This window comes from Nicotiana tomentosiformis, chromosome 1, assembly GCF_000390325.3.
Source record: "Nicotiana tomentosiformis chromosome 1, ASM39032v3, whole genome shotgun sequence".
Taxonomy (NCBI): Eukaryota; Viridiplantae; Streptophyta; class Magnoliopsida; order Solanales; family Solanaceae; genus Nicotiana; species Nicotiana tomentosiformis.
In genome coordinates, this window is record NC_090812.1 from 81,984,627 (window position 1) to 82,048,053 (window position 63,427).

At 36.2% G+C, this 63,427-nt stretch overlaps 6 protein-coding genes across 9 annotated transcripts; 1 reads left to right on the forward strand and 5 right to left on the reverse strand.

Moving 5' to 3' along the window:
• Nucleotides 1-19,182: 19,182 nt before the first annotated feature.
• Nucleotides 19,183-19,923, reverse strand: LOC138907045 (uncharacterized). Its single transcript, XM_070197065.1, has one exon. The coding sequence runs from the start codon at nt 19,921-19,923 to the stop codon at nt 19,183-19,185; it is 741 nt and encodes a 246-aa protein (XP_070053166.1).
• Nucleotides 19,924-25,691: 5,768 nt separating this feature from the next.
• On the reverse strand, nt 25,692-26,544 carry LOC104118681 (uncharacterized). The gene has a single exon (XM_009629984.4). It carries the CDS (start codon nt 26,406-26,408, stop codon nt 25,941-25,943), a length of 468 nt encoding a protein of 155 aa, XP_009628279.1. The 5' UTR covers nt 26,409-26,544; the 3' UTR covers nt 25,692-25,940.
• A 1,378-nt stretch (nt 26,545-27,922) lies between these two features.
• Nucleotides 27,923-37,290, reverse strand: LOC104118680 (probable ubiquitin-conjugating enzyme E2 23). 3 transcript variants are annotated; one of them, XM_009629982.4, is made up of 9 exons: nt 37,121-37,290; nt 33,884-35,998; nt 33,260-33,397; nt 32,122-32,586; nt 31,312-31,381; nt 30,969-31,108; nt 30,538-30,849; nt 28,863-29,158; nt 27,923-28,191 (listed from the first exon to the last, which is right to left on the reverse strand). In XM_009629982.4, the coding sequence occupies exons 2-8, from the start codon at nt 35,996-35,998 to the stop codon at nt 28,910-28,912; spliced, it is 3,489 nt and encodes a 1,162-aa protein (XP_009628277.1). In that variant the 5' UTR covers nt 37,121-37,290; the 3' UTR covers nt 27,923-28,191; nt 28,863-28,909. The 3 variants fall into 3 exon arrangements, with proteins under 3 accessions (XP_009628277.1, XP_018633945.1, XP_009628276.1); XM_018778429.3 differs by having other exon boundaries at nt 27,923-28,420; XM_009629981.4 differs by having other exon boundaries at nt 27,923-28,313; nt 37,121-37,289.
• A 4,518-nt stretch (nt 37,291-41,808) lies between these two features.
• On the forward strand, nt 41,809-46,333 carry LOC104118679 (uncharacterized). The gene is made up of 5 exons (XM_009629980.4): nt 41,809-42,098; nt 42,219-42,315; nt 43,153-43,231; nt 44,238-44,319; nt 45,819-46,333. The coding sequence occupies exons 1-5, from the start codon at nt 42,066-42,068 to the stop codon at nt 45,957-45,959; spliced, it is 432 nt and encodes a 143-aa protein (XP_009628275.1). The 5' UTR covers nt 41,809-42,065; the 3' UTR covers nt 45,960-46,333.
• Nucleotides 46,334-46,442: 109 nt separating this feature from the next.
• On the reverse strand, nt 46,443-49,130 carry LOC117272938 (probable 26S proteasome non-ATPase regulatory subunit 3). Of its 2 annotated transcripts, none has more exons than XM_009629979.4 (8): nt 48,831-49,130; nt 48,437-48,627; nt 48,077-48,211; nt 47,844-47,980; nt 47,716-47,770; nt 47,523-47,633; nt 47,076-47,315; nt 46,443-46,996 (listed from the first exon to the last, which is right to left on the reverse strand). In XM_009629979.4, the coding sequence occupies exons 1-8, from the start codon at nt 48,976-48,978 to the stop codon at nt 46,556-46,558; spliced, it is 1,458 nt and encodes a 485-aa protein (XP_009628274.1). In that variant the 5' UTR covers nt 48,979-49,130; the 3' UTR covers nt 46,443-46,555. The 2 variants fall into 2 exon arrangements, with proteins under 2 accessions (XP_009628274.1, XP_009628273.1); XM_009629978.4 differs by having other exon boundaries at nt 48,077-48,214.
• Nucleotides 49,131-50,681: 1,551 nt separating this feature from the next.
• On the reverse strand, nt 50,682-55,151 carry LOC104118677 (probable 26S proteasome non-ATPase regulatory subunit 3). Its single transcript, XM_009629977.4, has 8 exons — nt 54,888-55,151; nt 54,384-54,574; nt 53,545-53,682; nt 53,314-53,450; nt 53,069-53,123; nt 52,876-52,986; nt 52,062-52,301; nt 50,682-51,476 (listed from the first exon to the last, which is right to left on the reverse strand). The coding sequence occupies exons 1-8, from the start codon at nt 54,967-54,969 to the stop codon at nt 50,964-50,966; spliced, it is 1,467 nt and encodes a 488-aa protein (XP_009628272.1). The 5' UTR covers nt 54,970-55,151; the 3' UTR covers nt 50,682-50,963.
• Between the last annotated feature and the right edge of the window lie 8,276 nt (nt 55,152-63,427).

The following is a 63,427-nucleotide window of genomic DNA, read 5'->3' on the forward strand; positions in this document are numbered from 1 at the left end:
AAATCACAACATCACATGAAAATCATCAACACCACAACCCCACATCATCACATGTCGTCCCTGATAATATCCACCCTTATCGCTCTTATTGCCACCCTTATCACTCCTATAGTCACCCTTATCGCTCCGCCCAGACAATATCAATAGCCACCCTTATCGCTCTGCCCAAATAATATTCCAACAAATACAACAACAGTGAAATACCACCCTTATACCCACATAATATTAACGGTGACATGCCACCCTTATCTCCCCAAAATAATAACTCACACAACACAACAATTTACACAGAAAATTAATAGGGGAACATAATTAAATCAATTCATATCACAATTTTTCCAATGGCCACAACCAAATTTTAAAGATATAACAAAATTAATTAATTTCACAACAAATAGTCCAAGGCTTCACACAATGTATATAACACCCAAAAAGAATCAATAGAGATAGAAATTACTCAGTATAAAGAAAAACCTTCATTAATGCAAATTTAGATAATTATATTAACACTTATTCTTAAGCTTGCTTAAATTAATTATTTGCATAAGAAAATTCATATCGGAATTAATTTCCAAGAAATATTAAACCAACAATACTCACGAAATTTCATAATATTTCAAGTAACAATCACATCAAATTATCATATAAAAACAAATTCAACATTAAGGATTTAGGCATGGCAAACAGATGATTTAATAATTTTCCACAATTACCCAATTTACTACACAATAATGCCTAAGACTTTAATTCAATGAATTTTGCATGTATAAGCCTGCGTACGTACTCGTCACCTCACGTACACGGCTTTTCACATTTCACAAATGGCACATAAGACTCAATGCCTAAGGGGTAATTCCCCCACTCGAGGTTAAGCAAGACACTTACCTCTTTGAAGTTATGCCTATATTCCAAAATTATCTTCTTGCTTGAATTGACCTCCTGACCGCTCAAATCTATCCAAATTAATTGTATAACTTCATTAAAATTCATCGGAAATAATTCCGGATAATAATACGTCGACTTAAAAATTTATTCCAAAAAGTCAACAAAAGTCAACGCGGGGTCCGCCCCTCGGAACTCGAAATAATTTTCATGAAATCTGAATACCCATTCCGATACGAGTTCAACCATACCAATTTTATCGAATTCCAATAACAACTCGACCTCCAAATCTTAAATTTTCATTTTTTGGAAGATTTTACAAAAATCTTGATTTTCCTCCATTTAAATACGAATTAAATGATGGATTCAAAGACATAATCATGGAAATTAATCAAAACTGGATAAGAATCCCTTACCCCCAACACCCACACAAGAATATCTCCAAACATCGCCTTCTACCGAGCTCCCAATTTGATTTTGAGTTATGAACTCAAACCCCCATTTTTGGGACTTTTAATTCTGCCCAGATACACCTTCTTCGTGTTCGCGACCATTTCTTCGCGTTCGCGAAGGCCAAAACCCAGCTGCCTCAAATCCTTCTTCGCGTGCGCGTGACCATAGTCGCATTCGCGAAGGCCAACTGTTCCTGCCCCATCATTTTCTCTTTGCGTTCGCGACCTCCTCGTCGCGTTTGTGATGACCAGCTCTTTCGCGTTCTGCGCTTCGCGTTCACGAAGGTCACACGACCTCAGCCCCAACTCTTCCTTTTTTCTTCGCGTTCGCGAAGGCCAAACCATCAGCCCCTTAAATTCCTCTTAGCGAACGTGGCACTCCCTTCGCGTTCGCGAAGAAGGCAACCATACTTCAGCAACAGCAGTCCAAACAGCTCCAATTTGGTCCGAAACACACCCGAGCCCCTCGGGACCCCGTCAAATCATACCAACATGTCCCATAACATAACATGGACCTGTTCAAAGCCTCAAATTACATCAAATTACATCGAAATCATGAATCGCACCCTAATTCAAACTTAATGAACTTTGAAACTTCAACTTCTACCATCGATGTCGAAACCTATCAAATCATGTCCGATTAACCTCAAATTTTGCACATAAGTCACATTCGACATTACGGACCTACTCCCACTTCCGGAATCAGATTACAACCCCTATATCAAAAAGTCAACCCCCAGCCAAACTTTCCAAAATTTTGAGTTTCGCCATTTCAAGCTTAATTCCACTACGGACCTCCAAATAATTTTATGGACACGCTACTAAGTCCAAAATCATCATATGGAGCTAACGGAACCGACAGAACTCTATTCCAGAGTCATCTTCATACAGTTCTGATTACGGTCAAAATCCTAAGACTTAAGCTTTCTTTTTAGGCACCAAGTGTCCCAAATCACTTAGAATAACCCGGTAACTGAATTCAACTACGCACGTAAGTCAATACGCATAATACGAAGCTGCTTCGGGCCTTATGCCACTGTACGGGACTTAAATTCTTGAAACGATAAGTCGGGTCGTTACACCAAACAATCCCCCACATGAATGGGGAATGGCTATATCACGAAAATATGCATGAAAAATGTGTGATTCACAAGCAAGGATTAATCGCATATGGATAAGTAGGTTTCCCTTTGAACTTTCCGTAGTTAACTTATGTCGAATATACTTGGTCAATCGGTAGATTTGATATCTTTAAATAGTCAAACTTTTGTGTATATCTAGACAACCATAAGTCACATAATAAACTGTTAACCGTCTTTGGTTCTCACTGTTGTGTTAGTTTTAGCCATGAACATCGTCTAGTTTCATAAGTGCGTAGAGAACTGGCCTTGCAAAATTCTCCTTGAAGCGGCTAACACTTCACACTTACATAGGTGATTCCTAAACATGTCATCCCGTAGATACACTCTTTGATTTACCCTGTATCAAATTTAAAAACCATTAAAAAGCCTTAATAATTTATCCTTGGTACTGAACATTGTCAAATCACGAGAATGGACCAAAATTTTAGTTGACAATGTTGAACCGTCATTAATGACTTTGTTTGATTTCCTTCAACCTAGATCTTGGGATCTCCAGTCTTCTAGGTAGAGTTATCGCCACAATGACTTGTCCTTGGCCATAGTTACATTCCCTTTGATGATTTTTCAACTACCTCTCTAGTTAGGCCTTTTGTAAGCAGATCTGACACATTATCGCTTGACTTTACGTAGTCAATTGTGATAATCCCCCTAGAGAGTAGCTGCCTAACGGTTTTATATCTTTGTCGTATATGACGAAATTTATCGTTATACATACCGCTCCCAACCCTTTCAATTGCCGATTGACTATCACAATATATGCATATGGTGCCAACGGTTTGGCCCAAAATAGAATATCTTCTAAGAAATTTTGAAGCCATTCAGCTTCCTCACCGGCTTTATCTAAGGCTATGAATTCAGCCTCCATTGTAGAGCGTGCATTACACGTTTATTCGGGTGACTTCTAAGATACCACTCTTCCACCAATGGTGAATATATATCCACTTGTGTATTTAGAATCAGTTGAACCGGTGATCCAGTTTGCATCACAGTATCCCTCACTCACCACAGGATAGTTACTGTAGTGCAAAGCAAGTCTTGGGTACGTTTTATATATCCCAAAACTCATTTCATCACCATCCAATGAAATTGACCTGGATTACAAGGAAATGTAACCAGGGGTTGGCACCATATATTACCGAGAAGGAAATGTAACCAGGGGTTGGTACCATGTATTACTAAGAAGGAAGGTAACTAGGGGTTGGCACCCTATATTATTGAAAAGGAAATGTAACCAGGGGGTTGGTGCCCTGTATTACTGAAAAAGGAAATGTAACCAGGGGTTGGCGGCTTGTATTACTGAAAAGGAAATGTAACCAGGGGTTGGCGCCCTGTATTACTGAAAAGGAAATGTAACCAGGGGTTGGCACCCTGTATTAATGAAAAGGAAATGTAACTAAGGGTTGGCACCCTGTATTACTGAAAAGGAAATGTGACCAGGGGTTGGAACCCTGTATTACTGGAAAAGATCTTCATGTTTTCCCAGGGTATACCTCTTCCGACACTTTAGTGTTTTTAATAAATAAGTAGTTCATAATTTTGTTACAATAACTCACGAAATTTTCCTAGTGAAACCTGGGGCAGAAAAATTTCGTTCGTTCGTTTATTTTGGTGTCTGAGTAGGTTTTACCTCGAGGCACATGGCTCAAGATGACCAAAAGAAGAATTCTCAATCCAGAAAAAAGAAAAAAAATAAAAAGAAGTTGAATCCAAATGCAGAAGCAGATGGAAAGGATACAGACTGCTCAAGACGACTGAAGTTACGAGCTTTACATTTTCCGTTTTGATCAGAAAAATCCGTAAAACAATAAACTAGCACCTGCAGCTAGCAAGAATAAAGGTTCATATCAGAGTCTGCGTGATGAACCAGTCAAGACTCAAGATTAAATTTTTGAAGACTTATACATATGAATCTTGTAACTCATAGCTGATAGGCTTGTTTAGTTTTTTTTGATTTTGATGTAGTAATAGGACTACAGACCGGAGCCTCGACGGAACCTCACTCGACTCTCCAACTCAGCATTCCATCCTTTTCCTTGAACTACACGCAGCATGATTCCCTTATAACCCGAGATATGTAAGTTGTCCAAAACCAGGACTCGGTTGCACTCTTTTCTCTTATCTCTTCACTTTTGAATAATGGTATGGCCAAAAATTAGTCATATCGCTCATCTTTTCTTTGCCTGAAAACTCTTCATGTTTACAAGCAAAGAAGGGCATGCTGTGAGCACCTAATTTTTGACCATGCTTGAAATTTTCACAACTTTTTATATGTAAATATATTTTAAGTTTAATCTACATATTTTAGGTCTTATTTCACCTTTTATAGTTATTACTTAAAAAAATTATATCCCACTCATCTCACCAATACCTCACTTCCCACTTCCCACTTCCCACTTCCACCACTCAATTTACCCCTTTTCCCTCGACTCCCTCACGTCACTTAGCACACATCTTACCACCAAAATAATTATTCCCTCACAACTCCCACTCTCACTCTTCCTCTTTAACAACTCACACTCCCACAATTCTTCTCTTTTTTTATCATTTAAACACCCTGAAAAACAGTCTTTAAACCCCATGAAAAGCTGGTCACTTTTAGCACAAAACAGTCCCAAAAACGTCACCCATCAACAGCCAAAAACCAACAATAAATCTCTGCCAAACTCGACCCAGAAACTGTCTGAATCAACCCCAAAAATAGCCACCAAACAGCTTCAAAAATAGTCCATAAATCACCTAGTAACACCTCCATAGGACCACCAGAACCCAGCTGTAAAACAGCCCAAACTCCACCGTCGAAAACAGTCACCAAACCACCCAAAAACGAGCAAAAAGGGCCCCAAAACAGCAGCTCAAATCACTGCTAATTCCACCGTGAAACAGTACCAAAATACTATCTAAATTCCAGCCAAACAACCCTTGAAATACAAGCTTTAAGTCGAGTTTGAGGCCGCCGACGAGGTCGAAGTTCATTTAGCTTCAGTTGAGTCCATCTAAGTTCGTGTATATGGGAGAATTTGTGTTCATCTATAAAAGATTGGGCTCGAAGGCTTGTTGTTCTATTGTTTCAAAGATTCGAATTCATTAGAGGTTCATTCGAATTCATTAGAGGTTCATTCTTTCTTTTCTTTACTATTTTCACTCCTAATATCATGCTTTTCGTTGGTGGTTTCTTTGATTTTTTGTCGATGTCTTATTAACTGTTTGAATTAGTGTGTCGTTGATTTTGTTCTGTTTTGCAGAAAGTTCAATTCAATATTTTTATTTTATTCCATTTTTGTGATTGTTTAGGTTACAGTTGTATAGGTGTAGAAGATTAGTGTGGCTTGGTGAAAGAAATAATTAGTATTAATGGGTCATGTGGTGGCGTTAGGTAAGAAAATTAGAAATGGGCCACGACATTTAATAAAGAGAAAAGAATTAGACATGGGCTGAATTGAGTATAAATCTGTCAGGCCCAATAATTTTAGTCATAGCTTAATACTTAGCTTATTATTCCATAATAGGTAAATGTCTCATAATTTTAAAGATAGAGTAGTAATTGGTAAACATCTCTAAATGCTGATAATCTGTCAATACTTTAAATAAATAGCTAAGATATTTCTTGACTTCCAAATAATTCCTTCCATAATTCCCATGCCTTACGATAATCTCAAAACTAGTTTAGAAAAAAATAATTCTTAATAATCGCTAGTATGCTTTAGGCGCGTATTAATAAATAAATTATCGTAATTATGTACACGTTCACGTGACATAGTTATGATCCCACAAATAAATCAACGTACGCATTGAACGCGCGACTTTGGCCACACAATCTTAATAAATAATAAAATGTTATCAATTGTATACACGTACGCATGACGTGATTTTGGCACAATAAATAAAGCGGATTCACACACGTGATTCGTTTCAAAGATAATTTCATAATTTTAATAATAAAAGCGGACATAGATAAAATATGAAAACTAATAAATCACAGTTTGTCAAAAATTAATTCAAGCCAATTTTAGTCAATGAAAGCGACCATGCTAGAACTACAGGATTCGGGAATGCCTTACACCTTCTCCTCGGTCAACTCCTTACCTGGACTTTGTTTTCGCAGACAAACATGAAAAGAGTCAATCTTCCTTTGAATAGGAATTCAATCAAAAGGTGACTTGGAACATCAAAAAATCAATTCCAAGTGGCGACTCTGAATAATAAAATAATCCTTACTTCAAAATTGTCACTTTAATTGGAAAAACTCTTTAACGCACATCAATCCATAATAACATACATATATCATTTGGGGTACAAAAGGGGTGTGACAGTTCTTATGGATAAAGTGTTGAATCCCTCTAGGCGAAAAAGTTCTGCCTGAGTTAAACTACGAAAAACAACCTGAGCGAAAAGTACTTATACCCGGAAATATGAGCTAGATCCCCCTAGGCGAAACGGTTCTACCTGGGTTAAGCTACGAAAAACAAGCCTGGCGAAGAGTACTTCTACCCGGAAATATGCGATGGATCCCCCTAGGCGAAAAGGTTCTACCTGGGTTAAGCTACGAAAAACATGCCTAGGCGAAGAGAATGTTCTACCTCGGTTAAGCTACGTAAAACAGCTTGAGCGAAGAGTACTTCTACCCTGAACTATGAGCTGGATCTCCCTAGGAGAAACGGTTCTACCTGAGTTAAGCTACGTGAAAAAACCTGAGCGAAAAGTACTTCTACCCAGAACTTTGAGCTGGATCCCCCTAGGTGAAACAATTCTACCTGAGTTAAGCTACGTAAAACAACCTGATCTAAGAGTACTTTTACTTGGAACTATGATCTGGATCCCCCTAGGCGAAAAGGTTCTACCTGGGTTAAGCTACGAAAAACAAGCCTGGGCGAAGAGTACTTATACCCGAAAATATGAGCTAGATCCCTCTAGGCGAAAAAGGTTCTACCTGGGTTAAGCTACGAAAATTAACCTGGGCGAGATTACTTCTACCCGAAAATATGAGCTGGTTCCCCCTAGGTGAAAAGATTCTACCTAGGTTAAGCTACGTAAAGCAAGCATGGGCAAATAGTACTTCTACCCCGAAATATGAGCTGGATCCCCTTAGGCGAAAAGGTTCTACCTAGGTTAAGCTATGTAAAGCATGCCTGGGCGAAGAGTACTTGTACCCGAAAATATGAGGTGGATCCCCTTAGTCGAAAAGGTTTTACCTAGGTTAAGCTACGAAAATGAGAGTTATGAGAAGTAGTGATGCATGCAAAAAATAAAGGAAAGTGGAGATTTTGAGGAAACTTACCTTTGGTGACATTCGTCCTTTAGGAATCGCCATTCTGCACTGCTTTGTTCCTGCTGCAAACAAAGAAAAATTATGAGTGTTCAAAATGGTGGTCAGTTTGTGGGCTTGATGACCATACCGAGGTTGGGTGCCTTTTCAATGTATCTGTTCGCTTCAAATGAGAGCCCTGTAATCGGTCTTAACATCCTTTCTTTGCCTTTATTTTGACACGAAGTTATATCGAAAGGGATTCAAAGAAAAACAATAATAGAATGGATAATGAGTATAAATAAGAGGTGTCCCTTTCGGGGAACAGAAATTAAAGAAGGACTTATCTGGGATTACAAGTGGACTTCAATGAACATTACATGCCTTTTGGACTAGACGCCTGATCTTTGTAAATAGCCTGACCCTAAGAAATTCATCACAATTTTTCCCTCGAAACCAAGAAAACTTGCCCAGGACTGTGTCGATGCCAATGGCTGTGAGGATCCTTTTTTCGATCAGTGGCGCCCTTTGTGGGTTTTCACGAGCTGACCTCTCTCTTCTCACCATCGCCTTATAGTGCTCCTTGTGAGTTTTCACTAAAAGCACTCTCTCATTTTAGTTTTTTTAACTCATCATCGCCTTACGGTGCCCATTCAGATTTTCACAAATAAGACTCTCTCATTTTATTTCTCTCATTTTGGTTGCACCAGATCCAAGTAACTGTATCCTCCAATTTTGAACATTCTCGTTGATTGATCGGAAGGAGTTGAAAAGGATTTGGGTAAAAAGAATTTGGATTGAATTACAACTTTAGAATCTCTCAGGCGAGTCCATTGCCGAACCATTGTAACATCTGCCCCAGTTTCAACTTTTGAAAGAATGAAGATTTTTATTTTGGTGTGATTGAACCCTAGAGAGATGTTGCCTACGTATCCTTTCGGAATCAAGTCAAACGTAGTTCAATTAACTTTTTTTTTCTTTTTTTTGTGTTTCTTTTTTTTTGTTTTTTTTTGTTTTTCAATAACTCCTTCAGGTTCCTAAGAGGGTAATCATAGAAAGGAACCGGTTCAAAGGATTTTCAAAGGGTTGATAGTGTTTGGATAGCGAGAAATAACGCCTCTGTCATCCCAATCAGAGAATATTAATGCTACATAGAGGGTCAAACATAGTACATTTTGATTGAATCCGTGTTGACAGTTGTTTCAGGGACATTTCTTTCTATGCTTCCGGGGTACAACACTCTATTTTGGCAGTACTCTCGTTACAATGTATGGACCTTTCCAATTTGGAGCCAATTTTCCTTCAGCTTCTTCATGAGGTGGGAGGATACAACTCACAATAAGTTGTCCTATTTCAAATTTCTTGGCCCACACTTTCTTGTCGTAGACACGAGCCATTCTTTGTTGGTACAACTGCCCGTGGCAAACTGCGATCAATTGTTTTTCATCAATCAACGTCAATTGTTCCAATCGGTTCTTGACCCAATATTTATCCTCAATCTCGGCTTCAAAAATGATCCGAAGAGAGGGAATCTCAACTTCGTTCCAATTTCTATTTATTTTCGTACAAGCCTTGTCTTCAAAATATTCTGTTTCTTGACTCATTATTTCGGGATCTGATAGCATTTTAGGATCTGGGCATGAAGTCCGCAAGCATATCATGTCATTAAAATCTGCATTAATAGAACTAAAAAAAGAATAAGAAAGGTAACAAGATTAAGAAAAGAGACATTCATAGACAATGAAATATTAATTTTATTTGATTTTATTTTATTTTATTTTAATTTTTAAATTTTTAAAGACAAAAGGGTTTACATCAAAAAGTAAAGAAGTAAAGTAAAATATCCGGATTACACCCTGAAATAATCCGGACGCAGAAAAAATAGCAAGATTGGCTACCTAGACTCCCATCTGACAGAGAACTTTTTAGGTTTGGAGTCCGTTTTCAGGTTTCTCTTCTGCCGCAGCAATGGATACTGTGGCTTTCAATGCTGGATCACCAATTATTCAATTGCCCTTTTGAGGGTCCAACAGTCGTCTGTAGCATGTCCCACTGCTCCAGAATGGTATTCACATCTAGCATTAGCTTGGTGCGAGGGGGACTCAGGGTTTGGCCAGTTCGGGGCCACTGGCTGCAGCAGACCTAGCCCGATTAGCTTTTGAAACAAACTTGAATATGATTCACTAATAGGTGTGAACTGATTCCTTCTGAGGGGCTTTCTTGGGAGAGGATTTTATTGGGGAATATTTGGTTGGGGATTATATGAAGCTTGGTAAAGATGGGCATTTCTGGGAGGTGGAGCTTGATTTTGTGTATAATGTTGTGGCTGCGTGTAAGGTTGCACGTTCATCACCGCATAGGGAGGCGGTGCAATGGCATAAGCAGTATATTGATGGGGATAATGGTGTTGTGGGACCTTAGGAAGCATATATGATTGGTTGAATGACCTGCGGGCCCCCTTGAGCTCGAAGCCATCATGGCTCTTCTTCCCTCCTGTTTCTGTTCATCAAACCCCCTGAACCATTCTGAACGGTCTGTGATGTGGCCTTAAAGGCAACATGACTCAAGATTTAGCCCATTTTTAAACCATTTTGACCATCTCCCCAATTTTGATAGCCTCGGCGAATGAATTACCCATAGCGAACATCATGTTTTGGAAGTAGTCAGCCTCTTAGGTCTGTAGGAAGACCGTAACCATTTCTGCTTCGTCCATTAAAGACCTTACCCTGGTAGCTTGCTCGCGCCATTTGACGGCATATCCACAGAAACTTTTCGCGATTTCGTTTTCAAATTGGACAAAGAGTTCTCTTTTTGGATTTTTTCACTCTTGCTTTCTTTTTTTCTTTTCTTTTTTTTTGGTTCTTTTTCGCTCTTTGTTTTTCTTTGTTATTTTCGTCACTCCTTTCTTTCTTTTTCTTTCTTCTCTTTTGTTTTCACTTAGTTTTTTAATGGCAATGATCGAATCCGATGGGGATTACCTACGTACCATGACGCCGCATGAATCAGATCATTACGTAGTTTAGGATACCAGAAACAAAGTATATAAACTAGCTTTTTTTTTTGATTTATTTTTTTATTTGTTCTTTTGGAATTTTTGAAATAAAAGACTTCTAAATAAAAAGAAAATATTTTTTGGATTTTGATATTTTTGCCTTTGAATTTCTAAAAGAACGACTTCTAAAGAAGAAAGAAAATATTTTGGGGCCGGAACCGATGAGTTTTGCCTACGTATCTCATATCCGGTGAGAATCAGTCCCGCATAATTTGGTCAAACTGACTATTTTTCTCCTTTTGATTTTTATGAAAATTAAGCTTTACGCCAAACCATTACAAAATTTTAGTAAAAAAGGATTATTTGTATCAAACTAGGAGAATGATTGTTTTTTAAATTCTGCTCAACTAATTTTCTAAAGCCGGTCAACAATATAAGCAAGCCTTCCAAATGATATAGAAAGTAACACATAAGTGGACATGATTGTATCAAAAAGGATACATGTCTTATATGGACCCGACCCTTGTGCCAAGCTTTGCTAAGTCAAATGCTCATGATGCAAATAAAGCGAACCTACTAGGGATATCCGGCATGAGGTTTGTTCTTCTAAGTTTTCAAATCCTAAAGGAGGTGGTATCTAGACCTGGCTTACCTGGGCGGACAACCCGAGCCAAGGAGCGTCAAGCATCACCAGTAGTAGAACAACACTGGCTAGCCAACAGCTCTCCCGCCTAAACATGTGTGACTAAATCCTTCACCAAAAGCTGGTAGGCTAACTGCCTTTATCTCAAGACAGAAATTTTGTGATGCTAGTAGGCAAACACAACATAACTAACTATCAGAAGAATCAGAGAGGTGCGAGAGAGGATACAATTTATATCACAGTTCAAATAAATATTAAAGCGGTAAATAAGTGACAAATAGCACATTAGGCTTTCAAACACATTAATATCCAAAACACGATAAAAAGCCAAACAAGAATCAATATCCAAAGCTTGAATTCTTATTAGTAATCCCCACCAGAGTCGCCAGAGCTGTCACACCCCTTTTCTACCCCAAAAGATATATGTATGTTATTATGAATTGTTGTGGGTTAAAGAGTTTTTCCAATTAAAGTGACAATTTGAAGTAGGGATTATTATATTATTTAGAGTCGTCACTTGGAATTGATTTTTAGGTGTTCCAAGTCACCTTTTGATTGAATCCCTATTCAAAGGAAGATTGACTCTTTTTATGTTGGTCTGCGAAAACAAAGTCCGGGTAAGAAATTCTGTTGACCGGAAAGAAGGTATAAGTCATTCCCCGAGTCCCGTGGTTCTAACACGGTCGATTTTATTGACTAAAATTGGCTTGAATTAATTTTGAACAAACTGTGATTTATTGGTTTCCATGTTTTATCTATGTCCGTTTTCATTATTAAAATTATGAAATTATCTTTGAAACGAATCACGTGTGTGAATCCATTTTGTTTATTGTGCCAAAATCATGTCACGCGTACGTGTACATAATTAATAGCATTTTATTATTTATTAAGATTTTGTGGACAAAGTCGCGCGAACGCATACCTTGATTTATTTGTGGGATCATAACTATGTCACGCGAACATGTACATAATTACGATAATTTATTTATTAATACGCGCCTATTAAGAATTATTTTTTTCTAAACTAGTTTTGAGATTATCGTAAGGCATGAGAATTATGGAAGGAATTATTTGGAAGTCAAGAAATATCTTAGCTATTTATTTAAAGTATTGACAGATTATCAACATTTAGAGATGTTTACCAATTACTACTCTATCTTTGAAATTATGAGACATTTACCTATTATGGAATAATGGGCTAAGTATTAAGCTATGATTAAAATTATTGGGCATGACAAATTTATACTCAATTCAGTCCATGTCTAATTCTTTCCTCTTTATTAAATGTCGTGGCCCATTTCTGATTTTCTTACCTAACGCTACCACATGACCCATTAGCATTAATTATTTCTTTCACCAAGCCACGCTAATATTCTACACCTATTCAACTGTAACCTAAACAATCACAAAAATGGAATAAAACAAAAACATTGAATTGAACTTTCCGCAAAACAAAACAAAATCAACGACACACTTATTCAAACAATTAACAAGACATCGACAAAAAATCATAAGAAACCCCAATGAAAAGCATGATATTATGTCACGACCCAAACTAACCCCTGTCGTGATGGCACCTATCGTGGAACTAGGCAAGCCGACTCATTTCCAAATCAAACCGATATTTTCATTTCAAAGATAATTTTAATGTTATTTAACACAAAAACCTTCGTAAAGGAGTTCCAATCAAAATAAAAGTGCGGAAGGAAAAGCCCGACGTCGGGGTTTCACTAGTCATGAGCATCTACAACAATCTGTCTAACAATATCAAGGCTAACTCAGCCTGAAAAATAGCTAAATACAACTAGAGGAAGATAATAGGGAGAATATCAGGGCTGCGATCGCCAGGCAGCTACCTTGTTATACCCGGAAAAATCTGCAAACAGAACAATCCACAACTGTTACCGTGTCCAGCTACACCTGGATCTGCACACAAGGTGCAGGGAGTAACGTGAATACGCTAACTCACTAAGTAAGAACAATAAATAAAGACTGAGCAGTAGTGACGAGCAGTAAAGCATATAACATTCATATCAGGAAATCTCAGTAAAATACCACATGCTTTTAAAATCAAGATTTGAATCAAAACATCTCGTTTAAACCCAGTTTCAATAAAAATCATTTAAAGATATTTTTCAACAGTTTTCAAACAGAGGAAAAATGCAAAGGTGAACAAAAATGATGAAATCATAAACATCCCCTCGGGCAAAACATCACTCACATACAAACCCTCGGGCAAACCTCACAGTCACTCGCGCCACTCGGGCATACCTTACAATCACTCTTGCCACTCGGGCATACCTCACAATCACTCATGCCTCCCAGTCACTCAGCACTCGGCACTCGCACTCAGTAGGTACCTGCGCTCACTGGGGGTGTGTACAGACTCCGGAGGGGATCCTTCAGCCCAAGCGCTATATCAAGCCAAATCATGGCATAAATCACTCAGGCCCTCGGCCGATATCAAACATGTTGCGGCGTGCAGCCCGATCCCATAAATATCCTCACAAATCAGGCCCTCGGCCTCACTCAGTCATAAACCTCTCAAGCCACTCGGGCATTTCAGTAAAACAGGGTGCTCAGCACAAAAACAACGTTTATATGCATCAAAATAGAGTCATAAAACTGAGTTATGCAGTAAGCAAATATAACCATGACTGAGTATAGATTTTCAATAGAAAACAATGAGAGGATAGTAAGAAAAGTCCCCTAAGGGTCCAAACACCCATGGCACAAGGCCCAAACATGGCATTCAGCCCAATTTACAGAAACTCTTTCTAAAACATATAAGTATCATTTTGTTGAAACTTTACAGTTGTTACGGGACGGACCAAGTCAAAATCCCCAACAGTGCATGCCCACACGCCCGTCACCTAGCATGTGCGTCACTAAAAATAGTAGAATGATACAAAATCCGGGGTTTCGTACCCTCAGAACTAGATTTACAATCGTTACTTACCTCAAACCGATCAAATCTCTACCCCGCAATGCTCTTGCCTCTGGACTCAGCCTCCAAATGCTCCAAATCTATTCACAATTAGTACAATACCATCAATATATGCTAATGGAATGAATTCCAATGGAAAAGCTACAAAATTAGACCAAAACACGAAATTGGCTCAAACTCAGCCCTCGGGCCCACGTCTCGAAATCCGACAAAATTTACAAAACTAGAAAGCTCATTCACTCACGAATCTAACCATACCAAATTCATCAAAATCTGACATCGTTTGTTCCTTCAAATCCTTAAATTACTCTCCAAAAATTCCAAGCCCTAACCCCTCATTTTCACTAATTACATGATTAAACAACGGGAAATCACCATATATACGAGTATTAGGGCTAAAGAAACTTACCTCACTGATAGCCCTTGAATCACCCTTCAAAAATCACTCCAAAAGCTCCACAAACCGACTTGAAAATGGTGGAAATGAACCAAATTCGCGAAGTGTTCTATTTATTGTTTCTGCCCAGGTTTTCGCACCTGCGGGCTCTTTTTCCGCGCCTGCGAGACAACACCTGCAGTCAAGGCGCCGCATCTGCGAACTCCACTTAATTCCCCAGCTTCCGCACCTGCGCTCCAGGCCTCGCACATGCGGGCTCGCAGGTGCGGCCAAATCCTTCGCGCCTGCGCTCCAGCCTTGGCCTCACATTTTTCCGCATCTGTGCAGCAAATTATCGTGCTTGCGCAAGCACACCTGCGCGCTCATACTCCGCTTCTGCGAAGCCTGCCCAGCATCCCCCTTTCCGCATCTGCGCCGCAGGTTTCGCACCTGCGGGCTCGCAGATGCGACCTCAAACTCGCACCTGCGCAACCTACCTAGCCCAGCATTGCCCGCACCTGCGAACTCCCCACGCGCACCAGCAGCCTCGCACCTGCGACTCTTTCTTCCGCAGGGGCAAAAATAGCAGTAGCAGCAGCTTCAGCTGCATTTTCCAACTTCGACAAATCCGTTAACCACCCGGAATCACCCCGAGGCCCTCGGGACCTCAACCAAAAATACCAACAAGTCATATATCAACATACAAACTTAGTCGAACCTTCGAATCACTCAAAACAACATCAAATTAACCTCGGATTCAAGCCTAAGAACTTCTAAATTTCCAAATTCGGCAACCGATGTTGAAACCAACCAAACCACGTCCGAATGACCTCAGATTTTGCACACATATCAAAAATAACACTACGAACCTACTCCAACTTCCTGAATTCCATTCCGACCCCGATATTAAATTTTTCATTGCCGACCGAAATCACCAAATTTCCAAATTTCGCCAATTCAAGCCTAATTCTACCACGGACCTCCAAATCACATTTCGGGCGCACTTGTAAGTCCAAAATCACCTAACTGAGCTAACGGAACCATCAGAATTTAAATCCAAGATTTTTTACACATAGATCAACATTCGGTTGACTTTTCCAACTTAAATTTCTACTTAAGAGACTAAGTATCTCAATTCACTCTGAAACCACTCAGGTCCCGAACCAACTAATCCGATATAACATAATATAGCTGAATAACATAAAAATAAGTAAAAATGGGGAAAACAAGGCTATAACTCTCGAAACGACCGGCCGGATCGTTACATATTAGGAGTGAAAATAGTAAAGAAAAGGAAGAATGAACCTCTAATGAATTCGAATCTTTGCAACAATAGAACAACAAGCCTTCGAGCCCAATCGTTTATAGATAAACACAAATTCTCCCATATACACGAACTTAGAAGGACTCGACCGGAGCTAAACGGACTACGACCTCGTCGACGGCCTCAAACTCGACTTAAAGCTTGTATTTCAAGGGTTGTTTGGCTGGAATTTAGATAGTATTTTGGTACTATTTCACGGTGGAATTAGCAGTGATTTGAGCTGCTATTTTGGGGGCTTTTTTGCTCGTTTTTGGGTGGTTTGGTGACTGTTTTCGACGGTGGAGTTTGGGCTATTTTACAGCTGAGTTTTGGTGGTCCTATGGAGGTGTTTCCAGGTGATTTATGGACTGTTTTTTAAGCTGTTTGGTGGCTGTTTTGGGGGCTGATTCGGGCAGTTTCTGGGGCGAGTTTGGCAGAGATTTATTGTTGGTTTTTGGTTGTTGATGGGTGACGTTTTTGGGACTGTTTTGTGCTGAAAGTGACCCGCTTTTCATGGGGTTTAAAGACTGGTTTTGAGGCTTTTTAAATAATAAAAATAAGAGAGGAAGAGTGGAAGTGTGAGTTGTTAAAGGGGAAGAGTGGGAGTGGGAGTGGGAGTTGTGAGGGAATAATTGTGCTGGTGGTAACGTGTGTGCTAAGTGAGTGAGGGAGTTGAGGGAAAAGGGGTAAAGTGAGTGAGTGAGATATAATTTTCTTAAATAATAACTATAAAAGGTTAAATAAGAGCTAAAATATGTAGATTAAACTTTTAATATATTTACATACTAAAATGTGGTGAAAACTTCAAGCATGATCAAAAATTAGATGCTCACAGTGTATCGACCCAATTTACTTATAGCACAAGCTATATCTGATCGAGTACAATTCATGATATACATTAAACATCCCAACACACGAGCATAGTCCAATTGTGATATACTTTGGCCTTTGTTCTTTGCAAGTGCAAGATTAACGTCAACTTTAAAATCTAAGTGCTTGAATTTTTCAAGTACTATTTTAATGTAATGAGATTGCGATAATGCAAGATCTTGAGGAGTTTTATGGATCTTAATACCAGGAATTAAATCGACAACTCCCAAGTCTTTCATATCAAACTTGCTAGTTAGCATACGCTTAGTTGCATTTATGTTGGCAATTTCATTACTCATTATCAACATATCATCCATATATAAGTAAACAATGACTGTAATTTGTAACATTTTTAATGCATACACATTTATCACATTCATTTATCTTAAAATCATTTGACAATATTATTTGGTCAAATTTTGCATGCCATTATTTGGGTGCTTGTTTTAGTCCGTAAAGCGACTTAACAAGTCTACATACCTTATTTTCTTTACCTGAAACCACAAACCCTTCAAGTTGTTCCATGTAAATTTCTTTCTCCAAATCTCCATTTAAGAAGGTCGTTTTAACGTCCATTTAATGAATTTCAAGACCATATATCGTAGCTAATGCTACTAATATTTGTATGGATGTAATTCTTGTAACTGGAGAGTATGTATCAAAATAGTCAAGACCTTCTCGTTGTATGTACCCTTTGACCATAAGTTTTTCCTTATATTTATCAATAGTGCCATCATCTTATATTTTCCTCTTAAAAATCTATTTAGAACCCAACAGTATATTTCCAGGAGAAAGATCAACCAATTCTCATGTATGGTTGTTCAATATAGATTCTATTTCACTATTGACTGCCTCTTTCCAAAATAATGATTCCGAAAATAACATAGCTTTTTTCAATGTACGAGGCTCATTTCCTAATAAGAAAGTCACAAAATCTCATCTAAATGAAGTAGACGTTCTTTGACATTTACTACGTCTTGGATCCTCCTGATTAGATACACTTTCTTTTGTTTATTCCCGAGGAGTATTATTATGAATGTCGGGAGTTTCTTATTTATGAACCAGAAATCGATATGCTTTACTATTGGTTGCATATCCTATGAAAATACAATCAACGGATTTTGGTCATATCTTTACCCTTTTGGGTTTAGGAACTTGTACTTTTGCCAAACACCCCCACACTTTAAAATAATTCAAGTTGGATTTCCTTCCTTTTCATTTTTCATATGGAATGGATTGCCTTTTTCTATGGGTACTCGGTTTAGTATCCGGTTAGCTATAAGAATGGATTCCCCCCACAAGTTCTGTGGCAAACCAGAACTTATCAATGAAGCGTTCATCATCTCCTTTAATGATCAATTCTTTCTTTCCGCAATTCCATTGGATTGGGGCGTGTAAGGGGCAGTTGTTTGATGAATAATTCCATATTCTAAATATATTTCTTCAAAAGGAGATTCGTATTCACTACCCCTATCACTTCATATTATTTTGATTTTCTTATTAAGTTGCGTTTCAACTTCATTTTTGTAGTGCTTGAATGCATTTATTGCTCTATCTTTACTATTAAGTAAGTAAACATAGCAATAACGTGTACAATTGTCAATAAAAGTTATGAAATACTTCTTTCCACCACGAGATGGTATTGACTTCATATCGCAAATATCTATGTGAATTAAGTCGAAAGAATTCGACAGACTTATAAGGATGTTTAACATACTTAGATTCCATACATATTTGACATTTGATTGGTCGCATTCAAACTTAGGTAATACTTCCAAATTAATTATTTTTTGCAAGATTTTATAATTGACATGTCCCAAACGTATATGCCATAAATCATTTGACTCAAGTAAGTAAGGAGAAGCTGAAATTTTATTATTATCAACGACCATTTCATTCAGTTTGAAAAGGCCCTCAGTGAGATAACCTTTTCCTACAAATATTTCGTTCTTACTTATTACAATCTTATCAGATATAAAAATGCACTTAAACCGTTCTTGATAAGAAATACAGTAGAGACTAAGTTCTTCCTAATTTCAGGAACATGAAGGACGTTGTTCAGAGTCACCACCTTGCTAGAAGTCATTTTCAGAAATATCTTGCCACATCTCTTCGGGTACGACGGGAGCATATGTTGCAAACGCTTCTCTAAAAGTACAAACATGGCGAATGGCTCCAGAATCAATCTACCATTCCTTGGAATTTCTCACCAGGCTGCATTCAGAAAGCATAGCACACATGTCATCAATATCCTCGTGTTTTTCAACCATGTTTGCTTGACCCTTCTTTTTGTCTTTTTTTGGAGCACGACAATCTGTATATTTGTGTCCACCTTACCCATAGTTGTAGCAATTTTCTTTGAACCGCTTTTTGCTTGGGTTACTTTTTTGTCCAGAAGGCTTCTTTCTCTTTTTATTATTTTGTGGAGCATCCTCAACAATGTTTGCTCTCATTATTGTTGAGTTTCCACGACCATTCTTTTCAGCAGCTTTGGTGTCCTCTTCGATCCTCAACCGAACAATGAGATCATCGAGCGACATCTCCTTGCGTTTGTGTTTCAAATAATTTTTGAAGTCCTTCCACAAAGGAGGCAACTTCTCAATCATCGTTGCAACTTGGAATACTTCATTGATGACAAGACTTTCAATGAAAATTATATTTGTAATAATAACATAATTAATGATTTCAACAAAAGTATTAATTTGACTTATACCTTCAGCAAGGAGATCATGAATAATCACTTGCAATTCCTGAACTTGGATAATAATAGACTTGCTATCTACCATTTTATAGTCCAAATATTTTGCGGCAATAAATTTCTTCAACCCGGCATTCTCAGTTTTGTATTTCTTTTCAAGTGCAATCCACAGTTCTTTTGACGTCTCCATATTACTATAGACGCTATACAGATCGTCTTCCGGTCCGCTAAGAATATAATTCTTGCACAAAAAATCAGAATGCTTCCACGCCTCAGTCACGAGGAAGCGTTCATTTTCTGGAGTTTCGTCAGGCAAAACAGGAACATCTTCCTTAATGAACTTTTGTAGACTTAAAGTCGTCAAGTAGAAGAACATCTTCTGCTGCCACCGCTTGAAATTAATCCCGAAAAAAAATTTGGGTTTTTTTGCCAATGCCGAATGCATTGGAAGTCACCATACGAACATCTAGTTTTTGTTCTCACTCGTCATTTCTATTTAAAAAATGACACAAACTAATGTTTAATATACGGTGAAGTTTTTATATCTTCAAATCAAATAAAACTAGAGTAGAAAATCACGTAGATTTTAATCTCTAATGGAATAGAAAACCGTTAGGATTTTAGTCTCCAAATAACAGATAATAAAATGAAATAGAATATATGTTAAGATATATAAATGGATTAGAAAACCACAAAGGTTTTAATCTCCAAAATTACGAGTAGAAAACCACACAGGAGCGAACAGTCATCATGAAGAGTAGCACATTTTCGTTTGAACCTAACCTATTGGCTATAATTACCAGGCCATCCCCTCAGATTTTTCGTACAAAAATTCTAAAATTTCCTTCCTTTTTCTGCATTATTTAACTACAACAAAGCAATAATAAGTGTGATTTGCTGCCGCCGTTTCTGTTCGTTGAAAAACTGGGGTTTAAAGTACCGCTATACCAGTGTGAAATACATTCTATCCTGGGAGAAAATAATCCACAACCTCGGGTACTAGGAGGGGATTAAGTTACTTAAGGAAACACTGTGAACTCAGTGGGCTCAGATTTAATTTTGTTTCTTCTACATTTCTGTTTTTACATTATTTTATTTCCAGAATTACTTTGCATATACAGATTATTAACAAGTTGGGTTCAAACGAAGAGGTGCAACTCTTCATAATGATTGTTCACGTAAAAAGGCCATTACGTAAATGGTTATTTACACAAAATAAAACGGAAAAATCAAACGCGAAGAAAAATTAAATTACAGTTACAAAATGGTTAATTTGGATTAAAATAATATTACGTTAATCTTAACAAATAAATTTGGTCCAAAAAATTAATCAATCAATCAGATCATTTGACCAAATCTGAAGCTAAAGCCGAAGCCGAACCGAGCAAACGATGGCGACGCGAGGCTTGCCTTCTTCTCAACTCTTTAATCGCTAGAAGAAGAGAAATTGTATATATACTCATCAAAACTCTTTTCCTCCTCCAATATGGGACAATGTCCTTTTGTCAAAAAGAGAAATTTAAATATTTCATTTTTCCCTCTATTTCTCATTCACTCTATTTTAAGCTAAACCAAGCTTAAACTCAACACATGTCCTTCGGGAAAGATGGATTTAGGATTCCAAGAGTATGAGTTTGAATTCAAACTTTTATTAAGACTCATTCGATTTATTAGGTTGACAACCTCTTATTTGTACTTATTTAATAATTTTTTTACATATTTATAAGATCCGAATCAAAATTATGAGGTTTAGATGACCCTTAGGCCGTACTTAGTGCATTACAACACACCATGCTATCGGGATCTAATTCACTTTAGAATAAATCCTAATTCATCACTTCTTCCCTCGCCATTTTGAGGTTTATATCTTTTCCATGCCAGATGGTAAACCATGAAGAGGATAATATTTTTCCAGGAAGGGTATAATAATTTTAATGTAATAATTTTATTAGCTAGAATAAGTTAAAAAACAAGAAAGAATCATACTATACCAACCGACTTGAGTTAAGGGGAATGTCTACTGTCTAACTTGAAGAAAAAGCTTGATCATCATATTATATTATAAGCATGAAAATTTTTCGGTAAAGTTAGATTACTAAAATATCCTTAAAAACTGAACATCAAATTACTCTCTATCTAAAATTAAAATGACCTCACATTAAATGATGTTTTATACATGTTGTGGTAATAAATAATTCATAACATTCATGAAAGAAATAATCTCAGGTGTCCATATTTAAATTAATTCATTGTATTTTAATTAATTTATTGTATTTCATATGCTTTCATCTTGGATTGAAGATAATTTTATAGAAAATTGTAGATGTTCTCCGTGCAATGTCATTTAATTTACCCAAATAAAATTACTTCTCATTAATTTATTAACTGTCAATCATTTTCCAACTGTTCTTACGTATGTACTTAATGGGAAGAGCTTTTCACCTGCTAATTAATTATTCTCGGCCTCTTGATCGTTTCCACCAATATAGTCATTAATTATTTCATATAAATGCACAGAAAATAAAATCGGTTATTAAATTGTGAATCCTATTAAATGATAAATAATGATTATGGTGAACTGTTAATTGAAAAAAATATTTTATCACAATCTAAGACTTTTGACCTCCTAGCATTAACCAAATAAATAACTCTTCATTTCTCTCAAAACGTAAAGATTTTTAGAAAATGAATAAGAATCCAACACACCAAGTCCATTTTCATGATAAAATAATTTTATATTATCAATACCTTTATCATTCTTTTTGAATAAATAATCGTATAAATGACATAAAAGGCACTGTAAATTCTTTGTGGTAGCTCACATCCAATGTAACTGCTCTAGAAGATGATAAGGACAATCATCAGTTTGCTTTTTATTAGAGACAGGTTGTAAGATCATTGCATCATCAACTTTACTAATCTGATCGTTTAAAAATTTAGCACAAAAAGAAATTATCATTGTGCTTGACATATATGCAAAATGTAGGACATTGTTGTTGTTGCTACTCAACTTTAAATGCTGCTTTTATTGTTATGAAGTTGACGAGATATTTCTCTGAAAAGATTTGGGCAAGTATCAAAAAAATAATTCTTAATTAATATTTTTTGCATAATGGTTACTCCGTCTATTTGGAAGTGAAACATTCTCTTCTTTTTCAATTTTCTTGTTTTTGCATTTTCTTGGGTAGATTTGAAGACATCTAGAAATCATATATTATATTCCTTGTACTTACAAAAGAATATGTGATTCATCAAATCTCTTCAACCTCTTTGCAATTTATTAATCAAGTGCATCCCTAAAAAGCACATTTTTCTTGATTTTTTACTATACATTGAGGTATGACTGCGCTTAGTTCTTCTTTGGATTGTTTTCTTTCAATCTCATAATCTGGTTATTCAACCAGAAGATTCCTAATTAATTTATGCATCTCTTTCAGTGTGAACGGAATTTCTGTAATGAGCTAAGAAGTTGACACAATGGAGATTAATAAGTGCTCTGCCTGAGATTTCTTGTAAAATATAATCTTTTCATAGATACTTAAGAAAAGCAAGCATTATATAAATGAAAGCGAATGAGTTAGAAAGCTTTTAACTGATGGATCATGAACTATTAGTTTGGACATAAGTCGCACAACTCCTCGATGCTCAAAATATGGAGTAAGATTGTTATGTTATGATATCAGTATATGTCTGTGCTCAATACTTGTCATCACTTACTAACCGGTTAGGATGAGAGGTTGATAGGATTAATACACTGCATAAGTAAATTAAACTTCCCATCATAAGACATTTTTTCTTTTTATGTATCCCCATTTTAGTTTACTCTTTTAGGCGGGAGGTAGAGGGAATTTCTGTTGCTTTGTTGGGACAAGTTTATTGAAACTTTTTAATGTTTGAAGATTGCTTTTCAAGACTTAACCACGTCCCTAGGTCATAATATAAAATAACTGCAATTTCTAAAAAATATCTAACACTAAATTCATAAGTTGTTCAACTTATTTTTTTTGTGAAGAAAAAGAGATCTTGCTTATATTACTGTATGTGTATTTTAAAATATAAGTTATATTAATATAAATAGTGCTCCATCTAATCGAATTAGAAAATATATACTAATAAAAAAAGATTTCTCCATAGAATTTAACTTTTACAAACATGAGAATGAAAGATATTCTTTCACATTTACATGAAAACAATTTCTAGATTTGTACTTTGCAATTATAATAGACACCGATCACATAGGATAGGTATTTATTAGTTTGAGTTTACATTTTCCCTTCAATTTTGGTATAACTCATTGCATACATATTTTAATATTATTATACTTACTATTTTTTCATTCTTTACTAATTAGCATGAGATTCATGGGTTCAGAAACTAGTTTTCAATTTAATTTTTAAACACGTACATATAGTTTTACACAATAATTGAAAACTTTATCTAATTTTATTTAAAACATAACTTTTTATGATTACAGGTTAAACGAACTGTTCTACATTATATCAAATAGGACAAACGAATCAAAAGACGTCTCGTTTGAGTATTTCACACTTATTATAGTCAGCTGTATAGACAAGAATCTGTAGATTGGCTCTGAAATGCCTTTTACTTGAAATTACTTCTATTAAAAATGTCAAATATATAATCTAGGAGAGTGAACGCGACAAATTCATAATTTCAAAGTTCAAAAACAATGTACTCAGCAATTCTTGTCCATGGTGAAGAAAATGGTTTATAGGAACTGCCATCGTAGCAGTAATTAGTAATTAAAACCAAAGAAAATGAGCTTCATAAAAACGACTTAGTTTAATCGATCAAAAAAAATAACCCCGACTTAGTTTAGTGCTTCTGAAAAAAAATTCTTAGAACGATATGCAATTATTTGATGTCAAGCTAACTTTACATGTGAACTAAGGCCATAAAGAAACCCTAAAGAACCAAATGAAACAGTCCAGTGCCTTCAAGATTATATTTATCAATAGATAAATCCAGCAAACTTGAACTTAATTCTAACCACAGCCACAGGTCTAGAGAAGTCAAAAGTATAAGCAGCCATTTATCAACAACCCTGTTGCTTTACCAACTATGCCCACAGGAATCAATCAGTTCTTTCCAGTTCATTTTAGTCTGATTGGCTGCTTCAGAAGAAGAGGCTGAAACATATATACACACATATACAGCTTGTGAGCATTTGAGGCAATAAAGAGGTCGATTTCTGTTACACTAATCAATTGTTGACCTAGTAATTCCACAACCTTCGTGAAATGTTGCAAACACCCTAGCTGTACAGTGTTCCCCGACCTCCATTCTTGCTCAGAGTTCAGATCACTGCACTACACTGGCAATAAGCATCACTCGTTATTAATTTCTTAGCACATACAAAATTCTCAGGTACCTTAAGGGTTAACCTGAAAAGGTCTTCTTTTCCTATCTTCCAGCTAACATGACAGGAAACTCCGATGCAGATTGGGTAGGAGGGAATCAATCCATCACGGGAAATAAATGTTTCATTGTCGTTGAAGGTTACTCTAAAACATGGAGAGCAAGAACTAACAGCTTGAAAGTGATTCATCAAGGAAGGACAAGATTAAGTTCTGTCGCAAAGCGTAGGGAGATGCCCACTACAGCTAGGAATCACGCGTTTAACTTCTGCGGAGGATTAATGAAACACAAGACAGTGACTAGCCTAATAAGCACACTTACCTGAGAGGATGGACAAATATGCAATCTTGTGGGGTTGCTAAACGAAGCAATTCTGGAAGTCGAATAAAGGGATTTAGTTCCACAAAGGTATACTTTAGAGAATCTCAAAGCTTGAGGTCTTATCTATTGAACCAGATCTTGCAGAATAACTCAGGACTGTCCCCTTCTATACATAATACATTAGAGATGGAAGAACCTGAACTGAAAAAAGGAGCTCGAACAAGGACATTTCTAGACACTATGAGTAACTAATTTGGAATAGGATGCAACAAGAACTTAACTCCGTAAGAGGCATCTTCTTTAAAATCAAATAGAAAACATCACACTCAGATTTCTGTAGTAATGTTCATGATACGACTGCCACAAAATCATTGTATGCTAGGGCAAGATCTGTTTCTATGCAGTACTGCAAATATAGCGAAAACATGATTAATTCAATTGAGATTCGAGCAAAGTCAATTGCATATATCTATGAGTATTTCTCCTTAGATAGTTAAGGGAATACATCTCCAACAATCCAATACCAAATTTTTAGGACAGCTAAAAATCTCCCAAGTACCCTCTAACAGATAATTGATCACCCCTTTTACTAACATGTAACAGTGTAAGGGAAATCAAAATACAGTAAAACAGAGAGATTAAACATTATTCAAAAAAACAAAAATTCGTTACATAATAAGAAAAATATATTCATCATACGCTATTGTTGATAATTCTCCGCCTTGCAAGAAACCTAGCGATCGGCGGCGTAAGACCTAGAGTTATCGGAACCCTAACAGGGAACAGAGCCTTATTGAGAAGCAACGCCACAGCAAGCGCGCCGCCACTTGACGCCGCCAGCTCGGCAGTACGATTCCTCTGCTTTGGAGGCGGCGGCGGCGGCGGCGACACGCCGTCCTGATGAAAGGGTTCTTCAGTAACGAAACCGTCAGCTGAGATCACTTGAGGGTTTTGCGAGGATATTTTAGGAATTTCATCACCTCCTGCGTCTTTTTTGGATAGACCAGGCATGCCGACTTTTTCGAGCATAGATTCAACGTCGACATTGTTTTTGACTGCAACATAAAGGCCAGTAATTGAAGCAGCTGAAACTGAGAAGTGTACGCCCAATGCTACCTTTCCATATTTCTTCAATAGCTCTCTGAATCGGCCTCCTGCCATTGTAACTCTCGCTATAATCTTAGATTTGAGCTAAAAGATGAAGTTGCCGAGTAATATTAGGACTGCTATCGGCTAGAGGTTTTTCTGATTTAGGGTTTTGGGGAGTTCAGCTAAACGAAGTCGTAAAAAGGAGATTTGGGAGACACGTTGGTCCTTTTAGTCCTTGTAATAATTAGTTTATTTTAAATTTTAAATCCGCTTATGTTAAAAACCTGCTAAACTAGACATAAAACAATCCTATAGTAGGAGCAAACATAAATTTAAAATTTATCACATCTATGTTATTGCACGTAGCTCCACTTGCGTCCATGTCTAATTTTCTTGTTGTTGGTATTGTCTGTTTATTGCTTGATTTTCACTTATCTTGAGCCAAGGGTCTTTCGGAAGTAACATCCCAGGTAGGGGTAAGATCTGCGTCGACTTAACCTTCCTCAAACCTCTTTCACTAAGTCTGTTATTGTTGTTCTTGCGGTGTTTATACCAACTCAATAAATATAACACATATTTTCATATACACTTTTTTTACTAAATTTTACATAGTCAATTAATACATATTTACGCTAATTTATAACTTAATCATCGTACATTGGTATGAGTAATTTAATTGTCAAGAGTTCAGCCATTAGCTTGTTTCTTCTTCCTATATCATGAAAAAAGTCACGATGGGAAAGGGATTATAGTCCTTATAACTAGGGGTGTCAATGGACATTCAGAAACTGACTAAACTGTACTGTACTGAACCGATATTTAGTGTAAAATAACCGGCCGAACCGAGCCATTGACACCCATACTTATAACCATTAGGGGAAAAAAGAAATGGCAAATTATAATGTATGGAGCTAATATTTATCTATTTATAAATGATAAATATTATAAAAGCATGAAATCTTGAAGCAAAATGTTATTGACTTTTATACACTTCGATAAGCAAAATTGAATTATATTTCATGTTGGATACAATTATAATTGCTATTAATATTTTAAACTTTGGATGGAGTAATATTCATGACTTTGAATCACTTTCACTTTCCTAGAATTCCAAATTAACCAATACATTGATCAACTATTAGAAAAAGTTACCCGTTAGAATTCTCAAATTAATCAAAACGTTGATCAACTACTCCACAAAGTTATATAATACTGTGTTGATAAAAGATAGCAGAGTACTCAATGGATTAGCCGAGGTCAGCAAAAATGGATTCGAATACTACCTATTGTTTTTAGAAAAAGGATTGTTTGCCTGTGGTAAAACTGAACGATCCCAAGATTACACATTCAAGGACGATGGATCTGTATAATTTACAGAAAGCTGATAATTGGTAAATCTCTATATTGTTCACCTTCAGTCCTTCACTATCATTTGAAGTTCTTCCTTTGCGCAGTATACATTGGCTCAGTGATAAAGTAGCTATTTTTCTACAACAGAAATCATTGAAATGCAAATTAAAAGATAAAGCATTTGTGAAGTGGAAGATGTGGAATCCTTCAAACAATCCTAGATAAGGAAAGACATGTTCTCTGGACTGATTCTATTTCATTATCAGTTATCACGTAAAATAATAGTTTCAAGTGTTACAAGGGAACTTACGACATCCCAAACTGAGCTCGTTCAAGTGATTGCTAGAATAAACAAGATACAAATGCCTCTAGTAACACGCAAAGAATAACACAAACCTGAGCTCGTTCAAGTGAGATACAAATGCCTCTCGTAACAAGCAAAGAATAACACAAACCACGAACAGACTCGTTTTATTTCCATTCCTAACCTTAAGCAATCATCTCTCTGCACTAGAACCACAATAAATCGCCATAAGCTTGAATCTGATGTACAAAAATTCACTGTTCTTATCTCCCTGTCAATTGTTCAGGGGCTGGTACTATATTCTTCTAAGATGAATGGATTAACTGGGCCATGAAAGAAATACACAAGCATTAGATAAAGATAAAGAGAAAAATATCCTTGTTAGCCATCCAATTCTTCATGCCTTGCAAAACCAGCAAAGCAGTATTCACTGAAATTGGAAGTGAAGGTTTACTAAACAAATGACAAGTACAATTTGCCTGTAAAAGAATCATTTTTTAAGAATCAAAGGGTTTTACAGAATTCTCCAAACAGAGAACTTGAGTTAAAACCAACAAAGTCACCAATCATTTAGGGAAACAGATGCAAAAGATTTACTAGTAAACTGCCTCCTCAAATTTGGAGGGGACTACAACAACGATGAAGCTAATAGGCAACAACAGACAAGTAGCTAAAGTCTAAACACAACCTACTCATTCCTAATCACCTGTGTTAGTTAAGGAAATGTTACAGTATAGCAGTAATCCCTGCCTTTTGTCCTATGCAAAAATGACGCTTCCCAGCTTTCAGCCATGGTAACTATCAAGTCATATCCGAAACAAAAAACAAACCATCAAATGCCTTTGACATTCGAAAACGTTTAAAAGGCTGACCTTGCTGGATTGAACAATGATATACACCTAATGCTTCAAGATCTCTGCTACAATTGCTGGAGATGCTTGAACTCCTCGCACTCCACTCCAATTTCATTCAGAGCCAAGAAAAGTTTTGGTACAATCTTAGCCATCATTAGCTTGAAACCAACTGAATTTGAATTAGCACTGTTACTGCTATTGGACGCATCCTTTCTAAGAGAGCCAATAAGGAATCCTTTCATGTACGTGTCACATGCCTTGAGGATGTAATAACCACGCATCCTAAAGTGCTCTCTGATAAGCTCTTCAAAATCCTATTTCAATCAAATATTTTAAAACAAATTATCATCAAATTGATCAGTTAACAAGAATGAATTGTTTTACGGAAAAGGGTCAAATATATCCCCGTATTATCAAAAATTGTTTAAATATATCCTCCGTTTCACTATCAATTCCCTTAACACCCTACCGTTATACTATGAAACATATTTACCCTTAATTTAGACGGAGCGATACGTGGCAGCTCAGGAACGAATGACCCACCCCCAATTTTAAATACCCGGTTCAGATTAAAACTCACCCTTGTTTTTAACCCATTACTCGACCCATTACCCTCCAAATCTCTTTATTTTTTTATTATTCATTTTCTTTTCAACCTTCTCTTTCTTCTTCATCAAAACACCCTATCCCACATTCAACCCAAAATCAGAAAACCAAAAAACATCCATCTTCGGAAATTGGGTTCATCAAATTTTTTTAGTTAAACTTAAGTTACAGTCTTATGAACAGTGTTATGGAAAAAAAGGAAAAAAAGCTTCCAGCAATTTGACGAACGCTAGAAGAAATAGCTGAAATAAATTGACATAGAGTAGTGAACAATTTGGAGTTTTCATAAAAAAGGACAAGCAACGGAGAAAAACCCAATTCCTACTACTGCGATCTGATCTCATACTACTAAGATCTTCATTTCCTACTAAAATCTTATACTCCATTTCCTACTAAGATCTTATTCAAATCATTGTTTCTACTTTCAATCAACGAATTAAGTTGCCAAAAGAGAATCCACTGAAATGGGCTGAGCACCAAAGAAATGACCTGCATTGGGCTGGTTTAGCAGAGAAGCCAGATACATGTTTAATGCAGTATTTGGTGATGTGTTGAGATCAATAGACTGTGATGAAGCAGGGTGAAGAGAAGTCGGGAAAAAAGAAATGAAATAGAGGATACATAAGCTTTCTCTTTGTTTTCTTTAATCAACTTCATACACTGATTTAAATAGTTGTTTCATTTAATCCGAGATGTCTTTCACATACCTTTTCTGAAGGAGTTTTTGTTGGATATTACAAGAAACGGAAAAAGGATAGCAGTAAACATTATTTTTAATAACATTAAAAAAATTCATATTTAATTTTTTTCATTTTCGATTTTTTCATGACTATGCGAAGCGCGGGCAAGTACACTAGTTGGTTTCAAAATTTCAAACAATGACTTTATATCTGATTTCAAACACCTCAAAAACAAAGATGAAATCCAAAATGAAAAATGAACTAGGACGTCAACAATAGATGCCGTAAGGAATGGAGAATGGAGATTATCAGCTAGTGAATCATCTAGGCACATAAAACAAGGCAAAATGGTATGTCAGACTAGCACATATAAAATAGCATACCAAAAATAAGAAGATACCAATTACCTTAGGGGGCCTCCTCATCAGATACATCATTGTCTTACAGTTTAATAAGAAGGTATTTTCGTTGTAGGATAGCGAATTCTTTTCTCCTTCAGCTGTCCCAATCTGCTTGTCATAACCAGCTTCATTGAAATATGGCCTGGAATTCAAAACTAGCCCTTGAAGTGAAACTAGGACTTGAAGTATACTCGACGATGAAGGATCCCAGACCTCATTCCCTCTGCCTGTCCAAGTATTTAAAAGGCTGAGACAAACTTTCCCTTCCTCGTACAAGTTTGGATTTATCCGCCAGCCACCAGAATGATAATATGCTGACTGCAATACAACATAAACATTTGAAAAACAAACTACAGGAATAAAGTCATGAGGCAAAAGGAGATTAAGATGCAAACTATGACCCTCTATTTAAGGAAAGCAACGTTAAGCATGCTTACTGGTGGAACATCAGGGTACTCGGGTGGAAGGTGGAAATCAAAGAAGAATAAACCATCTTGGTAAGGGGTCCCATATGCTCCAACAATCACTGCCCTTAGAAGATCCATGTGATCTTCATAAACACGTACATATATTCCATCTGATGAAATAAGTCTGAACGTTAAAGCTGATTATTTGATAATCGATCCCAACTAGTTTGAGATTGAGGCGTAGTTAATGTATGTGAAAGCTGGTGGTGTAGCTTGAATGTGAAAATAACAATTTCAAAGAACAATTATAGAATATGGAGAGATAAATCATATGATAATATACCTACTTATCAAAAAAAATCTGATAAAATACCTGGCAGGTTATTTTGAAGTATGTTCCAATCTTGTTGAACTTTCTTAAGCCACTTCCTCCCAGCATTATTCTGCACATAAAGATCAACAAGGCTCGGTAGAAGACCTCTTTCAAATTTGAGATGGTAGAACTACTCCTTGAGAGGGACTCGGAGTAAAGGATATTCACCAAGTCACTCATAACTAGCTCACCTTTAGTATTCATGATATGAATTAACCATGACATCATGCAACACCACACTGCCCTCTCCAACCCCACCCCTGACCCAAATAGAAAAGGTGTGTTGTTTCTTTCTAAAACTAGTAGAGAAATGGAGAAAAAGTAGTGTAACACAAGCTATGAACCATCTTGAAAATGGAAAAGAGTGATGGATTAAGAGCCCGTTTGGACATAAGATTTTTTTCACTTTTTTTGGAAAAAATTTCACTTTTTTTCGAAATCAATGTTTGGCCATAAAATTTTCAATTTTCACTTGAAGATGAATTTTGGAATTTTTCGAAAATTTGAAAAACTCCAAAAAGCTGTTTTTCAAAATTTTCACTCAGATCACTCACAAAACTTCAAAAACAACCCAAAATTATATTCATGTCCAAACACAACTCTAATTTTCAAATACCATTTTCACTTGAAAAAAATTTTCACTTTTTTTTGGAATTTTATAATTCTTATGCCCAAACGCCCACTAAGGATTCCTTTAAAGCTTTAAGGGAATGAAGTACTTACAAGTACCAAACTATAGAATAAATTTTCTAAAAACATTAGTCAAGAAGTGGAACAAATTATAAGGAAGAACTCAGAGGCAAGACTAACCTGGCCACTTGCACCAAGAAAATGATGATCATAAGGATCTGTGGTGATATCAAAGCGTTTAAAACTATACATTTGGTTATCATGTTGATCTGAGGAATTTCCTATTCCTGGCTTCAAGTTAGCTTCAACGATGTCCAACTCGGTGACTTCCATAGTGTCATGTTCTTCTCCATTTCCTGCAGCAGGTAGCCTTGGAGAATTATCAAGGTCTCCAGACCATGATTCATCACCGGTATATATTCTTGCCAATGCTCCCTCCCTTTCTTCATCTTCACTTCTGGAATCTAAGCTTGAAGAATCAGTCTGTTTGCGGCTCCTAGAAAATATTCCAGAGGCCAGCCTGGTCACAAATCCTAGTGCAGCCAGGGGAATAGCCAGAGCCCCATTCCTTCCTGAAGTTTCAGTGGCCATGGCACTGTCTTCATCTTCAATACTGATGTCCGTAGTATTTGTTGTTCCAAGTTCCTGAAAGAGATCCCGTTATTCATTACATCATGCTAATACAAACATTAATACACCTGTTCTCACACAGCTATTGGCAATAAGTACTATTTTAATTAATCTCCTAATCGACCTTCAAGATAAAATAAGAAAAAATTTCTTCACATCTAATACTTAATTTATATTAGTAAGACTGATGATTACTATCTGACAAGTTGTAAGTTAAGTTGCAGACATATACATCTACTGAAGTTATTTCTGTTTTATCAATGAAAAGATAAAATAAAATAAAAAAATAAAAGAGGATAGAGAAAGAAGACATCTGCATCTACAATAGAGCTCCACCACTTGAAGGGTTACACTTTTTCATGGGATAAGTAACACAACATTCTATTATTAACTGTGCCAGCACCAACAGAGTGCTGGTGATGTGCATACCCTTTGGAGGGTTACTTGCAATTCTCTTTTGATAAATAGTTAAATATGGAAATAGATTATTAGTACCACAATCCTAAAGCAGCCATACTGTGAAGCCTGTACTTATTTTAAAAAGGACAATTTCTCGCATCATCAAGGGTGTATACATTAAGATGATGTAATAGAAATGAACAGGAAACAAGTGATACCGTCAGATCCGATGTTTAAATCAAACAGAACAGATCAGATAACTAATAAAAGCTTTTTTGCAATCACCAACCTCTTCTGCAGTCTCAAGGGTCTCCCTTTCATTATCTTCAATTGTTTCCCAGCTAGCTGCATCATCACCAACTTCACTTCCGCCTGCGATAGACTCATCATCATCACGATCAACAACATAAATTGCTTGTGGCCCAACCTGAAGAAGCCAGAAAGGCAGCATCACAATATGAATTTCTCATGGCAACTGTTATAAGAATGTACTACCACCTTAAAAAAGGAAATATGAAGAAATAAAATAAAGTACACTGTATTCTCTCTTGATGGTTTAATGTTAGTTATCAATGAAATGTGTGCATCCATAAAAATCAGAAAAACAAGTCTGTCAGGAACCATGGTCAAGGATATACGCCAACGTGGTTAGTCCAAGTCCTTTTTTCGCTTTTCCTCGATCTAACTGTGCAGAGAAGTATGAACTGACATATTGGTTTTCCAGTTCCAACAGAAAATACCCGGCCAAAAAGTCAACCACAGAAGAACCAATCACAGACATACAAGTTATAAATGATGATAGAAGAAAAAACATAAAAGGTGAAAGTCTTCTTATTAGCCATGGAGTGATCAAGGGATTACCCTGAACATGCAATTAAAAATTGGAGAAAGAATAACCAATCTTGGAAAGTACCATGGATATCATCCCATCAGCCCACGTGACTTCGATGTCCCCATTTCTGAGGCCAGTGATATTCCCAACCCAAGAGAGATCCGAAAATTCGGAACAAGGATCATCACTTGGAGCGGCTTCTGCTTCATTGCATCTTGAATGTTGTTGCTTGTCTTCTTTGGCTTCAGTTGGAACCAACAAATGTTCTGATTCTTCTGCAGATTTCACCACAGAACCTACTTTTGCTGGTAGAGAAACAGGTAACAAGCGAATAACAACGTCACCGTAACAATAGTCATAGTCAGGATGCCCCTCCAGTTCATATACACTGACTACCTCCTCTTTGTCAAACTCCTTGGGGTCCTCTGCCCTTGTAACTAGCTTTAACCACCTCACATAAGCTGTCCGTTCCTTTGCATTAACACTTTTCACAACCCCAACACGTCTAACATCATTAGGATCATCAGCATCATCAGCAGCTTTCTCTACCACATACTGTTCAGCAACAAATTCATGATCTCCTGGGCTTTCAATAGGGATCAAGGATGTAGATTCCAAACCTTTTTCTATTATTCCATCCTGCCATGCAACGTCAACAGAAGTTCTAGCATTCACAATTAGAAGAGCTCTTTCAAAATTTTCCTCTTTCTTACGAGCCTTTTTATCCCTCCTAATCACAACTTTGCGGATCTTTTTACGATGAAGTGGCCATGACTCTGTGCCTGATTCCTTGGAAACTGACGATGAATTAGCACATGTACTTGACTCTGCAAGGGAATCATGCTCTAAAGTTTCAGAAGTGACATTCTCATTCTCGGAAGATTCCAGATGAATATCCAAAGATTCACTATTCCCGGTTGACTCCTCCAAATTGACAACTTTGGAATCACAATCTGTTAGAGATTGAGAAGATTCTGAAACAGTTTTGGTGGAGTCACAAAGTTGTAATTTCGACAATTGCTTGTCCAAGGCAAGAGATGATGATATGGGAAGTGAAGGAAGAAGACACCAGTCTCCTAGTTGCCAGATTGCATGAGAAAAGCAAGACAACAGTTTCAAGTTTTTTGGGTTTTGTTCTTCAGCTGGAGCAGTGGAGGAATCGGGCCCATGTCCAGCTGATGCAATCCAATAGATGAAAACAGAACCAACAGTAACTTTAGTTACTGTACCTTCTACCCTATTTGCTTTCCACGAGCCCGATAACCACCTGGAGTTCTTGAAAACTGATGATGAGCTTGCATTTACACGCTGACCAGGATAATAAGGAAAATGTCCATCTTCAAGGCCACTCCTACCAACTGGTTTAAGGCGTAAGGGGTCAGCCTTCATAACTTTACAAACAGAACCATCATCAAACATCACAGTGACATTATCAAAAACATCATCAATCCTACCCAACCAAGGGCCAAGGACAACATAATCGCCAACTGTAAAATCTCTAACCCGTTTCAACTCCTTAGATGAGACATTTTTAAAAATAGATCCATCATGCGATAACAAATCAACAGATATATCGATATCAACCACCAGTCCTACTTGACCTGTTGGATCAGAAGCTGCAGCGACATAATCACCATGCAGAAATCCTCTGTCAATAACAACGACATTATCAATACTCTCTGTTGACTCAGACTCATCCATCCACAGGACTCGAACATGGTCTGCAGTAAGAGGACCACTCTTATTGTTACTACAGTCTTTGTTCCCATCAGCAGTTTCCTCAGCATTTTCATTGTTATCCCTATCGCCTTCCGAGTTGGAATCACCATTGTCACCACCACCACCATCATTTTCTTCTTCTTCTTCGTCTCCATCATCCTCATCCTCATCCTCATCCTCATCCTCATCCTCGTCGTCATCATCAGTTAAGCTGCTATCTGAATCTGAGTCACCAGCAACTTCGGTCACAATCCCAATCTTACCATCAGTTTTGCTTTTCACAACATCTTGTCTGTATATATAGGAGACATTCTGTAAGTTCCGGAGTATCTCTTCTGGCCTGCATTCGGATCTAACTTCTGTATCAGAACTTGCCACATTTGCTAAAGATTCACCTTGTATCAAATTGCTACGTTCATTTGCATTTGTGATGGGCTCAGCATTACGGGAAGTATCATGATGTTGGCCAGCTTCCATCTAACAAGCACAGATAAGGATACAATAAGAAATTCATTCAAAAACCCTAGTGCCCGTCCCATAATTTAGACAAATGTCAAGTTTGTGTATGAGACGAAAAGGACTGGACTATACACATATTCTGTTCGTTCATTTGTAATTTTAAAAAAGAATTTTCATTTTATTAACAGGAAAAAACGAACCCCATTCGTAAAAGCAACTTCTCCAAAGTACACTACATTGCAAACTTTCAATGTTCCTCCGACAACAGCATCACTGCATTCTGAAGCTCAAAAGAAGCACAATCACAGTATGAAATGAAACATTGTTTCTATCATAAAATCAATGACTCGACAAGTTATCTAATGTACCTATTGAAAACAAATGATGCTAACCAAATGAACCACCTAGGACAAGCTTCTTCTTTTTTTAATGATGGTAGTGTCCGGGTCAGCTTGTGCCCACCTCGACTAATATATTCCATGGGTACCTGCTATCTCCCACCAACACAGGTATTGGGTAACTTTGCCCACCAAGGCTTGGTCAAATAGGGATTTTGAACCTCAGACCTCATGATTCTCCTTCCACTTCGTTGACCATCAAGCCACACCCTTGGGTGCCCCTAAGGCTAGCTTAGAGCTGTGAAGATGGATTTTAATTTACAGAAGAGACAACCTATACTAGTATTGACTCAAAAAAAACGTTTAGAAATGCCTCTATCAAATGCCCCAATAACAACTAAACAGTTGAACTCAGTTTGAGTTCACCTCACCCTAATTTCCTGATTAAAAAAAGATTCTTATCAAAAATTTCATCTTTTCTCAGATTTCTACATCAGCCAAACACAGCCTCCATCCAAACCCAAGCAAGAAAACAAATCCAGTCATGTAACCCTAGCTTCAAATTACCAGAATGACCCGATCATTACAGAAAATTTCCAATCAGACAGCCAAAAACGAGCTGGAAATGTTCCTTCCTCAAACACACATTTAACCAATAGATTTCCGCATACATCAAAAACAACAAAATCCAACTGAATAAATCGCTAAAAATGTTTAGAGCAAGCAATAAGAATTTCATCTATTTATCCATTCAATTTCAACAACGTCAATGCCTTAGGAATTTGAATATAAACGAACATACCTTCGGAATCGGAGAGTTAGCATATGAGAAAGGACACGAAGCTGGAAGCTATTGCGATTGCATTCGGAAATGAACGGCTATCTCTTCCACGGTCTATTGATCGTGAATGTGTGTGTTTATATGTGTATTTAAATTAAAATGTATATTCTTCAACGTCTGAGGAATGAGCTAAAGCGGTGAAAAGAGCCAAGAACCAAGCCGTGAGGTGAGGGGCAAAATTGTCATTACGTGCCGTATAAGTCTTTTTGATGGTATAGGTCGTCTTTAAATTACTCAATTACCCTCGCCTTTTCTTCTTTTGACAATGACGCTTGTACGTGATTTATTATTTATGTTTATTAATTTTATCTGTTGAAATATTCTAATTATTTATGCTTTCAAATTTTTTTTAATGTCCGCTTAGAATATCGTTCCTGCTGAAAAAGGGATAATACTTTTCTTAATAGATTGGAAGAAGCAAAACAATTTTGTTACGAAATGAATATCCCTCATCAAGTTAAGTATATTATTTGAGGGAAGGGGTAATCAAAAAAAATTTCTCTTTTTTTTTTTATTGGTTCAAGGTTCGCATATGTTTGTTGATTTCTTATTGATTCACATCTAAGTTTGTTATCGATGTAATAAGTAATTTTTATATATTTTTGCGATATCAAAATTATGTATTGGTATAATGCATAAGATTCATACAAAAAATAAGCACTTTTTATGAACATTAGATATTGTGTATTTGAGTTTTTAATTAAGACAAGAAAAAAGATTTACTAACTTTGCATAAAACAAAATTAGAGTCTTTTATGAAAAAAATTATAACGAAAGGACGAAAATCATATTTTTCAATAACTAATAAAATGACATAATAAAAGGAAAGATAGTTCCAAGAATAGCAAAGTTATTATCATAAGGGTGATTAATTGATTACATACACGTAAAGGAGGAATCTAGTAAAAATAATACCTATTACGAAATTAATATATAAAACGTAAAAAATACAATTAATTTAACAGGAATTAAACAACAATAACTAAAAAGCGTGAGAGGTGGCTTCGTTGCCTAATTTGCCAAAAATAATTTTCATTTACTTTGCTCCAAAATAATTTTCATTTACTGACTTATTGGGAGACCACTCATTTGAGCAAAAATTTGTTCACGTTGACTTCAAAAGGCCAAAATAGGAAACTGTAAAAACACTTTTGTAGGGGGAGTTGATATGTGCATAAAAATTGCAAGAAAGAAGAATATAGTACTAGGCTAATAGCAGTCTTATCATTGTGATATGACGTGAATTTAGTACTTTTTAAAATTTTTAAAAAAAAAAGGCAAAATAGCTTATGAAACGCTTAACTTCAACTTTTTTGTCCTTTAATTTTCAAAACATTTCGTGTACATACTCGTAGGCAATTAAAATTTTATTGAATTTAAATTCATAAGAAATTTGGATTTAATCTCAATTAAATATATTTTAGGTTAAATAAATATAATGGGCTAATATAATTGAATTAATTATATAAGCCCAATACATATGGGTTAAATAAATATGTCCAAACCTATTAGGCTAGCCCATTTAATTGGGCTACAAGGAATGAACCCATTTCACTAAGTCCAATATGTCATCTTCCTATAAGCCCGATTTGGTGCCACGTGTCAAATGACGTGGCACGCCAAGTCAAGCGGAAGAGCCAACAGGATCATGCCACGTGTCAAAATGACAAGGCATGCTAAGTCACATTAAAAGGCCAATGAAATCGCGCCACGTGTGCATGTGACATGTTCTGACCAATCAAATGCGGTCATGTCACACTTCAATTTGATTGGTCGGAAAGAGTTTGTTCTTATCATAACTACTCCCTTCCACAACTATAAATAGGGGTCTTCATAACCCAGAAAAGACACCAAAAGTTATAATAAGAAGCAAGAGAGAGCTCGTGGATCAAACACTGCAAATTCCTCCACCAGTTTCAAGCTCCAAACAATCAAGTTCAAGTTCAAGAAATCAAGTTCAAGTTCAAGAACGAAGAAAAAATCAAGTTCAAGCTCAAGAAGGAAGAACAAATCAAGGTCAAGTTCAAGCAACCAAACTAAAGCTCAAGAACAAGATCATCGTTCGTGGCGACAACTACATATTCAAGATCAAGCTCAAAGGCCCTTGAATTTATTTACTATTGAAAAGAAGAATCGAATGATTCATAGATATTGTACACTCAAATATTTGAAATAAAATACTACGATTGTTACAATGTTTTTCGCCCTGATTTTATTTTCTCACGCAATTTATTGTCTACACTACTATCTTTCTTTGTTGTTTAAAATAACAAAAACTTATAGGGTTATTAGATACTTATAAACGAGAGTATTAAGAATATAAAATATTTTTTTATACTGTTTAAGCAGAAAAAGGTCACAAGATCCCGGATATTTGAGGCGAAGAATTAATTTTTAGAAGGTTCACAATGTTTGAATGTGGAACTTCTCTGATTTTGACGTTAACATTAAGAGAAAATCGTAAAAGACATTAGAATTTAATGAATAAGCTGGAAAAATAAATAATTTTAGCGTACTGGTACATCTAGAGCTGTCAAAACGGGTCAGTTCAGCCCAACTCGACCCAAGTCTCGTGGGCTTTTAAATTTGTTGGACTAGGATGGGCCGGCTCGCCATTGAATGGGCCTTAAAATGGCCATAACAACCCAGCCCTAAGAGGGTCGCGGGTTAAGGCGGGCCGGCCCTTCAATTTTTTTTAGAAAAAAAAATTTCTTTAAATTCTTAAATATTTTTTCGTGACATAGTCGATTAATCATGTAAATAACTTCTGATTGATTAGAGCGTATAAAAAACTTAATATTTGACGAGAAATCTCGTAATTGAAATGTAAATTCTGTATATCTCTAGCTCTTCTGTTTTAAAGTTACATGAATATTTTCTTAATACTTTTCTTTCATTTTCCTCATATTCAGGGATTGATTCAATAAGTTTATATGCTGAGGTTTTTTAATTTAGGATTAACATCATTTGCTGATTTCATCATTATAGTCCATCAAAATTTTAGAATTCATGAAATTTGCTAGTGGTCAATTTTTATTTATTTAAAATTTATCTTTTTCTATACTGAAGAGAGGTTTAAATATTAATAATATATTAAAGTAATCCAAACTGATTATTGGCCACTTGACGTAATATTTTCTTTTGAAAAAAAGATTATTATTGACCACCTAAAACTTTTCGAGTTCGTTATTAGTTAAGCAAAAGAAAAACTAATTTTTTCATATTACATGCATGTCAAAAATCTAAATTCTAGTTGATATGGAAGGATAAATGAGCAATCTAGGGTCGGGGAATGAGGATTATAGTTAATGATTTTTTTAGTTTTTAGTTTTTTAAATATTAAATATTTAATAGTTAGTTAATTTGAATTTAATTAATTTTTGGCCACGGGCCGGCCTAGGCCCAACCTCGGTCAAGTCTCAAGGGCCAGCGGGCTGTCTTGGGGGACTTATAAGCCTCAGTTTTAAATGGACTCAAAAAATTCTAGCCCAAACCTACCCAAGTAGCGGGCTAGTTTGAGCTGGCCTCACGGACCAAGCCCGTTTTGACGGCTATAGGTATATCTAGGGGTGTCAATAGTTCGGTTCGGTCGGTTATTTTATAAAATTAGTACCATACCAATTTTTCGACTATTCTATTATATATAACTAAAATTAGACTTTTCAAAACCGTCCCAATCATGCCGGACTTTCTTCGGTATCGGTACGGTTCGGTTAAGTTTCGGTATTTTCTAAATGTCATGTAAAAGTAGTAGAAGTAGAATGCAATAACATACATACTTTTATAGAATTTAGCAAAACTCTCTATACATTTTTACTATTTAAAGGGTGATGGATTAAGAACATGAAAGATGGTGAGAGTATAGATCCATTAACTATTCTACAATAGCATAAAAGATATTAAGCAAAGACAAAGAAAATATAAACCACACGAGTGTAAAAGATATTAACCAAGTTGGGACTCAAGAATGAAGTCTAGAAAAGATTAAATATTCAAAAAGATAAATCTAAATCATACGAAAAGAAACGTATTCAATACATTGTACTTTGCTACTTATAATAGTTAGAATACCTTATTTCTTGCTAGTGAATATGCCGGAAATAGTTTAGTTTTAACATGAGTAGCATAATAGGTTGGGAATTAGGATTTTGAGTTTAATTACTTCATGACTTGTAACCGTGTTCATAATTCCAAGTCCCACGAAAAAAAATTAATGCTTTATTATTTTTAAACTTAATATATAAATATATTTTTTACATGTAAATTTATTTGGTACGTTTCGATATTTTCTCGGTTTATTTTCATAAATTAGAAAATATATCCTAGTTATCGGTACAATTATAGAAATATATAAAAAAAATTACGGTTTTATTAAAAGAAACCTAAAAATCGGTTCGATACGGTATGATTCGATCGGTTTAGTCGATTTTTAAATATTCATTGACACCCCTAGGTATATCCGAGTCAACTTATCTTTAATATATTTTTGTTATTATAATTATATGAGAAACTAAAATCAATGCAGTTACCTTTGAAATTACAACTTTTGGAATTACTTGAAAGATTTGTACATTAACCATGCATAAAATTTAAACTCTAAAAAATTAATAGGTCCGAATATACCGTCAAACATTTGAATTCAGCCATTTATTTCATAATCCTTTACTTTAAGGACTTACTTAAAACTGCATAAGAGTAGTAATTATAACAAGCTTATAAGTAATTAAATAATTCGTAGTTTAAGAAAAACTAATTGATTTTTCAAAATGACATAGTGTTAAATATTTTTGAAAAATCTTAAGTTAAACAAAAAAAGGACTCATAATTTTTTGTCCCTTGAATTACCAGATTCACAGCTGGGAACACTGTAAAACTCTTCTTTTCGGTGATATTCCCGTCGGAGAAGATGATCGTTTGCGTCGCCGTCGTCGGTCACCAGGTACTCCCATTTTCCCCCAGCAACTTGTTTCTTTTCTTTCAATTTTCTATCTCTTTCTTCTTTTTAGAACTTAATTAGCCAAATATTGTGCAATTTTATTGATTTTCGTCCGATGGACAGAACAATCCGCTTTATATACAGAGCTTCACTGAAGCGGATGATGCCCTAAAGCTTCATCACATTGTTCATTGCTCCCTTGATGTTGTCGATGAAAGAGGTTCTTATTCATCATCTGTTTTTGCTGATCTAGCTTATTTTTTTAGTATATCATTTGACTTGACGCGTTGAAATTTCGCGTCACTCGATTTCGCTGTAAGAGAAAAAACTCGATTTAGCTTTATAAAAAAAAAAAAAAATTATTTAGCTATGATTTGTATGGATTTGGAAAGTTCTTAGGGCTTTTTGAGGCAAAATGCGCATAGTTAGAACTAGTCATGGCTGATTAGTTTTAGTTCATTCGGGAGATTCTTCCTTAGATTGTAAAGAGAAGTATTTTCAGTAAGATCTGGGTCAAAAATGGGTAGATTGATACTGGTATCTGCTTTTCTGAGACTAAAGAAGCTGTCTTTCATTACTTTTAATTTGAATTTTTACTTATTCTAACCAATGCAATTAAATTAATCTAAGTTAATCATAGTGGACCACTATTAGGTTTTACATTACTGAATGGCAGCAGTAACTTTAGTATCTTAAGTCTCTTGGCAAGGCATACACTTGTTAGATTTGATTCTTGTATTGTATTGTGTGGAAACTAAAAGTAGCTGCTGCAAATGGAGCTGTTTATCCTAAACAAAATCATGATCATGACCTATTGCAGCTTCATGACTAAAGTCTTAGGGGTTATTAGGGAATATTGGACAGTCGGACAACTAAACAACGGACTGTTTAACTACCTACTACTGGACCTATTGAGTTCTTATGCTTGATTGTACTTTATGAACTTGTATATTTGTAGCCAAATATTCCTTTTAGTGGAAACTTAGTTAATTAACATATCTTGACGCTCGGTTAGCATCTGGTTTCTTTTTGACAACTCATCTGTTGCTTATTACAGTGAACAATCCAAAAAAATCCAGCTCCACCCTAAACGAGACATTTCTTGGCCTGCTATATCCAACTGAAAACTACAAAGTGTGAGTAATACTTAACTCTTGATTTGCCTTAATGTATCTGCGTAAAATGGGTATGGTGTGGTGTGGCTGCTTCATATTATTTTTTATGATACACCAAAAACTTGCTTAGAAATGGATGTAGCCCATACCATATGAGTAACTGCAGATGCACTGAATATGAACCATAGTACCAGCAGGGGCGGCCCAAGTGTCAAGCCACTAAAGCAAAGGCTTTAGGCCCCCAAATTTTAAGGGCCCCAAATTTTGATTTTGTTTTTCTACTCGTATTTGTATTGAGACCCCGACTAATTTAGATTCGTACCGCGTAAGGCCTAGTTAAAGACACGTTTTAACATGATTTTTTTAACCGCAGGACTCGAACCCAATATATTTAATTAAGGTAAGTTGGATCAAATACATCTCACAACAATCTTTAGGGTAGGGTCTAAATATATTGGGTATGTTAAAATAAAATAAAAATATTTTATAAAAAGTCAAGATAACTTTTAATTTAGTAGTAATGTAACTGTTTGAGCAAAAAATGCAGAAAGAGAATCACTCCTCCTAAACCCTTGTCGCGAATATAAAACTTTTCATTATTTAAATTTTACGAGTGACATCATTAGTGAGGTATCTATATGAATTTGGTTCTATTATCTAAGATCAACAATATCTTAGGAGAGATTAAATTATTTATAAAAGAAACTATTAACAACTGATGTTAGGCCAAAATTCTATACTTTTAGCCCATTACTCGCCCTATATTTTGTTGGTTTAAGTGAGTTATTGTGCGACAATTGCACTAAATTGTGTTGTTTTATGTGTAGGAACATCGGAATGAATCATCGATGTTATGATAATTTTTTTTTTCCTTCCGAAAGGCCCCAAATTAAAAATTGGTTTTAGGCCACCAATCTTCTTGGGCCGCCCCTGAGTACCAGAGTCCACTTAACATAGCCTTTTGGGAATATATAAGATCATTGACATTAAGCCTGTCTTCCTCCGTGTGCTATTATATATCTTTCAGGTATGGTTATTTGACTAATACAAAGGTGAAACTCATATTGGTCACAACAGATCTTGATGTTCGAGATGCAGATGTGAGAAATGTAAGTGCTGCCTTGTTTTGTTCTTACATTGGTTGACTACTTCCTCTTTTTCTGTTCCAAACCAACATATCTGCTCTTATTGAAGCATAATGCATTCTTGTGTTAAAATAATAGATTTAGTGATCCGAGGTTGATAAAAATCTGAAAGAAGTGGAATTACTCTCGTCTTTTCTGAGTTGATTTGTATTTCGGAAATACCAAGTTGTTGGAAGGTTTTTTTCTTCTTTGTTGCTTATGACAGAAAATAAGTATCCGAAAATCTTGTCTTGGTCCATTTAGGTATATTCTGCAAAACTTACAGCTAAATAACGCGGACAAATATAACCCTCTTGTGTCTCAGATCCTTTAATATTGCATTTTGTTACATTTGATGTCTTGTCTCCTTCACATTCCTGTTCCTGGTAACTCTTTGATGAGCTCTCAGATATTATCATTCTTCGCGGTGTCCGTCTGAGGCTGTTCATTCTTGTTCTCTAAAATCAAGTGGATCCGTATATTAATGTGTGTCTGTGTGTGTGTGGCAAAAGAAGTCAGAGCCAGTTTTACCTGGTATCTTGAAACAGAAGGGGAACTACAATTTTGCGGAGTCTCCATTGTACTTCATTAGGATAGGTTTCTTTTATGATGGTATGCTGTTAACATATCTTCATCTAGACATTAGCTATTTCAATTTTTTAAGAGAAATATAAACATTAGCTATTTCCTCAAATTGGAAAACTTTCATGTAAAGGGTGAAGACATAGCTCCTATGTTTAACACGGTGAAGCCGGTGGCGGAGCCACATGCACCAAAGGAGTGTCATCCGACAACCCTTCGTCGGAAAATTATACTGTAATTTTTTTAAAAATATGTATATATACTATATAATGACGCCCCTTGACTTCTTGGTGAGTTTGTTTCTTTATATTTTGACTCCACTTAATGAAATTTCCGGCCCCGCCACTGGGTGAAGCAATGATAGAATATTACTGTTATCACATCCGTACAAATAAGTGCACTTAGGAAAAAGTTACATAGAAAAACGTAGAACCAAAGTTTACTCATGTCTGAACTGCTAAGAGATTCTAGTGTCCCAGGTTGCTAGCGTGATATGTTGCAGAAACAGCTATACCAGTTTGTATTTTGCCCAAGGGTCAGTCTTCCACAGTAAAAAAACAGTAAGGTGGTCCCTCATTAGTAAAACTACATTAATGTATTTTATGCCGCGAAAAGAATGGCTATCCAGTCTCCCAATGTAAAACACAAAAGCACTGTTATCATCATGAATGAATACTGCAAACAAGATAATTTAATCCTGCAATTTGGTTAAATAGTACGTCTACATGAAAACTGGGATGAGGGAAATTGGGAATACTTTGTTTGAACGATACCAATGGCTTTATGTTGAAGAAACACTGTTGAAGCACATTAAGTTTCAGATGTTCTTTGGTGTGATGTATGTGATATTCAGCCTTTAGCATAGCAGCTTGCTTAATCTTTTTGGTGGAAATTATTTACAGTTTTTCAGGAAATTTCATGCCGCATATGTTGATGCTGTGTCAAACCCATTTCATGTTCCTGGCAAGAAGATAACATCCAGAACTTTTGCTGAAAGGGTTAGCACTATCGTCAAGTCTTTTGGTTTGAGTTCAGCAGGTTGAATGACTGCTCTCAGAGTCATTTTGCAAGGCACTCCAGTGTACCTCTTCCCCAAGCCGATGGAGAAAGTAAGGGTGAAGAGCATGTTTGTGCAAACTCATCTACTTCATTGCATATAGACTTCGAAGTTTATTTGAACATCTTGAGGTACTGAAGGATATTTGTCAAATTCGCTCCCTCGTGACAATAACCAAAATAGATATCATGTGAAGTAGGTAGTTACTGATTTTGTTGGGTCATATGTACTTGCTAGACATATGTGTTTGCTTTAAGTAAAAGATATTTTTCGTTTGGAATTCTTTCAAGAAATAAAATGCAAAACATGTTGCCCATAATTACAGGAAATTTTAATGATAAAAGAATAAGTTTTGTGCAATGATATTGTATAATTGTTCAAAAACCATCAGATCAAGTTGATCCACAACAGTGAGTAATTTTTCATAGCAAGTCTGATATGATAACGTAAAAATAGAATAACAACTTGCTATATCAAGTGAAATTGCATTGATACTGTAAAAATTCTTTACATTGTCAGTATATGTACCTTAATTCAAAATGGTAATCCTACAAGATGTTGATTCTATTAAAAAGCATCTCTCTACGTCGCCGCACTTTGCTTATTTCTCAAATTTTGTGGAAATCGAAGAGCACGGACAGCCTCATTGTGCATATTAAGACAGAAGGCAATTCTTGAGTTAAAAGCAATTTGAGGCTCATTTGTGGAGTAAACATCCCCAGTTGCTTTTGATACCAACCATCCATTGGCATGGTCTAATGTGGCATCAATTGCGCCATCTCGAATTGCTTTGGCTACAATGTTCTCAGCATCATCAACTGGATTTTCAGAATCCAAGTTTAGCTTCTTGGCAATGTCAGCCAGTGAAATACGAGAGTACGAAGCGCTGATGTTTCTAAGCCCTGCCCTTATGACATTATGCCTGAGTCTGACAATCAAGTTACTTGTTCTGTCTTGGTTGAAAATGCTGGAAAATTTCTCATCTGCTGTTCTAAATAGCTCTAGATCTCCTATGCGAATAGCCTGCAAAGACAGTAATTACAAAATTTAACATAAAGCTCAGAGTAAGTCAAAGTTATTTATTTGATCCTCCTATACTTACATTTGTCAGCTCAAAGTATGGCCTCAATGCTTTCTCCATTCTTTTCTGTGTAAATACAGTCCTCTCAGGGATCTCTCCAAGCAATAACTGGACAATAATAGCCCACTTATTGCATTGTATTTGGAAACCAACTGCAGTTACTGGACTTTTCTGCACAGCTTGTACAAGAGAATCTTTGGCATCTGTGTACTCCAACTGAATTGTCTTGATCTTTCCCTGGTAGAGGAGGTATCGACAGAACTGAAAGAAACAGAAAAGGCAATCCAAAGGAGAGGAAGCCATTGTGAGGACAAGTAGTTCACAGAAATTTAAACACGATCTATTCACAAGAAGTGAGATTAGTAACCTCAAAAATAAGGCATGTTACATGCTACAACATGTTAAAATAGTAAATTATTTGCACCGTTAGTGCAACAAAATTAATCCATAAGCAAATAGACGACAAACCTGTTGGTTTGAAAGAGCTTCAACACAGTGGGCCTTTGAGCGAAATTTTTCTGCTTGATCATACAAGTTATAGTGAAGGTAATTTCTCAGTAACAGATTGAGAAGTGTTTCCTGCGATTTAACCAGCCAATAAACTATAACAGTTTTCAGTATATAACAAACACCAAAGACATGAACCAAATATTTCACATACTTGACTCAACTTATTATGGCGTACTGTTGCAGTTCGGTACAAAGCAAGCAGGTCACTGTTAGTAAACAATAGTTTCAGTTAGAAAGAACACCAGTAGTAATAGCCAGAAAAAATTTAAACAAACTTACCCTCGAATTTCGGCGAGATCACCAGCAAGTTCATAACTTAAAGAGTAGTAGGAATAGAGCTTCGATGCAAGAACATCATCAGTTCTGCTATTCATATTCTTTAGACGAACAATACTTTCTGAGGAACAAGCCTTAGCCTGAATGTAAAGCAAATTCTCGGTGATTCATGAAGTTGAGTAGACATATCTTTATAAAAGGGAGAAGTTGAGTAAAAGACAGCCATTTTATCTCACCTCCTTGTATTTTTTCTGATCAATCAGAAATATTAGAACAAGCAAGTAGCAATAAGTCTCAAGCTCAGGCACCAGATGTGTTGAATGGGCTTCAGTTTCAGACATTTCCACATCAACTTGAGTGTCATATTTATCCTGCTAAAAGCCATATAAGAATTCATAGAGCAGAGATATTACATATCGACACACACACACACACGCGCACGCATGTCAAACAATTAAGCAAGATCAACAAATAGAAGAATGGTTATATGAGAAACTAAGTAGGGCCTTTGTACATAAAAGACAGGTAGAAAATGGTGGATTTTTATGTTTATTTCCAAGTTTAACATGCACATAGCTATTTGACTACTAATTTACCTGTGGCACGTATGAAGATAGCTGTGCATGGACCTCAGAAACATGGCCAAGAGCATAATTCAAGAAAGCAGATAGCATTGAAACCTTTAATTTCCTCCTGAGTTTCATGGTCAATCTCATAGCCTTGTATATCTTCCTTACTTCACTTGTATTTGCTCCACTCTCAATCATTGATGCTATCTCCTTCAAATCTAGTTTCAAAATAGTATTAGTTAAAAATGCAAAACAACAACTAGGAAAAAGAGAGTATATATGACAGAAATTTACAACAGAAAGATATGCTGCCGGGCTTGGCCTAGTGGTAATAGTGCAACACGTGATATGTGAGTTAGGCACCGGTAAACGAGCCATGTAACATGAATATTTATACATGTATGAAGATAGAGGAACATACCTTGTAATACAGAAGGATCAACTGAGCAGTCATATACAGAAGGAGTTGATTGATCTTTAACCGTTCGATTTGTCTTGAAGAATACTTGAGAAATCAAGACAACAACCATTGCGATATAGAAAACGGAGATAAAAGCTAAAAATTCCATGGTTGAAGTACAGGATGTTGTCAGATACTGAAAAGTGAACTAGTTGTAGAAAGAAGCAATTGAACTTGACGTGTAATTATTAAGAGCAAAAGAAAAAAAAAAAAGAAAAAAAAAAAGAAGAGAAAGGGTGATTATGCTAGATGCTTACCACGTTTGGGGTTTTCTTCTACTTTAATTTTCTATGGAATAACAATACATTTACCATAATTGTTTTTGGCCTTTATCTAAAAGGAAAGTATAAATCTTTCTTACTCAGCATTGGAAGAAAATGCAATGAATTATTATATAAATTGAAGTTCTTTTCTTTTAATTTGTCAGCATCACAATGTAAATACAAGTTTTAGCTCACTCTGATAAACTTCCAAGAATTTCGTGACTGGTATTATCTTAAATACTTTTATACTTTCTTATATTTTTTACAATTAAATTTTTTCGTTCTCTTTGATACTTCTTTTTCTATCGCCTGATATTCTAATTTATGAGCTTACTTTGTTAATTTCTGTTTGATTATTTCGATCTTAACAATTTAGGACTAGATTTATGGAATGATTCGATGACTTGCTTTAGCTACAAGTTTAAGAGAACATCTATCCATAAACAATAGAGAAAGCGGGAGATGAGCTGAGTTTTGAAATTCGTTGATTGAGAATGAAGAAATCGCTTTTCTTTTGGTCAAGCAACGAGAGATCGCATAGACGTATGTGCAAACTGTATGAAAAAAGAAAAGAAATTTAGAGTCCCTCATCCTTACTCCTATCATTTATGAAGTACAATAATTTTTTATTTGGTTTCATTTTCTGAATTACTTTTTAGTTTTTAACTATGTGATTCGTGATTTTTTCTTAGAGTTCATAAAAAATCAGATATGGTAATCCCATATTGTAAGATCACTATTCTTTCGGGAATAGAATGATTAGTCGACTTTTATTCTCGGCATTCACTATTCTTTTTTTAACGAAGCAATTAGCTTGTACTACCTCTGGTCAAACAAATTAAATTTATCTCCCTTCTTGTTTTGATTGCATTTTAAACACTTCGTCTCAATTCTAGAATGATGCTCAAAAACAACAAGTTGCCTTACATTTATCAATGAGTTGATTAACAGTTCATAATTGAAATCATCCAACTATATAACTTCTTAAACATACTATAGGTTAAAAATATTTCTCTTTATCCCTTTTATTGAATTTTTTATATGTTTTAGCCAGTCAATTAACTATTTTTTAAGCTCAATATTGGGGTTGAGACTTGAGAGTCAACATGTTGTATTATACTCTTTTATTTAATTTACTCCAGAAGAACCAATCTAGGTTCAACTCATTAATACCTATTCTCAATAGTACATGAACTAACTGTGACGCCCCAAGTCCATACCCAACACTACGGAAACTTCATTCTAATAGCTCACAAATCTATGGTTCTAGCTTAGATCACGCTATCTCCGAGAAAATAAGGGGAGAAGAATAAGGCACGCTGTCATTTGACTAGTTTGTAGGGGCTATAAATTTTCCTCCTCAGCTAGAATAGAAGGATAAGATGCAAGCTAAGCTCGTATTAGCAATAATTTCCTATTAGTACTTCAACAATCCGCCCTTCCCTGAACTCTGCGCATAGCGGAAGCTTAGTGCACCGGGCTGCCCTTTACTTCTTTTCCTAGATATCTGGTTAGTAGATGTAACAGCAGAAGAAATGAAAGACCTAAATATAAAAGCACAGCAATTTTTGGCAAAAGGAAGTGTTTGGCTACAAAAAGAAATAGTTGGAGAAAAACATATGAGAGAATTCCACAGCAAATTTTTTGCTAACAGTAAAAACATTAATTATGAAATCTGGTACTTCATAATAGGAGAAATAGAAGGCCAAAAGAAATTGCAGATGAGGCATATTTGTTTAATCCAAGGAATAAGCTAAATATCCAAATCTCAAATGGCAGGGAAATCTTAAACACAGCATCTTCCTTGTTCATCTCATGATAATAGACCCAATCAGAAATCATCATCATCCTCTTCAGCTATGTGCTTAGCAAGCTCTTGTTCTTGCTGTTGTCTCTCTCTCCTCTTCTCAGCACTTTCTTTCTCCTTGTGGGAATTTGGAGGAAATCGAAGAGCACGCACAGCCTCATTATGCATATTCAGACAGAAGGCAATTCTTGAGTTAAAAGCAATTTGAGGCTCATTTGTAGAGTAGATGTCCCCAGTCTCCTTCGATACCATCCATCCATTCGCATGATCCAACGTCGCATCAATTGCACCATCTCGAATTGCTTTGGACACGATACTCTCAGCATCAGCAACAGGGTTTGGAGAATCCAACCTCAGCTTTTTTGCAACATCAACCAGCGAGATCCGAGAGTATGAGATACTGATGTTTCGTAGCCCAGTCCTAATGACATTATGCCGGAGTCTCACAATCAAATTGTTAGTTCCATCTGAACTAAAAGTGCTGGAGAACTTCTCAGCAACTTTCCTAAATAACTCCAGATCTCCTATGCGAACAGCCTGAAAACCAAAAATTATAACCCATATAATTCAGGATTTGATTGGAGATCCATGAAAAAAGAGCCACAGGAAGGGGGACTGTTTTCCTTAGCAGGAGCACTATGAATCACCCGTTGTTAACCCCCCCCCCCCCCCAAAACCCCCTGACACATGAAACATAGATTCTTCAAAGAAAAACAAACAAAGAAGGTCAGTCAATCTTCCCCACACCAGACAGGTGTCACAACGGTTTACAAACACGTCTCTAGAATATTGGGCAAGTAAATGAAATCTCTCATAAGAAAACTTTTATTTGGACTTGACTCATGTTACAAACAATGCATCAAATGATACTACACAGTAACATGCTACATAATGTTAGAGATAAATATCTAGTCACATGTACACCTGGTGTGCTTCTATATAGAGAGGTAAAATGGATCTCTCTCCATATGTTTGATGAAATAAATCAAAAAGAACGCAAAAAATCTTGAGCTATTCCTGCTCAAAAATGAACTCCTCCAAGAAAGTCAACCTTGATACTTAAGATCTCAAAATATAACCTCCAAAAAACGGATTTTCTAAGTTTAATAGTGTAATACGTACATTTGTCAGCTCAAAGTATGGCCTTAATGCTTTCTCCATGCCTTTCTGCATAAAAACAGTCCTTTCTGGAATCTCTCCAAGCAATAACCGGACAATAATAGCCCATTTATTGCATTGAACTCGGAAACCAAGAGCAGCCTGAGGAGCTTTACGAGCAGCTTGAAGAAGAGATTCTTTAGCATCAGTGTATTCCAACTGGATTGTCCTGATCTTTCCAAGGTAAAAGAGGTATCGGCTGAACTGAAGGATACAAAAAATAAAGGGGGGGACGTTAATAAAGGAGGATCAAATTGCAAGAACAAACATCCTAGAAAACTTCTTTGAGCAAATTACAGCAATACAAATTTAAAAGAGCAAGTGAACTAATCGATACTGCTTAAATCAAGTCGAGCTACCACCAAAATCAAGCCGCCCCAAAAGTTCAGAAGTTAATATAGATCCTTGCACTGATCCAAAGATGAGAGATACTAATATCAATCTGAAATACAATTAGCACTATCTAAACTACATGTAAAGCTTTAACTAAACTAACAAGTACCAAGCATTCCTAAGAACACTAAAGTTTTTATTTGATGAAGTAATAAATTTCATTAATTGAAAGGGCAAAAATTGTGCCTGTATACAAGAAGTATACCAAAAAAATAGAAAACCTCACAAAACCTAAGAACACTGAAGTTATTGTCAAATTCTAAACCTAGCACATCACGGTGGATCAAGCATCAACAATAATGAGAGGAATATTTAAGAAAAAAACCTATCATGGAACTTAAAAACAGATGAGCACAGAGAGGACGGGAATTGAGTAGAGAATTGCCTGCTGATTTGAATGAGCTTCAAAACGGGGGGCCTTTGACCTCAATTTCTCTGCTTGATCGTACAAGTTGTAGTGAAGATAATTCCGCAGCAGCAGATTAAGGAGTGTTTCCTGCACCCATAACCATCGAATAAGTACAAAACATCATATCCAGAATACAAAGAGCACCCAAAGCCCAAAAATACTGACAAACCTGACCCAACTCATCATGGCGTAATGTTGCAATCCGATGCAATGCAAGGAGATTACTGTCGGTAAATTATAAGTTCAATCAGAGACGGAAATAGAAAAGCCAAAAATGGAGCCAAAAGATAGGCATAAAGGAGATGGAGTAAACTCAATACTCTCTCTTCCCTAATCTCATTTGGAAAGCCTGTTCTGTCAAAGCATGGCATTGATGTTACATGCGAGCTTGTACAATTTAGAACTCAGACTCACCCTCGAATTTCGGCAAGATCACCAGTAAGTTCATAACACAGAGAGTAGTAGAAGTAAAGCCTAGAAGCTAGTACATCAACAGTCCTCCTGTTGACAGTTTTCAGACGAGCAATACTTGCTGAGGAGCAAGCCTTAGCCTGAAAGTAAACCAGGAATAATTTGTAGTTCCATGAAAACACAAACCTAACATGAAAAAGGCAATATAGCATGGAACACATTACTTTATCCTACCTCATTGTATTTCTTCTGGTCGATTAGAAATATCAATACAAGCAAGTAGCAATAGATCTCAAGCTCTGGCAAAGGATTCTTAATCGGTGCCTGAGCTCCAGATGTTGCAGTATCAACTTCCATATCCTGCTCGTCTTCCTGCAAGAAAGAAACATTTGTAAAGCAAAAAACCGATAACCAACGACACATACACCACCAATTCCTATCCGGAAGGTTTTATCATTAAAAGCTCCTGTACTATTGCACCTGCTACTAAGGGAAAAAATCAAGAGTACTCTAAACTCCATGAACCCAAACGAAAGTTAAGCGCATACAATTATTCTATCAACCTCCAGACAATTTTCAAGTTAATTTCCACAAATCCTACAGTGATTCTGTGCTGCATAAGTAAACAACAACTACTATGACTAGTAGGCCTCAATCTCAAACTAGCTAGGTTCGGCTATATGAAACCCCAATATCCATTTTGCTCACAATGGACCAGTTTCACTCCAGTACCTAATAATTTGGGGTTCTTTTTTTCTTCTTTATTTTATGATACGTTCAATAACTTGGTAACTCTAGAGGTTCTCTGCATTTTCATCTAGATATCTTGCGTAAGAACATTTCAGTATAGAACATATAACTCGTAGATTTTTTTTCCTGAATAGTCAAAATATCTGAGATAACAAAACATGGCCCGAAGAACAAAATCCGCGTGTACCTACATAATTGCAATATGTGGGATATGCTGGTTATGAAAGAGATAAGTCCAATGATACTTTTATGCATGAATGCACTTTCTTGGTGCCTGATCATACAGTAAAACATTTGCTTGCTTATCCAACTAAAAGCCTTACCTTGGGTAGGAAGGAAGATAGCCGGGAATACACCTCAGATCCAGGCACTAGAACATAATTGAGGAAAGCAGATAGTGAAGAAGCCTTTAGCTTCTTCCTCAGTGCCATAGTCAGCCTCACGGCTCTCGAAATCCTCCGAACCTCACGAGCATATGCCCCAGTCTCAATCAACGATGCTATCTCTTTCAAATCTAAGAAAACACCAAAATTATAAAGCTAAATAAATTATTCAGTCAAAATATAACCGTTACTCCAAAATCATAAACTCTGATCTATCAATTGAAACCCAGATCAATTTCCACTCAAAAAAACCCACACCCAAGATAGAAAAAGCCCTAAAAGTGACCATTTCATAAAAACCCTAACATTGATCTATCAAATTTGAAAACACAGAAATTTCCAGTAAAAATAACAATACCCATAAAATAAAAATAAGAACTTTAGATCTTTAGGACAATAAAGTAATAAACCCATGAACAAAAATGGCACAAAGATTGTACTTACGGTGGAAGATGGAAGGGGCAGTGGATGAAAGAGAATTGGAAGGAGGAGCTGCTTGCTCCTTCATCTCCACGTCTTGAGTCATCTTGTCTGAAAAGATCAATTACAGAAAGAAAGAATAAACGAGTCTAACAATGTTTTGATTCCGAGCTTCTCAAGAGTCGATGCTCTGTGATAAACCTCACACACTGCAAACGCTCTTTTTGACCATTTCGTCCTTGCTCCTTTTCTTTTCTTTTCTTTTTTCGTTTTAAGTGTGTGTTTTTCTTGCTGCTTACGTTTGATTTTCTTTTATCTAGTGAAAATGTAAAATAAAGAAAATACGAATTCAGTTCCACATTATTTGTCGTTTAGACAAGTAGTTTTCAAAATTTTAGCATTTTAAGAAAATAAGAAATATTGATTATGTAATGAAACAATAAAAGAAGAAAGAACAATATTGCAGAGAAAAGAGAAAATTTTTATTGCTTTGAGATGATTTACGGTGGATAAAGCCTCTTTATTTATAGGGAAAAAAATAATTTAGCTACAAAGTAACAAACTCTCTAAAAGATAGACATTCACTCTTAAGTATAATTCTATTCATAACACTCTCCCTTGAATGTGTTGCTCAATAGGTAATGTGCCTCGTTAAAACCTTAACTAAAATAAAACTCAGTGGGAAAAAAATTCTAATAAAGGAAAAGGAGTATACATGTTTAATAATACTCATTTTGGTTGCCTCATTAAAAATCTTGCAAAGAAAACCCAGTGGGACAAAACCTTGTAAGGCAAAAAGAGTGCAACGCGTATTAACTCCCCATGATGAGATCATCAATTCACATCCTTGAGCCTTTACATCCCAATTTTTACACTAGTTTCTTAAAAGTTGACGTTGGTAAAGATTTTATGAACAAATCAGTCATATTATCACTTGAACGAATTTGTTGCACATTGATATCACCATTCTTTTGAAGCTCATGTGTGAAAAATAACTTCGGTGAAATGTGCTTTGTCCTATCTCATTTTATGAATCCTCCCTTCAATTAAGTTATGCATGTTGTATTGTCTTCATGCAAAATTGTGGGTAGTTTGTGACATTTCAAATCACATTTGTCTCGAATAAGATGTATTATAGACCTCAAGCACACACATTATCGACTTGCTTCATGAATAGCAATTATCTCAGCATGATTAGATGAAGTAGCTACGATTGATTGCTTAGTCGATCGCTAAGATATGACAGTGCCTCCACACGTAAACACATAGCCTGTTTGAGATCGAGCCTTGTGTGGGTCGGATAAATACCCAGTATCGGCATAATCAACAAGATCGGGACTGTAATTATTGCCATAAAATAAGCCCATATCGGTAGTCTCTTTTAGAGACCGCAATATGTGTTTGATTTCATTCCAATGTATCCTTGTAGGAGCAGAGCTATATCTTGCTAAAACATTAACTGAAAAAGTTATGTCAGGCCTTGTTATATTAGCAAGATACATTAGTGCACAAATCGCACTAAGACATGGTACTTCAGGACCAAGTAGCTATTCATTATTTTCTTGAGGTCGGAACGGATCCTTATTCACATCAAGTGATCGAACAACCATCGTAGTACTTAATGGATGCGCTCCATCCATGTAAAACCGTTTCAATATCTTTTCAATGTAGGCAGATTGATGAACAAAAATCTCGTTTATCAAGTGTTCAATTTGCAAACCGAGACATAATTTTATCTTTCCGAGATCTTTCATCTTGAATTCATTCTTTAAATAATCAATTGCCTTTTGGAGTTCTGTAGGAGTTCCAATAAGGTTTATGTCATCAACATATACGGCAAGTACAACATATTCCGATGTTGTTTTCTTTATAAAAACATATGGACAAATGGCTTCATTTATATATCCTTCCTTTAATAAATAATCACTAAGATGGTTATACTACATTCGACCTGATTGCTTTAGACCATACAAAGATCTTTGCAATTTGATTGAAAATATTTCTTGGGACTTTGAATTATGCGCGTCAGGCATTTTAAATCCCTTGGATTTTTCATGTATATCTCATTATCAAGTGAGATGTAAAGGTATATGGTAACCACATCTATTAAATGTATGTCAAGCTTTTCATGGACAACAAAACTAATGAGATAACAGAACGTTATAGCATCCATAACGGGTGAATATGTCTTTTCATAATCGACATCGGGCCTTTGTGAAAATCCTTGTGCAACAAGGCGTGCCTTATATCTTTATACCTCATTTTTCTCATTCATCTTGCGTACAAAGACCCATTTCTAGCCAACAGGCTTAACACCATTAGGTGTTTGGATTACATGCCCAAAAACTTCACGTTTCGCAAGTGAATCCAACTCAGATTGGATTGCTTCTTGCCATTTTGGCCAATCACGTCTTTATCAACATTCTCCAACATATTGAGGTTCAAGATCCTCACTATCTTACATAATGCTAGATGCAATATTATATTCAAAGACATCACCACTATATCAAATCGATTCAAATCTGTCTCAATATCGATTGGATTTATTAATAGTTCCTTATTTTCTTGAGTCTCAAGCTCAGTGATATCCTCATGAATCTCAGGATTGGTTAAATCGTGAATTTTTTCATGAGACTATTTCATAGTGCCATCTTGATCATTTATTTTTCTTTTTCAAGGATTTCGATCCTTAGAACCCAATGGCCTGCCTCGTTTTAGGCGTGCTTTTGACTCATTAGCTATGACACAAGAAGATTGTCCAACATGGACATCAATACGGATTGGAACATTCTCTGCAAGGATATGTGATTTTGTTATCCTTTTTAGGTCCGTAAATGCATCTAGCATTTGATTTGCTATTTTCTGCATATGGATAATCTTTTATACCTCTTTTTTACAAATAGAGGCACGTGGATCAAGATGAGACAATGATGGATTTTTTCATAAAATTTTTCGTTTGGTTTCACCAATTTCTCCCCCTAATTTTGGAAAAAATGTCTCATTGAATCGACAATCTGCAAATCGAGCAGTGAATAAATCTCTCGTTAATGTTTCAAGATAGCAAATAATGGAGGGCGATTCAAACCCAACATATATTCCTAACCTTCTTTGGGGACCTATTTTAGTGCGATATGGCGGTGCTACAGGCACATATACTGCGCATTCAAAAATTCTTAAATGGGATATATTAGGTTCATGACCCAAAACTAATTGCAACGGAGAATATTTATGATAATTTGTTAGCGAGACGAACTAGCATTGCTGCATGCAAAATGGCATAAACCCAAACAGAAGTAGGTAATCTCGTTTTCATGAGTTATGGCCTTGCTATCAATTGCAGTAGTTTAATCAAAGACTGTGCAAGGCCATTTTGAGTGCGAACACGAGCTACAAGATGTTCCACTTTTATTCCAATTTATAAGCAATAATCATTAAATATTTGGGATGAAAACTCAACAACATTATCAAGTTGAATAGACTTAATTGATTATCGGGAAACTGTGCCCGTAATCGAATTATTTGTGTAATTAATTTTGCAAACGCCGGGTTGCGAGATGATAATAGGCACACATGAGACCATCTAGAAGATGCATCTATTAAGATCATAAATATATAAACGGCCCACTAGGTGGGTGAATAAGTCCACAAATGTCCTCTTGTATACGTTCCAAAAATACAGGGGACTCAATCCCAACCTTTGTTGGTGATGGTCTAATAACTAACTTGCCTTGATAAGAAGAAGTGCAGGAAAACTCATTATTTAAAAGAATCTTTAAATGTAGGGGACTCAATACCAGCCTTTGTTGGTGATTGTCTAATAATTAACTTGCCTGGGTAACAAGAAGTGCAAGAAAATTCATTATTTAAAAGAATCTTTAAATTCTTGTCCAATACATGTCACAAGACAAAGATGGGAATTTCTCAATAACCCTTTTATGCCAAAGACATTCTTGGTAACGATGAGATATTCAAGGTTTTTTTTTATCTATTGTCTCAATATGATATCCATTTTGACGGATATCTTTAAAGCTCAACAAGTTCCTATTGGACTTGGAAGAGAACATTGCATTATCTATGATAAGCATTGTTCCCTTAGGCAGAGTTATAGTAGCTCTTCCAGAGCCTTCAATTAAATCACTATTACCAGAAATTGCAGTAACATCCGCCTTACACATACTTAAATGAGAGTATGTGTCTTACATGAATCAATTAAACAAATATTTTTACAATTAAACTTTGATCCAAATTTGCTTTGTGAGGTATCCATATTTGCTTCTCATGGTTTGACATACAAAAGAAATATACGAATAAACATCAGTATTTTCAGAGAAAAGAGAAAATAAATAGTTAAATCAATAACTCAATAATAACTTATAATGCAATTTCGAGTAAACTCTCATTATAATACGAACAATTATGTAGCTAAAAATAATGTAATTATACTTTACATATTCCTTAATAGACAGTAAAAAAAACAGAGGGAATTGGATTTATGAACAGTGCTTTGAGGAAACAATTGTAACAATGCATGTTTTTGTACCCTACGAATTTCGAAATTATAATAATAGTAAAAGTGAAAAATCAATGCGCATAGTTTCTGACGCTACTCGTAAGTACAAATAAGGACAAGTAGATATTTCCTTTTATTGCTTAACAGAAAGCTACTAACTTAATTTTACACATCAACATGATTGTCACTAACCACATAAATCCTTTATAATCTCCACGATCTTAGAGGTGGAGCTACGTACAGTTCTGCTTACATGTTCGATATACATTGGTCTCAATCTTGCATTTAATATACATAAATAATATACTCTTCCTGAAACACTGTTTAAAACGAAAACTAGAACTATATTTAATCAAAACGAACTAACACTGTTCCATAAAACAAATAATAATAATTGATACTAATGACTACTACTCATGTAAAGAACTATGGTTATATAATGTTTATTCACTAGCTACTATGAATAGACAAAAACAAAAATCAAACTATTCAATTGTCTTTAACCACAGATCCATCACCGATCAAGTGGTCTATTTTTCCATTAGAGTGCTCAAAGAAGTCTGTCACATCCAAGTGGGTGATGTCAAATTCATTGTCAGAGACAAAATTAGCTTCAGTTTTTTTTTCTTTAGAGATGCTTGATAAAGCTTATCTTGGTGTACGTTAAATATTTGTCCAATGCCTTTTTTCCATCGCAACGATAACATTCAGTTTCGGAACCCTTTACCTTTGGCTTCTCATCTTTTCCTTTCCACTTTTGGTGGTTATTTTCTTTGGGGGTGATTAATACCAGGAAAATTTCTTCCTTGGCCACGAACAGGACCACGACCTTTTCCACGCTTAGCATAATGTGAATACACCTCATTCACTTCAGGAAATGGTGTAGACCCAGTGGATCGATTTTTATGATTTCTCATGAGCAAGTCGTTGTTTCGTTCAGCCACAAAGAGAAGAGAAATCAACTCAGAGTACTTCTTAAAATATTTCTCTCGGTACTACTGTTGCAAGACCATATTGGAGGCATGAAATGTTGTGAACATTTTTTCAAGCATATCATAGTCAGTGATGTTATCTCCACAGAGTTTTAATTTAGAAGTAATTCTGAACATCACATAATTATATTCAGAAACAGACTTAAAGTCTTGAAGCCTCAGATGAGCCCAATCATATCGTGCTTGTGAAAGTGTGACCAACTTTAAGTTGTCATATCTTTCCTTTAAACCATTCCATAAAACAAGTGGATCTTTGACTGTGAGATATTCTATTTTCAACTATTTATCAAGGTGATGGCGCAAGAAAATCAAAGCCTTAGCACAGTCTTGGGTAGATGCTTTATTTTTATCTTTAATGGCGTCTCCGAGACTCATTGCATTTAAAGAATTGCTCAGATACCCGTGAGTGAGGCTTATTTGGGTCGTGTTATAAATGCGCTGGCTAAACCTATTGATGGTAGAGGTGAAATTTCAGCTTCTGAATTTCGATTAATCGAATCCGCCGCCCCGGGTATTATTTCGCGCCGTTCCGTATATGAGCCTCTTCAAACCGGGCTTATTGCTATTGATTCGATGATCCCTATAGGACGTGGTCAGCGAGAATTAATTATTGGGGACAGACAGACCGGTAAAACAGCAGTAGCCACAGATACGATTCTCAATCAACAAGGTCAAAATGTAATATGTGTTTATGTAGCTATTGGGCAAAAAGCATCTTCTGTGGCCCAGGTCGTAACTACTTTACAGGAAAGGGGAGCGATGGAATACACTATTGTGGTAGCCGAAACGGCAGATTCCCCTGCTACATTACAATACCTTGCTCCTTATACAGGAGCAGCTCTGGCTGAATATTTTATGTATCGTGAACGACACACTTTAATCATTTATGATGATCCCTCCAAACAAGCGCAAGCTTATCGCCAAATGTTGCGCATGTGCGAGAAGGCTATCGTATCTGCGAGCCCGCAGGTGCGAGACCTGGGGCGCAGATGCGGAAGGAAGGAAGAAGGTTATCTTCGCAGATACGGCGTGTCATGCAGGTGCGCGAGCGCAGGTGTGACAGGTTGGCCGCAGATGCGGAACCTGGGCTCAAAAGTAAGTTCCGCACCTGCGACGGAGTTTTTCGCAGGTGCGGTTGCGCAGAAGCGAGAAATGGTCCGCAGGTGCGAAAAAGCCTGGGCAGAAACCATAAATAGAAATCTTCGCGAATTTGGTTCATTTCCACCATTTTCAAGTTGGTTTTGGAGCTATTGGAGTGATTTTTGAAAGGTGATTCAAGGGCTATCAGTGAGGTAAGTTTCTTGAGTCCTAATACCCATATATATGGTGATTTTTCGTTGTTTAATCATATAATTAGTGAAAATGAGGGGTTAAGGCTTAGAATTTTTAGAGAGTAATTTAAGGATTTGAAGGACCAAACGATGTCGGATTTTGATGAATTTGGTATGGTTAGACTCTTGAGTGAATGGGCTTTCTAGTTTTGTAAATTTTGTCGGATTTCGATACGTGGGCCCGGGGGCTGGGTTTGAGCCAGTTTTGAGTTTTTGGTCTAAATTGGTAGTTTTTCTTATGGAATTTATTCCATTAGCATATATTGATGGTATTGTACTGATTATGAATAGATTTGGAGCATTTGGAGGCCGAGTCCAGAGGCAAGAGCATTGCGGGGTAGAGATTTGACCGGTTTGAGGTAAGTAACGATTATAAATCTAGTCTTGAGGGTATGAAACCCCAGATTTCGTATCATTTACTATTTTGAGGTGACGCACATGCTAGGTGATGGGCGTGCACCGTTGGGGATTGTGACTTGGTCCGTCCCGTAACAACTGTAAAGTTGCATATTTTGTTGAAACTATATGATACTTATGAGTTTTAGAAATGAGTTTCTGTAATTTGGGCTGAATGCCATGCTTGGGCCTTGTGCCAAATGCTATTTGGATCCTTAGGGGCCTTTTCTTACTATTCTATTGCTGTTTTCGATTTAAAAATCTATACTCAGTCATGGTTATACCTGTTTACTGCATAACTCAGTTTTCTTACTCTATTTTGATGCATATAATTATTGTTTTGGGCTGAGTACCCTGTTTTTACTGAAATGCCCGAGTGGCTTGAGAGGTTTATGACTGAGTGACGCAGAGGGTCTGATTTTGTGAGGATATTTATGGGATCGGATTGCACGCCACATCATGTTTGATATAGGCCGAGGGCGTGAGTGATATATTCCATGATTTGGCTTGATATAACGCTTGGGTTGAAGGAGCCCCTCCGAAATCTGTACATACCCCCAGTGAGTGGAGGTACCTACTAAGTGCGAGTGCCGAGTGCTGAGTGACTGGGAGGCATAAGTGATTGTGAGGTATGCCCGAGTGGCACGAGTGGCTGTGAGGTTTGCCCGAGGGGCTGTATACGAGTGATTGTGAGGTATGCCCGAGGGGCTGTTGTTCATAGTTTCATTATTTTTGCTCACCTTTGTATTGGGCCTCTGTTTGAAATTGTTGAAAAATATCTTTAAATGATTTTTGCTGGAACTGGGTTTTAAATGAGATGATTTGATTCAAACACTGATTTTTAAAGCATGTTGCATTTTACCGAGATTTCATGATATGAATTTTATATGCTTATTGCTCGTCACTACTGCTCAATCTTTATTTATTATTGTTACTTACTGAGTGGCGTACTCATGTTATTCCCTACACTTTGTGTGTAGATCCAGGTGTGGCTAGACACGGTAGCGGTTGTTGATTATTCTGGTTGCAAATTTTCTCGGGGATAACAAGGTAGCTGCTTGGCGATCGCAACCCCTGATCTTCTCCCTCTTATCTTCCTTTAGTTGTATTTAGCTATTTTTCACACTATGTTAGTCTTGATATTGTCAGACAAATGATAGTAGATACTTATGACTAGTGACACCCTGATGTCGGGCTTTTTTTCCGCATTTTTGTTTTGATTTGAACTCTTTTACGAAGGTTTTTATGTTAAATAGCCTTGAGATCTTTGAAATGAAAATATCGGTTTATTTTGGAAATGAATCGGCTTGCCTAGTTCCACGATAGGCGCCATCA

Excerpts from the sequence above, each read along its gene's own strand:
- LOC104118680 (XM_009629982.4), bottom strand. The coding sequence starts at position 35,998 with ATGGAAGCTGGCCAACATCATGATACTTCCCGTAATGCTGAGCCCATC. Across the intron at positions 31,382-32,121 it reads TTCTTGGTGCAAGTGGCCAG|AATAATGCTGGGAGGAAGTG; the intron begins GTTAGTCTTGCC and ends CTTTATGTGCAG. Across the intron at positions 30,850-30,968 it reads AGTACCCTGATGTTCCACCA|TCAGCATATTATCATTCTGG; the intron begins GTAAGCATGCTT and ends GTTGTATTGCAG.
- LOC117272938 (XM_009629978.4), bottom strand. The coding sequence starts at position 48,978 with ATGGAATTTTTAGCTTTTATCTCCGTTTTCTATATCGCAATGGTTGTT. Across the intron at positions 47,634-47,715 it reads GCCATAATAAGTTGAGTCAA|GAAACACTTCTCAATCTGTT; the intron begins GTATGTGAAATA and ends GTTAAATCGCAG. Across the intron at positions 47,316-47,522 it reads AAGCTCTTTCAAACCAACAG|TTCTGTCGATACCTCCTCTA; the intron begins GTTTGTCGTCTA and ends TGTTTCTTTCAG.
- LOC138907045 (XM_070197065.1), bottom strand. The coding sequence starts at position 19,923 with ATGTTCTTCTACTTGACGACTTTAAGTCTACAAAAGTTCATTAAGGAA.
- LOC104118679 (XM_009629980.4), top strand. The coding sequence starts at position 42,066 with ATGATCGTTTGCGTCGCCGTCGTCGGTCACCAG. Across the intron at positions 42,316-43,152 it reads TGATGTTGTCGATGAAAGAG|TGAACAATCCAAAAAAATCC; the intron begins GTTCTTATTCAT and ends TGCTTATTACAG. Across the intron at positions 44,320-45,818 it reads GAGATGCAGATGTGAGAAAT|TTTTTCAGGAAATTTCATGC; the intron begins GTAAGTGCTGCC and ends AATTATTTACAG.
- LOC104118677 (XM_009629977.4), bottom strand. The coding sequence starts at position 54,969 with ATGACTCAAGACGTGGAGATGAAGGAGCAAGCAGCTCCTCCTTCCAAT. Across the intron at positions 53,124-53,313 it reads GATCTTGCCGAAATTCGAGG|TAATCTCCTTGCATTGCATC; the intron begins GTGAGTCTGAGT and ends ATTTACCGACAG. Across the intron at positions 52,302-52,875 it reads AAGCTCATTCAAATCAGCAG|TTCAGCCGATACCTCTTTTA; the intron begins GCAATTCTCTAC and ends TGTATCCTTCAG.
- LOC104118681 (XM_009629984.4), bottom strand. The coding sequence starts at position 26,408 with ATGGCAGGAGGCCGATTCAGAGAGCTATTGAAGAAATATGGAAAGGTA.